The sequence below is a fragment of the Seriola dumerili genome, unplaced genomic scaffold (assembly GCF_002260705.1).
Source record: "Seriola dumerili isolate Sdu_G_001 unplaced genomic scaffold, Sdu_1.0 BDQW01000068.1, whole genome shotgun sequence".
Lineage (NCBI taxonomy): Eukaryota > Metazoa > Chordata > Actinopteri > Carangiformes > Carangidae > Seriola > Seriola dumerili.
The window spans coordinates 13,138,696-13,209,275 of NW_019174323.1; the positions used below are offsets into that span (position 1 = coordinate 13,138,696).

General features: G+C 40.5%; 5 protein-coding genes and 1 long non-coding RNA gene across 12 annotated transcripts in view; 3 read left to right on the forward strand and 3 right to left on the reverse strand.

Moving 5' to 3' along the window:
* Positions 1–9,422: 9,422 nt before the first annotated feature.
* Positions 9,423–27,129, reverse strand: LOC111219876. 2 transcript variants are annotated; one of them, XR_002665032.1, is made up of 3 exons: positions 27,045–27,129; positions 26,190–26,379; positions 9,423–9,506 (listed from the first exon to the last, which is right to left on the reverse strand). It is a non-coding gene; the product is annotated as an uncharacterized LOC111219876 (long non-coding RNA). The 2 variants fall into 2 exon arrangements; XR_002665031.1 differs by lacking the exon at positions 9,423–9,506 and adding an exon at positions 25,592–25,687.
* Positions 15,690–17,028, forward strand: LOC111219875 (ATP-sensitive inward rectifier potassium channel 12). The gene has a single exon (XM_022742717.1). The coding sequence runs from the start codon at positions 15,727–15,729 to the stop codon at positions 17,026–17,028; it is 1,302 nt and encodes a 433-aa protein (XP_022598438.1). The 5' UTR covers positions 15,690–15,726.
* A 107-nt stretch (positions 27,130–27,236) lies between the features above and the next one.
* Positions 27,237–39,737, forward strand: med24 (mediator complex subunit 24). 2 transcript variants are annotated; one of them, XM_022743032.1, is made up of 26 exons: positions 27,237–27,314; positions 27,628–27,761; positions 27,864–27,946; positions 28,043–28,081; positions 28,170–28,243; positions 29,160–29,383; positions 29,559–29,670; positions 29,778–29,928; positions 30,410–30,523; positions 30,877–30,930; positions 31,666–31,748; positions 31,858–31,944; positions 32,321–32,420; positions 32,798–32,940; positions 33,084–33,121; positions 33,237–33,319; positions 33,593–33,771; positions 34,256–34,355; positions 34,913–35,088; positions 35,231–35,495; positions 36,327–36,508; positions 36,602–36,695; positions 36,795–36,894; positions 37,927–38,007; positions 38,849–38,997; positions 39,345–39,737. In XM_022743032.1, the coding sequence occupies exons 2-26, from the start codon at positions 27,632–27,634 to the stop codon at positions 39,459–39,461; spliced, it is 2,958 nt and encodes a 985-aa protein (XP_022598753.1). In that variant the 5' UTR covers positions 27,237–27,314; positions 27,628–27,631; the 3' UTR covers positions 39,462–39,737. The 2 variants fall into 2 exon arrangements, with proteins under 2 accessions (XP_022598753.1, XP_022598755.1); XM_022743034.1 differs by having other exon boundaries at positions 27,631–27,761.
* A 101-nt stretch (positions 39,738–39,838) lies between these two features.
* LOC111220080 lies at positions 39,839–42,981 on the reverse strand. Of its 4 annotated transcripts, none has more exons than XM_022743035.1 (5): positions 42,924–42,981; positions 42,277–42,449; positions 41,310–41,417; positions 41,080–41,220; positions 39,839–40,991 (listed from the first exon to the last, which is right to left on the reverse strand). In XM_022743035.1, the coding sequence occupies exons 1-5, from the start codon at positions 42,937–42,939 to the stop codon at positions 40,800–40,802; spliced, it is 630 nt and encodes a 209-aa protein (XP_022598756.1). In that variant the 5' UTR covers positions 42,940–42,981; the 3' UTR covers positions 39,839–40,799. The 4 variants fall into 4 exon arrangements, with proteins under 4 accessions (XP_022598756.1, XP_022598758.1, XP_022598757.1 ...); XM_022743037.1 differs by lacking the exon at positions 42,924–42,981 and adding an exon at positions 42,808–42,896; XM_022743036.1 differs by lacking the exon at positions 42,924–42,981 and adding an exon at positions 42,796–42,886.
* Positions 42,982–49,278: 6,297 nt separating this feature from the next.
* LOC111220189 (leucine-rich repeat-containing protein 3B-like) lies at positions 49,279–53,881 on the reverse strand. Its single transcript, XM_022743190.1, has 2 exons — positions 53,548–53,881; positions 49,279–50,622 (listed from the first exon to the last, which is right to left on the reverse strand). The coding sequence occupies exon 2, from the start codon at positions 50,537–50,539 to the stop codon at positions 49,745–49,747; it is 795 nt and encodes a 264-aa protein (XP_022598911.1). The 5' UTR covers positions 50,540–50,622; positions 53,548–53,881; the 3' UTR covers positions 49,279–49,744.
* An 8,177-nt stretch (positions 53,882–62,058) lies between these two features.
* Positions 62,059–70,580, forward strand: part of top2a (DNA topoisomerase II alpha) — a 12,265-nt gene continuing 3,743 nt past the window's right edge. For both annotated transcript variants that reach the window (XM_022742630.1, XM_022742631.1), the window contains exons 1-25: positions 62,059–62,167; positions 63,008–63,157; positions 63,414–63,504; positions 63,620–63,683; positions 63,841–63,986; positions 64,531–64,628; positions 64,723–64,935; positions 65,142–65,315; positions 65,723–65,824; positions 65,999–66,136; positions 66,233–66,371; positions 66,469–66,626; positions 66,881–67,006; positions 67,135–67,245; positions 67,509–67,614; positions 67,748–67,857; positions 68,006–68,098; positions 68,184–68,298; positions 68,386–68,507; positions 68,756–68,904; positions 69,055–69,286; positions 69,399–69,533; positions 69,671–69,871; positions 69,960–70,155; positions 70,424–70,515. In XM_022742630.1, the coding sequence (XP_022598351.1) occupies positions 62,150–62,167; positions 63,008–63,157; positions 63,414–63,504; positions 63,620–63,683; positions 63,841–63,986; positions 64,531–64,628; positions 64,723–64,935; positions 65,142–65,315; positions 65,723–65,824; positions 65,999–66,136; positions 66,233–66,371; positions 66,469–66,626; positions 66,881–67,006; positions 67,135–67,245; positions 67,509–67,614; positions 67,748–67,857; positions 68,006–68,098; positions 68,184–68,298; positions 68,386–68,507; positions 68,756–68,904; positions 69,055–69,286; positions 69,399–69,533; positions 69,671–69,871; positions 69,960–70,155; positions 70,424–70,515 (3,279 nt within the window). In that variant the 5' untranslated portion in view covers positions 62,059–62,149. The remainder of the gene's footprint in view (positions 62,168–63,007; positions 63,158–63,413; positions 63,505–63,619; positions 63,684–63,840; positions 63,987–64,530; positions 64,629–64,722; positions 64,936–65,141; positions 65,316–65,722; positions 65,825–65,998; positions 66,137–66,232; positions 66,372–66,468; positions 66,627–66,880; positions 67,007–67,134; positions 67,246–67,508; positions 67,615–67,747; positions 67,858–68,005; positions 68,099–68,183; positions 68,299–68,385; positions 68,508–68,755; positions 68,905–69,054; positions 69,287–69,398; positions 69,534–69,670; positions 69,872–69,959; positions 70,156–70,423; positions 70,516–70,580) is intronic.

Here is a 70,580-nt window from a genome sequence, read left to right on the forward strand (position 1 = left end):
CCCCACAATGAGAGGTGTTAAAGAGGGACGGCAACTCAAAAACTTAATCTTGAACAGAGCCAAAAGCGAATCCCACTGGGTTACCTTGGGTCAGTGACACCAAAAACCCACACACACACACACACACACGTGCACACACAGGTACATGCACTTTACTATCTGAATTTCACTAACAATTGACAAAACGTTCTGGTGAAGTTCATCCATGTAAAGCAGTCCAAAAAAAAAAAAAAAAAGTTGCTGAACATCCTCCTGTTCCCCTGCCGTCCCTTTAAATCCGGCCTCTCTCAAGGGAACAATGGGAGAAATGTTTGGCCTTTGGAGCCGGTGAGCGGGGCCATTGAGCGCCTTGCTGCGGGATCGGATGCAGTGAATTAGTGTAAAGCCTCAGCGGAGAATAAAGCTGACGCAACGGCACTGCTATGGCCACGCTATCAGCTCCTGCCACGCAACGCTGGGTCCAACCTGGAAAACTCCAGTGTTGGGAACAACTAATACTATCACTCCCGCGGTGAGGGGTATGTTTTTATATAAACTTGCAGATGTGGATGTGCGTGCAGAGGTTGAATTGCCTCACAAGTATAAGGGATGTTAAAGTCAATCTTAAGCTAGACATTGTGCAAAGAATTGAGTTTTCCAAAAGTTTTATTGACAATCATGCACTAAATGCATTTCATATCAAATGATAAAAAAACATTTTTTGAAGCCATATGACATGTTTTTAGGCTGATTTGTGCTTCCACACAGCCATTGGTTTCTAAATGATACAGTCAACTTGTAGAGACTTGTAGAGAAAATTCAGCAGGCACCAATCTGAAAATGATTGCGGTTAGTGCATTTAAAGACAGACACTTTGACATCCAAGACTCGTGAGATGATTAACAGAAAGAAATGCATTTACAAGCCATAATGTCAGAAAATCCAAGGGTTGCTGATTGCCACCTAAATCTGTAACTCTTGGTGTCTGAATGTCCTTGAGCACACCAACAGGTGCGACTTTCAACATGTCCTTTGCTCGCAGCTACACAATGACACAACAAAAAAGTCAATTTAACATTAAAGTAGTTTGATGAGACCGTTCACTGACTATCGATCTCAAGCAAGCTACATATCCTTCCAAGGCTGGTTTTTTATATCATTCTAATTTGAAAGGAAACCGGAGGCTGTGATTTTTCCATTTAATGGTTTGAAACATGTAAAGCCACCTTTAAATAAACGCAGTACATGGTCCTGGCATGTCCTCTTTACTCCAGCTCCCATGTGTAAAGCAGAGCTTCTTAGACCAGTCTTATGAATGGTATCTTGCAGCTCTCTCCAAAAAGACCTCAAGCTAAAGGGGCAAGTGGCAGCCCACCATATGCCTGCACAAAACCACCATATGCCCCACTGGTTAATTCATTTTTCCAAGGCCACGGGGCTATGTTTCAGCACCTCAACATACTAGTCATAACACAACACACTGGCGAACCTTTGTTCAACCTCCAGTACTGTATGGCATTTAAATCGGGCAATGACATCTTTGACTTCCAAACGCTCTTAGCCATCTTGTACAAATCTGCTGTTGTGTTATGTCTTGTGTCTATTCTAACAACGTTACAGATGAGTGTGTGTAGGTGTGACAGTGACTGTGCCTGAGTGTATGAAGGAGCATACGGAGGGTAAAGATAGGTCCTAATGAGTGTGTTTGTTGGAAAGAAAGAGACAGAGAAAGAGGGAGAGGGAGAGGGAGAGGGAGAGGGTAAGAAAGTATTAGAGTGATGCTTGGAAATAATGGGGTCTATGATGCCACTTAGAAAAAGGGTCAGCTGCTGGTAAATTTAGGGTAAAATTAGGGCTTCGCTGGGCTCGGCTGTGAGGAATCGACAGATGGAAGATGGGTTCCCAGGGAGCCAGACCTGCTACAAATAGCTCTGTGCGCACACACTCTCCTGTGCACAAATACATACCAACATGAAGAAAGCTCAGAATAAGAAGACAAGTTCTAACACAGATGTACACACACCCACACAGACAAATCCGAAGACAAGCACATGGAGCTTTAAGACAAGACGTGTAGGCTTTAATAAACCTTTGCCTTATGTCATGGACAATTAGACACACATGCTTTAACAGAGTAGGATAAAGTTGTCGTGTATGTTCTCACCTCTCTGCGCTACATGTGATCTGGCTCTTGGCCTGGTTTCACTTGGTTTTTTTCTAACTTCTCTACAGCACAACATTGTGACCAGTCCCCTTCTTGGGACTAACTTTGAGGGATCCACAGAAACTGTCCAATCACATTGCAGCTGAACAATCAAGGTTAGGGGAACAGAGAAATGAGGGAACACATACAGTAGCTCTAATAAAGACACGTTGTGCCGGCTGACCCGCTGACTGTCCTCGTTCTGCCATTTAAAGTGAGCTAATTTGCAATAAATGTAAGGGATGTTTTAACTTTGAAGAATATAAAACAGTTTAATGAGGACTGCATGTCCTGTTTGTAATGTCCATTCACCGATTTTCTTTGTTGGACAAGGCTTTACCCGTAATGAAAACACCCTTTATTAGTACTTAACTGGATGAGTGACAAGCAGTCCTCCATACAGGTGGTCCTAACCATAGAAAATAAATTAGATGGGTGTTGTTTTGTTTTTTTCCTGTGTGAAACCAGCCCTAAAAATATCTGCTATGGAGACAGAGGGGGAGTCTGAGAGCGCCTGGAGACATAATCAGTTCAGCAGAGAGGTTTAATATGTGTCATCGTGACAATATCTGTTACAATGAACTTGCCAAGACACGGTGTCACATGAGAGAGAGGAGGCACAACCGGAACATCAGGTGAGTGGCCGTGTCTCTGTCCAAACATTACCTCATTAAGTCGTAACATTTTGTTGGAGCTCATTGCGACTTAAATAAAAACCATGAACCTAATTTTCCCCTTAGACATAAACAGTTTTATGTGGCTAAATTAAGAGCACCTGAGTGCTTCAAATCCATCCAAAAATGATGACGAAACAATGCCGCTTTGCACTTAATTGGTTTAAATACCAACAAGAGATGATTACAGTGCTAAGAATCATGTGTCACATTTGTTTACAATACAGCAAATAGACTCTAAAAATCACTGCACAATAGATAATTCCATAAGAATAATTTTCTTTCACAAATGAAATTCCCATCAGTGACTGAACTTTATGAAAAAAGGCTCTGTTGTTTTCTGATGGTGTTGCAGTATATACAACTATAATATAAATATAGGAGTAAAAAGTACAATATTCTGAACTGAACTGTAGTGGCAGAAAACCAGAACGTCTCCTAAAAAGGAAAGCCTCGGTGGTGCCTCAAAACTGCACTGAAATACAAGGTGTAAATGCGACTGTGCTTCCACCAGTGTGGACGGGGGGCGTTTGATCACTACAGGGATGGCAGAGGCAGAGGTCAGGGTCAGCAGAAGAAGGGGTGGCTGCGAGGACACTGGATCCTGAGCCGATTAATTTTCTCACCCCCAGGGTATCGATGGAAAGGCAGACAGGAGCTTTTCTCAGCGTGCTGTCAAGGTGAGGACATGGTGAACCCAGCTGCCACCCCCAGCATCGCACCACACAGCACATTAGGTAATGAAACTCTTGTGAAAAGCTAGGATACAAGTTTCAGGCATGGTAAACAGAGTATGAAGGGTTTCAGTCTGTATGGAAACATTTTTCCTACACTGAGTCTCAAATTCAACACTACCCCGTAACCATGATATGGAAGAGGTCTCACTGAACTTTTCAATCTGTATCTCTCATTAACAACATAAGAAGACAATATTCTTAAAGCACTAGTGTTCATATGTACTTACAGTTAAAGCTGCTGAGTTGTACTGAGTGGCAGCTTAAGTGTAAAATTGCATTTCTTATGTCACTCACCACACACCGCCATCATTGGTACATGAAAGCTTACGGGAGATTCATCCTGTTTAATAAAGTGCAGCCAATCTGACAGTAAAAAGGTCATCGACCTAAACAACAATGTATTGAATAATGAGTTTTAAAAAGCTCATATAAGCGTAGCTAACTACAGATTGCATGCCTACATTAATAACATCCACACGCCAACACTCGTCTGAAAGTCACCACAAGAAATATAGAGACGGTGCTCAAAACTTTGTCACATGAAAATTGTCTATAAATGATCAACATTTACTTTGAATTGATAGTTCAAAACGGACACCTGGGTGACGTGAGAGCTACGCAGGCTGTTCTTATGCTAAGGAAGTGAGTTTGTGGAAATCAATATTTGTGATAATCATGCTTTTGATATGACTAAATCCATCCTGACTGGTCTTAGGGTTGATTCTGCCGACATTATTACAATCAAGATTTCACCCAAAGTCTATATAATCTAGAATATTACAGATAGCACTGAAATTCCTTTTAGGGTGACAACCTGACATTTTAAAAATAAAAGAAAGTATTAAGTATTAAGAAAATCTACGAAGAAAACTACAATGACTGTGATTTGAGTCGATAATCACGTGTAAACATGCAAACCTAATATCAGTAGTTGTCATGATAAACACCCACATAGACTAGTAGCGTAGAACAGTGGTTAAACTATCGACTCTTGTATGTTTAAGGTGTCCTGACATACAACTTTAATGAATACCTGCCAGCCAATGAGAAATGTTTAATCTTGAAACTGTTATTACTTGGGTACTTAACTACATAAGTCATAGCAGATTGGCAGAAACATTGCTTAAGTGTAGTGGATAGTTAATGCAAGTGTAATATAACAATAATGTTAGATTCAAGATTTAATTGAATTATCATTATGCGACACAAGCTTATATATGAAATTACAGAGGCAGTTCTTATATGCTACTCACAAAAAAAAAAAAAAAAAAAAAAAACGTTATCTAAATGAATGAATAAATAATCAAATCATTAAAAAAAAACAAATTTCTTGATGGAGTGTGGAGGACGAATCCAGTCGTCTCACAGCCTGAATTCAGAGTTATTAAGTTAAAATGTCCATCGGATCGAACCTCCATCACTGTCCATCTCCTGAACTCAAAGTAGCACCAGCCACCCAGTGTGAGGCTGAGAGGAAGAGGGATGTTAAGTGCAGCTGTAGGAGTCATTATGTAAATGCATTAACAGTCTCTGTCCTGCAGTCACGGCTCCTGTGACTGTAATAGAGTAATAGATGTTGTGGAATGTCTACTATGGTGTTGTTTACTTTGACATATCCTTCATACGTTTTCAGTAAAAGTTTGACAAGCCTGAGCTAAAATGAACTCTGGCTAACACACACGCCAAGGGTTTATTTTTCTATTTCACATTGTTTCTTGTAAAAAAAAAGAAAACTAGGTCTGGATATCGGCACTGATCTCCTGATTCAATTAGATTTCGATTAAGTCCAGAATCGATCCTTGATGATTCAGTTGCATGAGATAAATACCAATGTTGTGTAAAGCACTTCTCAGAATTTATCCTGGGAACTTAAATTTCTTCTACATTCAACATGTGACCAACACCGTTGTGTCCTTGAATGTAAATTCAAGCACATAATTGTCTTAATTGTAAACACATTTCCCGGTTATGAAACGAAACAAAACCGAAGATTAATTTTCCTCGACAAATGCAATATTTTTCTGGGTCTATGTTTAGTACAGTACAGTACAGTTAAGCAAGAATAATAAAACAGTTACGCAGATGTTTCCTTTAAGTACAGATGATTACTTTAATTATAACTATGAGCAGAGACAGGGAAGAAACTGAGAGTCTGCTCAGGAACAAGGACAGACTGAATCCACACACTGGAGAGTCTCACATCTCGTAGCCAGGGATAATATACCTTCAACAAACACAAATTGAGTCACAGATGAAATCTTTAGATTCACTACGAGAGAGGCAGCGTCAGCTAACCATCCTGAGTTACGACGGGTCCTGTGCTAAAGCAGCCAGCAATCATCTATCTTACTACTATGTTACCAACAACCAGCTGGGTCCGAGAACAAGAAGGCCTTTTCACGACTATTTCAGCCAGTGTGAGTACGATAATATCACATTCCTAATCCCTGCTGACAAGAAATGAAGTTGCATAAATGAAATGAACAGGAATGGCTCCAAAGCCTGAAATAGCTGCATCAGACAGGAGTCTCAGAGAATAATGTAATTGGGGTTCTTAGTGACAAGCTGAGCAGGGAGGGAGGGAGGGAGGGAGGAGGGAGGGAGGGGGAAAGTTCAGAGCTCTTCCGGGCTTCCACACAATATAAAGACGCATTAGTGTGAGGCAAAATGATTTGTTAAGATGAAAGGTAAAGAGGCAGAGGAAGGTTCAGAGACGGTGTGTAGCTGTGTTTTTTCAAGTATCAAAATAACAGAGAGTAGTTTTCATTCATTAAACACTTCAATATGAATTCATTTAACCATTTAATAAGGTGTCATGAATGAGTGTGACATAAAGTGGGAGTTTTGCACATTTTGTAAAGTCACACCCAGACTATTAGGCTCATCAATCACTCTGTCCAAAGCTCCCTGAATTAACCTTCACCTAAATGAAGAACATACACAAGCTTATTTCATTAACATCAAGTATGACACATTACTAAGGCAGCATGTGTTTCATATGTATTTCACTTTGTGCGTCAGGACCCTGTAGAAGACATTTCTTAATTATGATGGAGAGAGATTGAGCTGTCAGCAGCAATAAGTCAACAGAGCTCCTGTGCAGTGTCTGCCTTCGGCGAGCGTCACAGTAAAAGATGAAATGCCACAATAGCTATCACCAGAAAGATTGTGAAAAGTTTATTCTTAGGGTCCTTCTGATTAATGCAAATTACACCTTGTTGAATACAACTGGCAAGAACTCTCCCTTCGTCTTCATTTTCTCTGCTCAGCTGCTGTTTTAATACCTGAGCGTGTCATTTCTCACTTCTATTTTCACTTTCAGGTTTTACTTTAAAGGTTAATCTGTTTTTTTTCTGTTTATTTTTTTTTTTTTATAGCAATTTCTTTTTGACTTATTTGGTTAATGAATTTGAACTTTTTTTCCATCGCAGACAAAACATTCACAATACTGCATTGTATGGAGGCCTCTCAGTTCAAGTGCTGCAAAATGGCCGGATTAGAGATGTTTGCGAATGTTTAGTGACTGGAGCCAATGAAACACAGCTCCAGATATGGCATTTTGACTGGGGTTACTTTATAAACTTGTAGTAATTTAAAATCTAGCCATTTAAGCAAGACAAAATTTCAATTTCACTGTTTTAAATTCTATTCCTATATTACGTCTTTAACTGCTTATAACCGTTTTTCATTTTTCCAAAACACTTTCTTTGGTGAGTCATGTTTACAGTGGCTTCAGTAAAGCCACAGCCTCGAGTTGACCATCAGCAGCCCCCCTCCCTCCCTTCTTTCTTTGCCTGTCTCTCTCTTAGGTTCATTCCTACCAGTTCTTATTGGTCTGAAAATAGTGAAAATGTGTTATACCTGTAGCCATGGAAGCGGCAGTGAATCCCACTTAACCATCTCCCTGGGAGGCAAAACCTTTTCATTTAGACACAGACATGCAAAGGATATGTGAGCTGCCACCTGTGATTATGGTGCAGTTACATAACGAAGTTTACAGTCTGGATGTGTGAACCTTGTGATCTACTGTTCTCCAGGCTTGCAGCACCATGGCGGCGAAGCCTTACATTATGCAGGAACCGGTACAGTGCCTGTTGCCGACACAGACCGAGAGGCGCTTTAAAAGGACGCTTTGAGCTCCATTAGTTGACGTCCTCAGCCAAACACAATAGCCTGGTGATGATCACACACAGGCTACTGCAAATCACCCTTAGAAGTCTGAAATCAGAGGCTGCGAGGGAAAAAGAATAGGAGCACAGAGAGAGAGAAAGAGAAAAAGAGAGAGTTCCTGCACTGATGAATCATTAGTGATAAAGCTGGGGCTGAGCCAGTACGGCTGTATTTAGAAACTTCTCACTCTTTCAGCCCCCCTCCCTTACTAATTGTCATCTCTTTTAGCGTTTGACTGATGACCGGCTCTCTGAAAAGACGTGAGAAAAGGGGAGTAGGCACTCAGCTCTGAGGATAATGTCACACTTTGAAGCTGTCAAGGGTAACGGTAATGTACTCAACAGTGTTGGCGACGGGGGAAAAAGCTACAGCTTTGCTCTCAAAAAACAACTGATGGCAAAAACCAGGGACACTGAAGAATTTTTCATCCAGCCATAGTGAAACATGTAGTCCTGTATGGTCAGTTTTCCTGGGAGACTTTATGTGTTGAACAATGTTACAGAATACGATGAAACAAGAGAGCTGACTAATAGAGTGATTGGCATACTTCAATTTCAATTAGTCTGACACGGGAGCCCTGGTGCGGCCCAGACTGTCATATTGTCAAACACACATGCACATGGGCACACATACGCACATCCTCAGGTCAGTCGTTGCTGATTAGTTGTTGGTGACAAGTGTGAAAGGCATCACTCTGCACTGAGACACAGCACCCAGCAGCATGATACACTGATACACACTTTGAACTGCACGGCACACATATAGAGTCTTTCATTACAGCAACTGCAGGTCAAAAAGATCCGGGAAGATTCGCCCTGGTCATGTTGCAGCTGTGCAACAGTTAATATTCTCACCTGATGCTGCAAAGGGCAGGTGAATTTGGACTACTATAATAGAGGAACTTAATTAAATCAGCTCTTTTCTATGAGGGTAAATGGTGGGATAAGCAGAGCAGATGGGCTCAAAAAGGCAGCAAACTCTGGGTTGTTAATTTTATGTGGGAAGTCATTGTGAAAGCCTTTCATCCTCATAATGTCGCTTCCATTTACTTTTGATTAACATGTGATCAAATACAATAGGGGATTGTCTGCTCGTGTTTTCTCAATGATACGTCTGTGCATCAAGTTGCTGTCAACTGGTAGTGCCATGATGTGGGAGGGAGGGAGGGAGGGAGGGAGAGAGACAACAAGAGAGAGAAAGAGAGGAGGGGAGGAGAAAAGGGAGAGGGAGGGGGAGGGAAGGAGGGAGGCTGCAAATGGCAGCTTCTGTGACACCACGGGAGAGAGGAAGGGAGGGAGGGAGGGAAAGAGCGATCAAGAAATAGTCAGAGGGAGAGAGAGTGTGAGAGTGAGAAACACAGAGAGAGAGAGAGAGTGAGAGAGAGAGAGAGAGAGAGAGAGAGAGAACAGCAGTCCAAGTAGATCAGATTGCAAAAGATTGATAAAGAGAGCTATTCAGTTAATAAGCTGTGAGGTAGTATTGTACAGTTTTATGGGAAATGTGAAGGATAGACTTAATGTTAGTAAAGATGAGGGATGAGCAGAAGACCGGCTGAAGAAATTTCCTCAGAAGATGGAGATACAAAAACCTGAATTTTCACTGGGATAGTCCTCATTAAACGCGTCACACCTGTTTCGAACATCCAGCGCTGACTGAGCGGCGGCGGCGGCGGCAGCTTGGCCCAAGGTTCTGCTGTGATTCAGCCTGGTCACCGCTGCATTTCATCTGCGCTCGCAACAGCTCCTGAAAAAGAGAGAGACAAGAGATCAAGCAAGGATGAAGAAATTCAAAGGGGGTCTGTGCCTTGTGCTGAAGATGATGGAGTGGTTTTCTCCAGTATTAGAGTAACACACAAAGAAGGAGCAGCTGCGGCGGCAGATGCAGAGAATGCCTCAGTTTGGTTAACAGGGACACTTGGAGAGAAGATAAAAACCTTTTATGTCTGCAGGCTGGTGGAGGTCAGGTGGAAATAAAGGTAAGAGAAGGACAGAAAACTTCACCTCAAACTTGCAGCCTGATTGTCACATCAATATTTGTCACATGTCATTGGTCTGTAGTGTTATAAAAGTGGCAGTGGAAGACAATGTGCACTCTCAGGCATTCCCTGTGGAGCACATTCACAGTCATTGTACTGCAATTCAATCAGGCATCTAATTTTATATATATATATATATATATATATATATATATATGTGTGTGTGTGTGTGTGTGTGTGTGTGCTTGTGTGTACACATATATATTTAAAAAGTGTTGTTCAGAAAGAGCACATGAAATCATTTCAAATTATACTACAATAGTGAGTGATTGCAAAGGATTTATACCCAAAATTAATTATGAAGACTTTATTTATGCTCATCTTTTTGTCCAAGCTCATGTTGTCCCTATAAAAATGCTATAAGTATTTGCTGGCTCGTCGGATGTAAATGTCAACTCCATGAATGAAAGTCCTCAATTTAACCAATATTTATTTTTAAATCAAATGTGTTGAAGTTCAGAGCTAAACGAAGGAAACAGCACTGTCACAGATGATAAAAAATACAAGTTCACTGTAAATATCTTTTCTAGAGAAGGAAAGCGTTTCTGTAGAAAAAGTTTGACTATGATTTTTCCCAAACTAAGGCTCTAATGCAGGTTGATTACCTTTAGTCTTAGATTTTGGACTGGGCAAGAAGGCCTTTGCTGTCGAAATCACAGAGTGATATTGACAGACTCCCAGTTCCTAAAAGGATAAAACGCTCAAATGTAGCTAGAAGGTAGACAAAGTTAACAACAAGTAATTAGTTAAAACTAAAATTATAGCCGAAAATCGATGAAATTTGAGCCTACAAAAATATGGCATTAGTGTCTATGTCATCTCGATCCATATCACAGCTTGTTCACTAAGACAGTAAACCAGAGTGAGAGGATTTCAAAGCATTAAACTGCGTGACAACTGCACTGCTGAAAAGATCAAATAATCAATTATTCAGATGGCAGCAACTGAATTGTTGACAATCAATTGACAATCAATAACAGAATCATAATTGGAGTCATTTAAAAAAAAAAAATTTGAATACCAAAACATTTTCTGGTGACAGCAGAATCACAAATCCAGTCGATGTAAAGAAATACTCATATTTCTGCATTACAACCTCCCAATTCAACTTAAACAAACAACCTTGGTAATAAATCCGCTGGTTAACACTTGAGCACTTTCCAGGCACATCATTTTGTGCCAGTTTTATATCAGATAACTAACAGTAGAATCTAATTTAGCATATTAATACTGGAGGACAGATATGGGCAGGTGTTAATGGATAAAATATTGCTTCAGGTACTCCACATTTCTCTCATTGTATAAAGAAATCACTGATGTGAGGGGACAAAAGAGGACGAAGAGGACGAAGAGAACAAATATTATGCAACATTGCCTGACAGTTCAATGACCTCATCCTGCTTTTCATCTCAGCTTAGCTCAGTTTGAATCACTTTGATTATCCAAAAGGGATATTTAGCCTGTAGTGGGACTGAGTGAAAACACAAAATACAACATATTCACAGAAATGAGACAATATCATATCAAACACATGGAATACACCTTATATATCTACTTGTGACTTAATGTATAACACTGAGGGAGACTGTATCAAAAAAATAATATATCTAAGCTTGTGTGCTTTGACCAACAGGTGTCACTTAAAATTGGAAATTACAGAGTTCAGGTTTAATATGGGTGATTCAGCCTTTGTGAATGGGTACAAGTAATTAAAAAACTGCACAAATAAAGATCAAAAAAGCCCAGAGAGAAGCTCACATGTGGGAATGATCAATCAATGAGAACCAGGTGTTTGAAGGGTGGAAAAGCTACAGGTGCAGCTAGCAAAAAACTACAGATTTTGTTCTGCTTGCATAGATTATACCAGCTGTTCTAACAATGTGAGAAGGTGACTCAGTTTTTTATGAACACTTCTCTCTACCACGTCTCTCAACAACCACCTGAGAAGGCATCCTGGGATGGCCTACATACCAAGTCTAACAGCCTCCAGGGTTGCTGTCTGGTTCTTATATTTGTACTGTCTTTGTCTCTTTGTCCAACAGTATTTGAAATAACAAAATGTCTGCAAATATTGCATTACATTTGTAAACAACAACAACAACAACAACAAAAAAAGCTGCGAACTAGTTTGTATAAAATACTGCCAATCAGACAGCATCTCTGCATGGTGAAGTGGTGTTACTTTCTATAGGAAAATACCTGTAGGTCACCTGAGACGAGATGAGTTACGCGCGGTGAGCTATAGGAAAATACAATGACACCTGAGCCTCCACTCTTCCTTCACAATGGCCTTGGGAGGTGGGCCGGGATCGTAGTGGCTGAGCTCAGTTTCCTGCATGCTTGTCTTGAGATGAAGTACCCTCTCCCGCTCCACCTCATTGTTCCTCCCAATCCCCTCCATTATTTTTGCACATCCAATTATTCATTCTATTCATCCTAATCAGCTGCAAGCTTATCATCTCCCCTAGTAGCTCCTCTCAACTCCCCAAGAGGACACACAGCAGACTAGGTCACAAAAGGTTATTCGAGAAATTATTGGCAGTCGTGCAAATCACTTTCTGTGTCCCGCCTTATGAATCAAAGATGCATATTCTTTAGTTGGGGATATATTCTAAACTCCAAGTGTTTTCATAACAATACACTACTAAAGACCTCCCTTTGAGCTGTCATTTCATGCTGCTTGTAGTAAAAGATTTGCATGGTAGTGCCGCAGTGCTCTAGGAATTAACAACCAGTATTAAAAGGCACAATCTGTGATCCCAATATAAACAAAAAGGTCAAACAAAATTCGAAAACACAGGATTAGAACGTGCTATCACTTCTGACTGGTTGACACGTCTCTCAGTACAAGGACAAATACACACTACACACTAAATACACACTACTACACACCTTCATAGCTGCAGTAAACTCAAATTTAGTTGTTGTACCTGGTTCCAATCCTGTGCCTTGAATTGGGGGCGTGTGACTACCCTTTTGTTTAAATTGCTAAAACACCACTCAAGCAAAAGCTCATGCGTTTGTCCATATGACCAGCTTTTCAATTACATGTGATTATATTCCACCTGTAAACACATATCCTGTTTAATTTATAATATATTTGAATTAAGGCAATTAAGATTTATAGCTATTAAGCTGTCACATGCAGTTGCTAATCCAAGTCAAAGAGCTGGTGACAGAGATTAATCTTTATCACTATGTAGACTTAAACCTTACATGTAAAACCTGTCAGAGAGACAACCAGATTTAAAGAAATGTCCATGTAGCTACAGCCAAACGCTTTCTATTTCAACTCTATGGCGCCTACTGTATCTAATGACTCCAAGGACACAAGAGTGTTTTTACTTTCATTTGACCAATTCACTCGACACCTGACACTCCACGACTACAGTATGATATGGAGACTGCGCACCGTGTAGGGCTGCTCAGGTCATGCATGTAGTGCGGAGACAAAGATGTATAATGTGAAATGCTGAGAGGGCGTTCAGGCTCAAGATTAATCTCAATTATATAACATACTCAGTGTGGTAACCACGTCAAACAACCAAGCCCACCTGCCACTACATGGATGAACCGAGGTGGATGGATGAACCAACACAAACCTGGTTAATTGAACTGTCTGCGTAAAAATCAAGCGCTAGACACAATTAGAAAGGATCAGACAATGCAGTTTGGTTTACATAATAACAGATTTACATATCTGAAAGGAGTGGTAGGAACACTATTTTTAGCATTTTCAGCTGTACTCTTTTGGGAATGCAGTGTGATACTGTGTAAAGGCAAAAAGAGCCTTTGGAAGTATAAAAATAGAACATAACATTTAGATACAGTATGTTTTCCTGATACAGATATGCGTTTGACCCCTAAAGGACAAATTTAGGATTGTGCATGAGGTAACCTGAATGCAGATCAGGAGAACTTCCACCTGAAAGAGTGTGAGTGAAGAGGGAATTAGTGTGAGTGTGCAGCAGACGGCAGGGCACCTGGGATTTGGGAGCGCACATGAGTGAACTATCAAGTCTTTAGGGCCCAAATCAGGCAGGCGGACACAGAACGGATGTGGCCAGGCGATAAAAGCTGTCTGCACCCAGAGGGGCCTCAGTCCACTTCCCATGGGTAAAACTCCTTGACCCTGAGGCTCAACATCCAGCACAGTGGCCATGTTATCTGCTGCCTGACCGAGACAATCATTTGTCAGCCGTACTGACATATAACATTTTGACACATACACTATGAGTATGTGCTTTATGTTGTCAAGTGTGTTGTATGTCTAATCTTGTAATATTGTTGTAGGCTTGAGTTTCAGTATGTAATTACAATGAATATGTCATACATAGACAAATCAGCTACCTACTTGTATGGAGTACCATGGGAAGGTGCTATAAATTCACCGCATCCTCATAACATGATTAATAATACGACAAATTGTACAGAATGGGGTCAAATAAATCGTCCCCCTTTCTCCATCCCTATACGCAGCATCTGGAATTTCATGTCCATGCAATCAATGGTACACAGTTCCCTTAGGAGTTTGAATACACACACAAATAAACCCCCTCTACTCCCCTAACAAAAGTATTGTACTGAAAGGACTATGGCAAATTTAGGCCACAAAGGAACAGATAGAGGCGTGCAGCTTGTCTGTTGGATGTGTGATGACTGCATGGCACGCTGCTGATAAACTATAAATACGACCAAGACGTGCTGAAAACTAATGTGATCGCTTTCCCTATCACTGGTAGGCCTAAAATATGTCAAGCATCCTCATTTTATAAAACACCCAACAAGATACAAGCAGTTACTCTCACATCGGTCATTTTTTTTTTTTTCATTACATAATAATAAACATCTGGTAGGTGATGACTTAGTTTATCTCCACTGCCATCCTTCTTTATAATTTGAAAGAGAAAAGCAGAGGAAATGCCATGTGACAGAAGTGGATCTGCTGTGAGGCCAGCTCTTCACTTACCCAGCCGACATCAAAAGACATGAGGACCCTTCAGTGAGGGCCAATTGGATTTTGAGTCTTGATGTTTAAAGAGAGCAAGATGGCGGGGAGAGGGTGTGTGAAGTAACTAAAGAAACTGTTATTATGGATACTAACACTATAAACCTTGTACTGGGAAAGAAGTATAAACCATAACAATGTAAACATACTGTTAAACCTTATTGTTAAGACAATTATGATCAATTATTTCCCATTACATTTACTATCAGTTAGATTTGTGTTAGGATAAACTCAACAGAAGCTGCACTCTAGTTCATGTGGACGTTAGTTAATGGGAGAACTTATTATAAACAATGGTCACACTAATAAAGTAATACATGAGAAACATGGTAAAATAGTAATTCATTAATTTGAAACGTATTGAGAGAAACTGCTGAAAAATAGATGTCAGTACATATCAAAAATCAAAACCAGGTTAATCTGGTGCAGGTAAATCTCGTGTATCAGCCCAGTATAAATACATTTAATCCACATAAGAAGAGGATAAAAAACTGTTAGTGATAATGTTGAATTGGTCATTTCGGCTCTAACACACAGACGGTTCATTCAGTGTAATAACCTATTAATATCAGGAGCCTTCTTTTTGGGCCAGTTATAAAAATCTGTGTTGAGTGTTACTTATGTAACAATGTTTTGCCATTCAGTCTCTAAAAGCTTTCATGGTTGGCTCTTTGGTGATGTTTCATACACAGGTATGGTGGTTTGACCATTATGTCAAAGAAAGATGCTCATATTCTTCTCTCCTGACACACTCTACAGGGATTGGATTAAAGCACAAGGCTCCCAACCCAGCTCCCTGTCTATGACTCACTAAAATGCAGCTTAGCCAGTGATCAAGCTGTGAGGGGCCACGATCACACACTGGGACTGCAGGCCTGCCCTTCTGCTCTGACCCTGCAGCTGGAGGTGCCGCCGGGAGCATGAGTGTGGGAAGGATCAATCGCTACAGCATTGTGTCATCAGAGGAAGAGGGCCTCCGCCTCACTACCATGCATGGCATGAACGGCTTTGGCAATGGCAAGATCCACACACGCCGCAAGTGCCGCAACCGCTTCGTCAAAAAGAATGGCCAGTGCAATGTGCAGTTTGCCAATATGGACGACAAGTCACAACGCTACATGGCTGATATCTTCACCACATGTGTTGATATTCGCTGGCGATGGATGCTGGTAGTCTTCACTCTTGTGTTTGTTCTCTCCTGGCTGGCCTTCGGCTTAGCCTTTTGGGTCATCGCTTTGCTGCATGGCGATCTGGATAACCCAGCCGGAGATGACAACTTCACTCCATGTGTCCTACAAGTCAATGGATTCGTGGCTGCCTTTCTATTCTCCATTGAAACACAGTCTACCATAGGTTATGGCTACCGCTGTGTGACTGAGGAGTGCCCAGTGGCTGTCTTTATGGTGGTCTTCCAGTCCATAGTGGGCTGCATCATTGACTGTTTCATGATTGGCGCCATCATGGCCAAGATGGCGAGGCCTAAGAAGCGAGCGCAAACACTGTTGTTTAGCCACAATGCGGTAATTGCCATGCGGGATGGAAAGCTGTGCCTCATGTGGAGGGTAGGGAATCTTCGCAAGAGCCACATTGTTGAGGCGCATGTCAGGGCACAGCTCATCAAACCTCGGATCACAGATGAGGGGGAATATATTCCTCTAGACCAGATAGACATTAATGTGGGCTTTGATAAAGGCTTGGACAGGATTTTCTTGGTTTCACCCATCACTATTCTTCATGAGATAGATGAGGAGAGCCCCCTTTTTGGGATCGGCAAACAGGACTTGGAGACAGCAGACTTTGAGATTGTCGTCATCTTGGAGGGGATGGTTGAAGCAACCGCCATGACCACGCAAGCTCGCAGCTCCTACTTGGCCTCTGAGATCCTTTGGGGTCACCGGTTCGAGCCAGTCTTGTTTGAGGAGAAGAACCTGTACAAGGTGGATTACTCTCACTTTCACAAAACCTACGAGGTGCCGTCCACCCCCCGCTGCAGTGCCAAGGACATGGTGGAGAACAAGTTCCTAGTCCCCAGCTCTAACTCCTTCTGTTACGAAAATGAGCTGGCCTTCCTAAACCGCGATGATGAGGAGGAGGATGTAGGTGGTGGGAGCAGGGCACTGGCGAACCTCAGTCCAGACCGGAACAGCCGACATGAGTTTGAACGCTTACAAGCCACCAGGGCACTGGATCAAAGGTCATATCGTAGAGAGTCGGAAATATGACCTCTACCCATGACCCTGGGTTAACTTTCAATAATCTTATCCAAGGGTAATAATGCAGAACAATGCAAAGTGCCATAGGAAAAGCTGACTACTGTGAAAGATTGGAAAAGAAATAGGACGACAATAAAAGGGACATCTGGAAGGAAAGGGGGAAAGCAAGAGTACACAGCTTAGAAATTGTGGTGAGGAATGTCTACAATCAAGGAAAAGGCTAGAGAAAGACCTTCTTCCTTCATGGAAACTTGAATCTTTTTTCACATGGTCATTTTGAGTTAAGAGTGTTCAATGATAGAGCATCAAAAACTATTATGACAGAACCTTGTAATCAAATTTTAGGTGTAAATACATTACTTAGGTAAGTTATGTTTTGTGTGCAGTATCAGTTTCCAAAAGCACCTCTAAAAAATTAGAAGTTGCTATTTCAACTTGTTCTTGGGCACAAATAACAGTGTTACAAGGCTTCTCTTAAGCTCTCCTTGCATTGCTGTAATTTGCTGGACCTGCGTTCAGTGACACGTTGAAAATTCATGCACTGTAGAATTCAGATGCAATGAGCCATGATAAAACATCTGACCATGAGCCACTTAGAACAACATAATTCAACACCTTCATTTTGGTATTGATGTGATCCCAAAATCTACCAATATAGGGAGAATAGGCTAAATTAATTGCACTATAAAGAACATGAAGGAATATGTTGAACAGATATATAACTGTATAGAGAAACACTATTTATATAATCTCTTAATGCCTCATATTTTAATCTTCTCTTTAAAACAAACATCTTACAAGCCACTAACATCATACTTTGGCTGTACTAGCCTATAAATATTGCTAAGTAGTCAGGTAAAGTAAAACTAAAGCACAAATAGTGGACAACCAACTTAAATAAACATTTTGTAGTTTCACAAAATTTCATTTTTGCAAGATACATAATGCAATATTCAGGTCTGAATTGATCAAATTGATAAATAAATAACAGCAATTTGTACTTTGTAACCCCACTAAGAAATGCACCTTAAAGTCTACCTTTACTTTCACAACTTGAAAAATAAACTAAGGTAAACTAAAACCTGTATGTTAGCAGTATTTAGAAAGTTTTCTTCCATTTCATTTGGAAATTAAGACTGTAACATCTGGCATAAATTGATCACAATTTGTTTCTGTTCTCTTTAAAAATGAATCTATGCATATTGTTAAATGTATCAGGGGATAAGAATTGAGTTCTGGGTGAGATGAAATTATGTATTGACATTGCTTTAGTAAATGCCTAATGCCCAATTTCCCAATAGTAGCTGTTTACATTTATCTAATCTATTTGACAAGAGTTAAACTTAAATATATTTAAAAATTTAAATTTTCATCTTCCTGATGCATTTCTTTCTGATGCCAGAGAGTTGCCCTATCATCAAGCTGGATTCGAAATGTAAGGCCTGGGTGTTTCTAACCACCGAACAAACATCCACTTCAAATGCTAAACAAACAAGTGCCATAAGGGCAAAAGTGTCCACAGCACTATGCACGATATGGTAATAAGGTTTTCCAAACATATAAGCCAACTTACAGTAACTGGGCCTACATTTCTATTCATTTAACATCAACAGTCAGTAAATCTAGCTACTCTCTATAATGTTGATGACAGAGTTAGTCTGTTTCTAATTTTACCTGGGTTATAGACAAGACAAGATATCATTCAATTATTATATGACAAATGTATCCTTTAACGAGTAAAATGAATGGGCCCAACACTATGTTATGGCTAAAAACCTGTTATTACTGTCATTCCTGTCCAAACATATACATGAGCAACAGCACAGCAAAGACAAAATCACTCACTCCTTTTTCCCTCCTCATATTGATCCCTCTGGCATTTACAAACATCACACACTGTAGACATCTAAATGCATTTCTAGCAATATGCTAACATGGTGAATTACGACACTGGACCAAGGTCTGAATGGAAGCAATAAACACTGAAGCACATCTTTCGGAATAATTTTAGTAAGCATATTCTTAATGTTTCTCTTGTAATACAGTGAACAAGCATATTTATAACTCTTGATTCACAGATAACAAGTGAAGGGAATGGTGTGAGGAGAATGACCCTACGTTTTTTTGTTTTTATTGTACTTGTATGCATATGATTTCTTTGTGCAGATGTTTAACTCAGATTTGATACCAAAGTAATGGAGTGTAGCTGAGACCCAAGTTTTAAAGTGATTGTTCTTAAGGTAATCTAAAAACAGTTTAGACTGATCTTGAAAAATGGGTAGTCATATGCCAAAAAGGTGTCTGAATCCCCAGTTTGTAAATGGTCTCTTTACAGATTTCGTTCCTCATTAATTAAAGCAAATTCCTGTTCAATCAAAACTCAAAACAAAATCGACTAAAACTTTAAGTTGTATTTATAGGTTCAATCATTTGCTATCACTATATACAGTAGTTTAAGAGACAAAATTATAATGCATGACAACTTTTTTTCTTTGGCATGGACAATAGAATTTTAAAATGATCCCTTATTCCCTCCTGAAACAATTTCAGTTAACTTTCGCACATAAAACTTTATATATGTGTAAAGATGGCAACCTACTGGATGTGGTGAAAATCTACGACATGAAAACAAAGAGGAGAACCATAAAATGGTTGTTATGTTGGTCATAATGACTAATATTTTCCTAATAGTCATTTAACTCTAGCAGTATGTTTGACTCTATGATATCCCTCGGTTATATGTTGCTTTTTTAGAGTATTGTAGGATGTAATAAAATTTGTCTAATAAGTGAAGCGTTCTTTACCCAACCCTAAACATTTATTATGCTCATTGCCTTCTGAGAAGGTTCTATACACTGATGTGTGAAGCCTCTGCACCTACTCACAAAATTTCAGTGGTAAAAAAAAAAAGGTGAAGCGTCAACAGCTTCTATGCTGCATCACTGAAATGCATAGTTTAATCATTTCTTTCGTTTTTATTTCAGAGATTGTTTTAACTTTGATGTTGCCCACCTGAGCCCTTAAAAAAGAAACACATAAAAGTTTTAGACAAATAGGTTTATAGTGTAAAAAAAAACATAGTAACATTATAAAAATTATAATAGGGAGCAGTCAGGCTGAACAAACCTGCTTATTTTTATACAAAGTTCTTTTTGATAGAATATAGCAATCAATATTTATCTGTTTTTATCAGAGTAATACAATGGAATCACTATTGAGAGGCAACAATTTGATTCTTGTCTCAGTTTTCAATGATTTAATTTCTGTTGTTTCATTTCAGCACAGATGCTCATGATTAAACAGGTATTTCTCTTAAAGGGATGATTGGAAAAACCTTTGACCTCTGTAGAAGTCTTCCTATGTCCAGCGAAATGTCTACTGGGCTTTTGAGTTTAATTTAAAGTCATTTAAATTATTCAATTAAAAACTAATTGTGAAAAAAAGATGGGTTTTATCTCTTTTGTTGAAAGTGGTCCACGAGTCTGAGCTGTATTGAAATGTAAAATCCAATACAAACTGCGGACTAATCAATGGATGAAGTGGTAGCTGAGGTAATACATCACCATGAAGGGTGGTTTGAGATGAGAGATCAAGATTCATGTCACCACAGTCAGATGATTCCCCAGTCTTGGGCCAATTATTCAAGAAGGCTCATCAATTAATCACTGTGACACACAAACAACCAGCAGGGCCAGGGGCCTTTTGGCCCTGCTGAACTGGGCGAGAGGCCTGCAGCTGACTTTGTCAGATCAATGGGGAAACAACACATTATTACCCTACTACCTCAGACCTGAGGAAACCTTAATAGTTTTTAGTTTTAGATTTCACAGTTTTTTCATTGAAGACATTTTGACAAGTCACAGTAATAACAGCACCGGTGTAAATAATAAAATGAATAATGCCTGAATTCCATGTAGCTGCTTCAGTTTCAGGGTCCTGGTGATGTGCATGCTGGCTCACTATCACACTGTCATGGCTTACTGAGACAGAATGGAGCCATCACTGATGTCACTACTAACATCTGTGTATTTCCCACTATGACAAGTCAAATATCTGCTGTGAAAAAGGCCTATTGTATTATAACTGCACATTAGGTTCTCTTGTAAGTTAAAGGTCCTGCACACTTTTGCAGACCTTAACCAACACTGGATATTTTAGGCCTGTACAAACTATGGTATTTGAAAGATAAAAAATATGATATATAATATGTACTTTTTAAAACAAACACATTATTGAAAAGACTGTCTTTGTTATGGGTCGCTTAAATTTGGTTAAAGTCACCAAGAACTGTGGCACGTGGGAAATTAACTTGTCAGTTTTCTCTGGCTGGCAACCTACATAATGATGATATTGTTTCTAAATCACAGCAAGAAAATAAGCTTTGAATTTCTGTACTGCAGTGTCTTGTAACCTATAGGCCAACATACACTGATACCTCTCTATGATAAACTGATAAACTGATGATCGGTCGATATTATTGGCTGAGCTGATTCATCAGTTCATCTCCACAGTTAAGTAATTTGGTTTTCAAGTACAATATAATTTAGGATTGGAATAATCTCATCATGCAGTTTATGATTAAAAGGGTATTTGTTACGTAAACTTGGATGACCTAAAAGGCATAACAGTCACACTGCTGCTGCCTGCTTGTTTAACTGCATTCTCATTCAAATGAAAAATAATGGAAGGATTTCATCTATATTTTTGTGAAGAACAACACATTGCACGCAGCATGGAACGAAATGACGACAAACAATCAATCAAAGCAAAAATGTTGATATGAAAGATAAAGAGGACATAAACATGTACATGAAATATCTATGGTAACTCAGGGCCTCCTTAGAGTAAATAGTTGAAAGAGTTATGCAAGTACTCATGCTTGCTAGTGCAAAGCCGTCATCAACACCAATGAACAAATTTTTAACTGGTGATGAATAATCCTGGATTCTTTGCACGAGATCTGAGGCCATCAGTTCTTTCTAAATAATTCAGGTTGGGGTGATTAAGTCACCCACAGTGAGTGACAGATGTAGGATTAACATGCTGGCCACTGGTTGTGCTGAGCTCAGGCGTTGGGTCTCAGCACTAACTGACACTGGGATCACAGAGGCTATGCTGGAAGCTTTTGCCAAGTTTGATTATGTAACATGGCCTGGGCAGGGTATGTCAGGCTTTGTGTGGCGTGGTAACATAGACATAGTGTAAGTGAGGCTTTCAGGATTACTGGTAGACAGTGTTAATGAATGCCTAATGCATGGAAGCATTATAGATTTTTTTTTTTCCATCAGTGTAACATGGATATCAGGACTCAGAATTTGACTTGACTCTGAAAGTGAGCCATCTTTTGATAGCTGTGATGTCAAACTGGTAATGTCATAGTAGGATTAGATGCCAAGAGGTTCTGGATAATTAAGGGCATGTCGGGATAAACTGCCCTGCAAGTGAGATGGTTGCTATATAATCCCAAACACATGGCATACAGATGGGATGAGTATATAGCCTATTGGGATGGGTAGACTATGACTTCAGTTACTATAATAGTCCTCAACAGGTAGAATCCCATGGTAGTCTTTTTGGGCATCCATGTGTTCGTGTCCACTCTACGTCAAAATTTATCTTTAGATAAGATATAGAGAGTTAAATGCAAAAATGCATGAAAAGGAAATTTTTCACATACAGTACTTATACTGGCTATTTCTACCAACCCCTCGGGCTGAAAATGGTACAATTCAATAATGGTTTGTAAACAGTTGTTTGCTTCTATAGAGCTATGAATGCCACTGGTGCACCAGCCTCTCCCTTCACACTCACAGCTCCTGCAAATAAAACCTATTAATTACCATATGGAGGCTGTTGCCACGTAACCCGCTGGCCAAAAAAAAAAAAACGTGCAGCTGGGGAACAAACCAGACACAACCTCAACAGAGACCAACACTTCCAATTATGGATACTGTAATTTGGTTTTAGACAGACAGACAGGCAGACAGACAGACAGACACATAGACAGATAGACAGATAGACAGATAGACAGATAGATAGATAGATAGATAGATAGATAGATAGATAGATTTTGATGATTTTTTCCTATGTCTTCATGAAATTCTGTCTAAATTACGAAACAGTAGACACCCAGGATCCCTTGGGAATGTCCCTTCTGTGATTCCCAGGGAACAGTTGATTAAGCCAGCTGGGGCCTGGACTCACACATTTGTTCACATGATATAAAACAAAAACTTTTACACCTACTGAAGACTTCTGGAGAAAGTTAAAGGATGTGAAAAGATGCAAGAAAGTGGCCTTGCCAGGCTCTCTGCCAGGCAGCCCATATAGACTAGTTATAATTAATGCTGGAACAAACTCCCTGTAGCCTGGACTCTTGATGACAGTAAAATGAGGGGAAATCGTGTTGAAGGGGCTATATAAAGCTCTACAGTGTCAAGCCGTATGTGGCTCTGTGGCCAATACTTTCACTGGTAAAAGTACTCCCTGTTCGTTCCTGTGATAGTATCACTCAATCAAGGCTACTAACTGGATGTCTGGGGTTTATGTTAACATAACTACGCCGTTCCTGCCTTGAGAATATTATCCACTACAGAAGAATTTATATACATGAATACATAAGCCAGTGAGTTACAAATGGACAATATAGTATATTTTTAGGTCACCAGATGTAGATAAAAGTAATCACATCAAGAACTCTATAATTATAAAATATAAATAACAAATTATGCCAGAAAGAAAAGACTGAGACAAAAATTTCCACTGGCATGGTATTAATAGAAACTAGAATTAACAACAAGTGAGTGATACATAGTGCTGTATTAGGAGATTAGTGATTGGTACACACTGAAGCATAAATCAAGTTATTCTATAAAGAGATACTGACTATGTGTTTTTAAAGAGAGACTTCACAACAGAATGCTTGCCAACTCACAGGCTTGAGTCAGAAAACTGAAAACGAAAGTGTTGCTGAGTTGATAAAAAGTACAAATGGATCCTTCTGAGGTCCTCAAGTGTGATGTGAATTTATCCAATGACTAAGACATGTTTTGTAGTCTGTTGGCCAAATGGAACAGACACGACAGCCCTGTCCTACTACCCACGCTTCTCATCTTGTGTAATAAGCCAAGAGCCCAGTGGGGTGGCCCATTAGCTGTCAACGATGCCCAAGTACACATCAAAAAACTGCAAATGTAAACAGGATTTTTAAAAACACAGAGGGTGACCCTCAGTTGATGACATCATCCTATCACTCACTTTAGTAAATATATGGGTATTTTTACAGAAGAAGACACTTGAACAGAACAAAGCCTTCATTAATGTTATTTGTAACACCTGTGCTTTTCCTCCTGTGACAAGTCTAAATGTCTGCCATGAAAACAGCCTTCTGTTCTTGGTCATCTAAAACTGTTCCACACTGTCATTATCTCATCCTGCTGATGAGAATCGGTAAACTTGCTGAAGGCCTGGCACACCCACACAGTCTCTTTTATTTAGACCTCTGCACCATATGTCACCAAACTCTAAGGAAACAAACAGAAAGGTATGAGACACGTCAATAGACTCTTTAGATGGCAGACATTTTGACTTATCGAAGCAGGGAAAGCACAGGTGTAATTAATAACATTAATTATGGCTGTAGGTGAGCTAGTTCCACGGTTTGGTATTGTATATGTCAGCTTACTGGATAGGCTTTGTGGGACACTTAATTAAACAATGCAGTTGTTAATGTGTGTGGCTCTTGTTATGATAAGTCAAAATTTCTATTGTGAAAAAGCTCTATCAAGTGCAGACTGTGCAGGACCACCAAGTCCTGAAAATGGGTCTAATCAAGCACAATAACTGAAAACACCTGTGTGAGTGACTTAACGTTGTATAGTTTCTTAAGAACTGCAAAAACAACTGATAAACATTATACCAGATATCAGATATACCAGAGAAATCAGAAATTTTGATAGATACAGTTGATTTGTTGCAACCAAAATTGCCCTCTCTAGCTTTGACATGAGATGTTTGAAACCAAATGTTTATGTCTTCTCTATTATTTTAATAGTCGGTGGCTCCCATGTTGACTGCGTCCTCCCCTGACAGCACTGTAATTCCGAGGTCTAACCTGAGAAAGGGACAGTGTGTAGCATTAAACATTGCGACACATGTGCCTTATCTTCTCCCAGTCACAGTAGGTGCCTCTAGTCTATCCTGATTCATGATGCAACATGAATGGAGAACCCGAGGGGACATGAAGGGGCCACTCTCATTTCCTGGCTCTCAACCCTTGGTAATTACCTCTGTGTGCCCAAAGGCCTTCAGTGTGTTTTAGATAAAGAGAGAAAGAAAGAGGAATACAGGAAAGTTGTGTAGAAAAAACAAAATACCCTTACTGTAACAGATACACAGTTCAGTTTGATAACAACCAAGAGGCACAAGCCATGATATATTAGTTCTATTTACTTGGATATTCTCTTATGCATCTCTGTGCAAACCATACTGTATGTTTTATGCATCAGTTGCCAATTTCCCCAAATGAATTTGATACATAGTTTACACAAAAATACAATAAATACAATCCACATATAGTTTCAGGGTTATTTGCTGAGGTTTGAAGATAGCAGCTGTTCTTCAGCCCAACACAATGGAGCTCAGAGGTATTTTGTGGGGCTCAAAGTGCCTGTAAAATTACATATGAAAAACTGATCTCCATCCAAATAATAATCCTGAAAATCAACAGAACATGTGGTGAACAATGTCTTCCTTCTGGATTAAGTTAGACAACTGGTGAATATACACTTCTGCAAAAAGTAAGCTTTAATTAAAAAGTATTCACACTGAGGTAATTTTGGGCGACTTTGAGTACCACAAACCAAATGCCAGTGAGCATGGTTTTACTGGGACAAGTCAATAGCTTCAAACTTAAGCAATTCACACAGTCACACAGAAGAAAACTGGGAGTCAGCAAAACTGGGTCTGTCCCAGCAGTGAAGTCATGAGAACAGACACAGAGCTGCGACTACAGTCTCTCTGGTGTTCCCAGGGGTAGACTCAAATCTGTCAGCGCCCTTCTCTAATGCATCTCTCAGTAGAAAGCAACGTGGATAGGATCCTTCTCCCCAAATACCCCTCCACACACACATACACCCCACACCCTCGTCACAACTCCAACCCCAGCCTACCTAGACTATGCCAACATGCATGGATCATCTCTTGCTGGCTGGCACTGCTCTGTCCCAGGACACAGACCTCACTCTAGCCAGGACAACATCTCCAGTGTCAAGCAGAATGAGGGTCTTTGTTGCTGTAGATTCAATACAGGACCTCACTTGCAGGGGTAGTTGGGTAGTTTTGATATGGAGAACAGTATCCCTTTTAACAGAAGTGGAAATGTGACAGTTAGAAAAACCCTGCAGACCATGTTTGAATTGTTGTTTTTATATTAAAAACACTTTCAGTATTGCATTAAACTAACTGTGGCATGTGGAGGCTTCTGTTGTGAATAACTAGGTTCGTCTTTTCACTAATAGGCTGTTTTTTTATCCTCTCAATAAAGAAACCATTCCCAAACTCTTGTGCATTACGTTCTGTTTCTAATTGATTGTTATGAATGTTTTCAAGAAAAATATTATTTTTTGCTTTTCTCTCCACCTCAAATGAATGACATAATAAAAATAAAAAAACTTGTTGAAAAAGATTGAACTGACACACAAAAAAGAAAGGGCAGTGAATCATCACACAATTGAATGGGGTGGTTACATAAGACAACAAAGCATTTCACTGTTGCCACTGAAACAAAAAATCGAAATAATTCACCTTATCAACTTTACCACACAACAGAACTCCACACTGTAATATTTACATTGCATGTATGAGCCAGCTAGGTAGCTGCTACGATGCGTTTTCCAAGTCCCTAACGTTGATTAATGCTAAGTGTCAGTTGGCTCAAAAAGGTTCCAGGTTCAAAGGTAATGTATTTGTATTTCTCCAGTTACTTTGGTGTTGTTTTAAACCACTGTGTTCGGCGTTAAGCTTACCTTTCTCTCTGGCCTTTCATGAACTGTTGAGCTCGGATTGTTTACTGTGTAAACTGCGACATCTTGTGATGCGGTTCAGTCATCACGCTGCCGTTCAGCGTTGAACGATTGGTCCCCTCTCTAACCAATCAGCGAAAGGAATACTGACAAGTCACGAGATTAACCAATGAACGCTTACGTCTTTCAAAAGAGAAATGACGTACGTTGCATTGTGAAGCAGAGGAGCTACAAACAAATATCTTTCATGGTTTAAAAAACTGGAAAAGTTAGGTAAGCAACAAACTTTGTATGAACATGGTGTGACCAGGCTTGTCCTATTTGCTGTTGCATTTGTGATATTTTGCCGCCAGCAAGACACCTTTCTTTGAATCCATTGGTGAATGACTTCGGCAGCTAACGGCTAACGTCAGTCGGCCAAAGAGCTAATGAATAACGTAAAGGATGCTAGACTGAGCAGTGTATAAAAGCGTGTAAGAGTTACCACAAGATAGCGTTAATGACACAATCTTGGAAATGCTATATTATCACCATTTTATTATTATTGTTATTATTATTATTACTACAAATGCGTGGTCGTTCCTAGCAGGATGAAGGTGGTCAACCTGAAGCAAGCCATTCTGCAGGCATGGAAGGAGCGTTGGAGTGACTACCAATGGGCTATTAACATCAAGAAAAACTTTCCAAAGGGAGCAACATGGGACTATCTTAACCTTGCAGGTTAACAGAAATAAAACGCATACTATACTAATTATTTGACATTATGCGAAGTATCTTACTGTCGTTCCTCTTATGGCTCTAAATGCTGTTTGTGTATTCCAGAGGCCCTGATGGAGCAGGCAATGATTGGTCCCTCTCCTAACCCCCTTATTTTGTCATACCTCAAATATGCAATAAGTTCCCAGGTAAGTAAAAAAAAAAAAAATGGTGTAACTGAGCAATGTGTCAAACAGTAGTGACATTATTTTGTAAGTTGTGAATGTAACCCCCTCTCTTCCTAGATGGTGTCTTATTCCAGTGTACTAACAGCCATCAGCAAGGTAATGTATACTTGATGAAAATTATGGCAACATGCAATGTACCGTAAGATACAGGAGATTTTAATATCGCATGCCTTTTTTCTCTTAGTTTGAAGATTTTTCTCGAGAGCTGTGTGTCCAGTCACTATTGGAGATAATGGACATGTTCTGTCATCGTCTCAGGTATGTGAAATTATCCATGCCAGTTGTGTATCAACCTCTTAGTTTCATACACTTGCCACACTTAATAACACCCACATCCCAAATTTAACACTGCAGCCAATTGTGATATCCATGTTTTGCATCTTAGATGATATGCACGACACACACTAGAATTATTAGTACATTAGAGAAACAGTTCAAACAAAATCATTCCAAACTACAGAACTAAGCCTGTGTTAGTTGCACAAATGTTAATGGTATAGTTTTATGACATTTTCAGATTAAATCATGTATTACCAAAACACAACAGATGCGTGAAACCTATTTTGACTTCTTTCTTTTTTTTAATAATAATAATAATAATTAATAAGACTAATGTATAATATGCAGTTTGGAATACACTCCAAATATTATCTGCCGTGAGTTGCAGGACTTGGCTTCTAACAGAAAACCTCTAGCCAAGAATCTGTTTTCATTGGTTGCATAATAAACATGTTGAATTGGTTACACAGTTGGAATTCCAATTTCCCTTGTTTTGCCTAGATGTCTAATTAAAACCTGCTGCTCATCCAGAGTACTGCTGTGTTCAGTGGTAGAATAAGAGATTATATAATACCAAGATCAGCCTTCTTCCACCAGTCACTTTTTTACTTAAAACACTAGATGAGCAGTTCAGGTTCTATGGGCACATTTTATGCCTGTTCCATCTCAGGACTCATTAGGACCAAGAGTCCAAACACTTTAGCCTATTCTGTATTTATTTAGTAGAGTTATTAACCTTAAACTAGACTAACTGGTCTTTTAATTTTACTCTGGAAGTTCCCAGGCACTTTGTTGTTTTTTTATAGATTGTTATTACTATTTCTAAAAAGCTATACATTTCTTCTCATTCTTGTTTAATGTTTTAATCAACTGACTCTCATTTCTGACTCTTAAGCTGTCACGGGAAAGCAGAGGAATGCATCGGGCTGTGTCGTGCTCTGCTGGGAGTGGTGGTGTGGCTGATGCAGGGCTGTGCCTGGTACTGTGAGAGGCTGAGAGAACTGGGCCCATCGGCTAGCACAGAGGCCAGTTTGAGAGCCTGCCAGGAGAGGCTTCACAATCTGATGACCAGCACCAAGAACAGAGCCCTGGTCCACATTGCTCGGCTAGAGGAACAAGGTGTTAAGATTGTGTATGTGTGTGTGTTTGTGTGCATGCATGTATGTGCGCTTGTGGGGTTGTGCATCATGCATAAGGGTACAAATGTCAATTTTTGCCACAAATATGATGATGATTCTTTCCCTGCCAAAGCTTTAGAAAAGCAGTCTGTAATCCCAATGTTATTCCTCCACAGGATCATGGAGCAGTGTAGAGCAAGCAATGTTGAAAGTGACAGATGGCCTCAGCAGTGTACCTAACCAGACATTAAGGACTAACCTAGAGGAGAGCTTGTCACTAGTAAAAGGGTAAAGATTCCCATCTCATTCCTAAATAATTAATACACAGAGCTATTTAACTTTGGCATGTCGTTCCTGTAAAGACCATCAAAGTCAACTCTTCACTCTCTCCTCAGTATTCCTGTGATGCTGTCAGTACAATGTGACCCCCCACTCCATGCCTCCTTCCCATCAATCCATGCCTTCATCATGCTGGAAGGGACCATGAATTTGACAGGGGAGACACAGCCGCTTGTGGAGCAGCTGATGATGATCAAGAGAATGCAGGTGAACACAGAAATGAAACGTAAAATAAATTTTCAAGTTAGCAGGTCAAACTGGCAATGAAAGGAAAATGCTTGAAAAGTCTTTTAATGCCTAGAAATTAATTCAGTATGAGGGGTACACAGTGAGGTAGGTTTAATCAAAGTGCTCAGTGTTCTGTGTCCTGATAAAAATGAAAAAGGCACAAGAGTAGTAAAAGTTCTATTTTGTGAGAGAGTCCAGCTTTCTACAGACAGCCATGTGATTTGTCTGTTAACACTGCTCTATTTTTAGGTAAAGTCTGTCTGTAAATTTTCACCTGCCCTTTGTTATGGTAAAAAAATTCACATCATGTTACTAAAACCACTTCCAATAAAACTTTAATGTTCAGTATATACTTGCAGAGTATCAGTGTTACACTTGCCAAATGAAAGGCTGGGCTCCGTTGTTCCATATATTTTACTTTTATTAGCAGCAGTCTTCTCAAATTCTTTGTCGTCCTCAGCAAATTCCTGCTCCTCTTTTTGTCCTGGAGATCTGGAAGGCTTGCTTCACCGGCCTCATTGAGTCACCAGAGGGCACAGAGGAGCTCAAATGGACTGCCTTCACATTCCTCAAGGTAAGATCTATTTCAAAGACGAGGACTGGACTCATCTACAGTTCTCTGCCTTCTCTGACCCTGAGTGTTGATTGTATTTGACTTTAGATTATTGGCAAAAGTCCATATTAAATTGTTGAGAGGAGATTATTTTCTCCACTTTCTCAGTCATGTTTGTTTTGTCAGTATATTGTTTCCACTTAATAATAAAAAGACTTGATTCTATTTTTAGACTGTTGAACTTTAGGTCATCGCTGAAATTTAGTGTGCAAGGTAAAGTAAGGTCAACTGATGCCACTGTCAGAATGACATGTGACCACCAAAGAAAACTCAACCACTCTTAAAGAAATCCATTTCTTGTTTCTTTATCGTAGATCCCACAAGTCTTACTCCGACTAAAGAAGTATCCACAAAGTGACAAAGGACAGGTATGTCTTTTTAATAAATGAACACATCTGACATTAGTTCCAACATAGCAATAAGTGTTGTTTATGTGTTGAAAGCTGGGTTAGGCAGAAATCTAGAAATACATTTTTAAAAAATGCCGGAATTGAAGAAAGCCATCCTTCTGCAGCTCTCCCCTCACAGGCATATGCACACGCTTCATACACACACACAACATGAGCAACACAGCCACAGCAGTGAGCTTTTGGCTCATGGTTAGCAGAAGGCTAAACTATTAGCAACATTCAACATAGCCACTCATCGCCTGCTTTCATGGTAAATCTACTTACACAACCAGCCACTCCAACACACACAGATATTCCAGGAAAATGAAGTTAGCAGTCTGTAACCTGCCCGTGAAAAGTTCGCCCCATCTCTGAAACGCTTCACCAATATTGACACATATCCATCTGAAGCGATATGCACACACATCTGCATTTTTAGCAGAGCCAAAAGGAACACACACACACTCTCTCTGAAAAGACCTGTGATTGGCCAAAGTCTCCTGTCACAGGCTACATTTTCCAAAGCCTGAAAACAGAGCAAAAATGGGGTGCAGACGTCTAGTTTGCTCTCAGGCCACTTGAATTACAGTATGCTGAAAGGTGATTATGGAAGTTTTTCTCTGTTGATGCCAAAAAATGACTGCCTACCTCAGCTTTAAACTGTAATGTTGATCATTCACTGCCACTTTTAAACTTGGCAAACATATTTTCCAGGACTTCATGGAGGACGTAAACATTGCATTTCAGTACTTACTCAAGCTCACTCCACTGCTGGACAAAGCTGATCAGAGATGCAAGTAAGTGCACCAGAATCTTGCTGTCTGTAATCTACAGTAAAACACTTAGAAAGCCATGATGCTTATAATTATTTTTTTTTAATCATTTCGCATGTGCTTCTTTACATAGTTGTGACTGCCTCGGCATGCTCCTACAGGAGTGTAACAAGCTTGGTCTGCTGTCAGATTCAAATACAACCTGCCTCACTTCAAAACGGTACGAGTTCCCATCTCAGAAGGAATACGTATGATACAGAACATTTCAGGAAAATGACTTTATCGAGAATTAAGTGCATCAGAAACCCCTGTTTTCTGTCTTCTTCTTTTTTTTTCTTCTTTTTCTGAACTCTTTCAGTTAATATGATCATGGATGAAATTTTGTTCACCATATTCACACAATATCCCTCATACCACACCCCCTCCCCAACCCCTGCACTCGGCCCCTCTCTCTCTCTCTCTCTCTCTCTCTCTCTCTCTCTCTCTCTCTCTCTCTTTCTCTCTCTCTCTCTCTCTTTCTTCCTCTCTCTCTCTTTCTCTCCTCTACCCCTTCCTGTCCCTCTCCCCTTGCACATTTGATTCAGGACCGAGGACAGGGAGTTCGCCCCAAGGTTAAAGACAGCAGAAAATGCTAACATCCAGCCTAACCCAGGTCTTATCCTGAGAGCTGAGCCCACTGTCACCAATATCCTCAAGGTAGAGCACCACAACCTGATCTCGACTGTGCAGGGGATTCTTAGTGTATTACAGTGTTGATGTGGAGCTGTTAATTGATAGTCATGTTCAGAATGGGTACACAAATGCCTGAAAAGGTTCAGAGAATAGGAACAGAAATTGTATTACATATGTGTGACAGTAAAAGTGAGTGAACCACAACAACTTAGTAATAAAACAAAAAAATGAACAATAAGAATGAAGTGTGTCTTATCTCAGGGTACACGGTGAGAAGAGAATAAAAGTTACATGCTAAGAAAGCTCAAGCAAATCGGGTTCTCAAAGATGAGAGAACTATAGTGAATACACCTTTTGTAAGAAGAACAAGTGAACATATGTCTTTCCTTCTTGTTAAATAGACAGTAGATGCGGACCACTCCAAGTCCCCTGAGGGCCTTCTAGGGGTCCTGGGACACATGTTGTCTGGGAAGAGCCTGGATCTCCTCCTGGCAGCAGCAGCAGCCACTGGAAAACTAAAATCCTTTGCCCGAAAGTTCATTAAGTGAGTGATAACCCATTTACAACCATATTTGTAAGGTTGGCAGGTTATTAATGCCGCTGTGTTTGCCCAGTTGGAAACTCCAGAGAAAATGACTATCAGGGGTATGTTTTATATCTTATGATTTTTTTTATCTTTTGTCCTAGGCTTAATGAGTTTCCCAAGCACATCAGCGGTGAAGGATGTGAGTTCAAAAACAAGAGTGACGTGTTCCAATGTGGGAATTTCTTTGTTCACTGATGTACTGCTTCTTGAATAAGATACCAACACTTAGGATTTTTCCCTCCTCTCTCACTCAGCCAAGTCTGCGTCAGTACGGGCCCTGCTCTTCGACATCTCCTTCCTCATGCTCTGCCATGTGGTGCAGACATACGGTTCAGAGGTTAGTTCATGGCAATTCAAGCTTATCAAAAAAAGAGTATGATGATGATCGAGGGTACAGAATTCTGTGTGGAGCGAAATCAGCCTGCTCTTTGAGTGTAAGGCCACAAGATGTCCAGAGAGGGTTGTGCATTACTGACCTAACATTGTCTGCAGCACCTGCTTGCTGAACAAAATATTGTAGATTGGTTAACTCTGTCATCTGTCTGTTTTGGTTGATTAAGCCTTCAGTGATTCACACGGTGCATGGCTGCCCTGTGTTTCCCATCTCCAGGTGATCCTGTCAGACCCCAGTCCTTCAGGGGAGACGCCCTTCTTTGAAACATGGCTACAGACGTGTATGCCTGAGGAGGGCAAGACTCTGAATCCAGACCACCCTTGCTTCAGACCTGAGCCTGGCAAAGTGGAGAGCCTGGTGACCCTGCTGAACAACTCCTCAGAGATGAAACTAGTGTGAGTTGCGCAATAATCTTGAGTTAAAGAATTTCTTTGTGATAATCACTTAACATACTTTACTTCACTGCTGATCATTTTCCTTTAGAAAAACTGTTTAATAGATTTTTCCAATCAACTGGTTTCTATTAATTTCTAATGACAAATACACACTTAAAATAAAATATTCCCTTAGAACTGCTTACACACCCCTTAAAACTTTTTTGAGCCAGGACATAGTTCATATTAAACATAAACATAAATAATTTGTAATTGCAGCTCTCTCTGGCTTTTGGCAATACAGTATGCCTCAGTCATCCGATAGGTTCCAACCAGTGCATGATAGAACCAGACAGGTGCACTATTCAAATGACTCAACACTTTAAACCTCAGTACCACTATTTGCGTTTTCATTTCAGTTGTTTATGTAGTGGAAATTTCTTACACATGGCAAGTCATGCTCTAAATATGGAAGTTCCTCTGACGTTCTGTTTTGTTGTGACAGTCAGGTGAAATGGCATGAAATTTGCCTCAGCACACCCGCGGCTATCTTGGAAGTTCTGAATGCGTGGGAGAATGGTGTGCTTTCTGTGGAGGCAGTGCAGGTCTGTCCAACTTTTTTTGATTTGTCTTCTTGTCATTGGAACATATTCTTGTAAGACTTCCTGAATGTCAATTGCTTATGTAGAACTAGAAACTACCCTACCCACTACTACCCACTAGGCGTTGCATATCTAAGGATTTTCTTGGCCCTACTTTTGTAGTTTGACTCATTATTCTAGCGAGTGTGACATGCTCTGTGGAAACAGAGTTGCAACAGGAATGACGTCCCAAAGTCCTATAGATGCAGCTGACTTCTCATTTCTTCCCACTTACATTCGAGTTTTTCTATAACGCAATGTGGAAGGATGAAGTTTTAGTCAGCATCCTCCGTCCTTCCTTCCTCTTTTCTTTTTGCATTTTTTTTTGTGCATTTTTTTGCATTTTTTGCCTTTAAATCTGATTAACACTGAGAGAGGGAGAGAGAGAGAGGAGACATGCAGCAAAGGGCCAAGGGTCAGACTCAAACCCATGACTGCTGCAGTTAGGACTAAGCCTTTGTGGTACACGCTCTAACAGTCCTCCCTCTTTTCCCACTGCTGTCAACTCTCTCTGAGTATAGAAGATCACGGACAACATCAAGGGGAAGGTGTGCAGTATGGCCATCTGTGCGGTGGCCTGGCTGGTGGCCCATGTCAGGATGCTGGGGAGGGACGAGCGGGAGAAACCCCAGACTATGATAAGACAACTTGTGACTCCTCTGTATGGGGAGAACACTCTGCAGTTTTACAATGAACGGTATAAACAACTAAAACACACATTTATACTTCACAAGCTAAGCCCGTGATCAGATGCAGATGACAGTATGTTCAACCAGTCTTCTTCACTGTCCATTATTACACAGATTAACAATTACATCCTCTCCCCACACTCTCACCAGTGTGATCATCATGAGCTCCATCATGGAGCACATGTGCGCTGACGTCTTCCAACAAACGGCCGCAACTCTGCGCCCCCCGGTGGAGGGCCAGGAGCCGATTCCCTACCGCAACCTGCTGCCCGCCAAAGAACCCATTCACAAGGCCCTCAGCAAGCAGTTCCAGGCGGTGCTGCGCAAAGGCTGGGTGGACAGCCGGGCCCTTCATCTGTTTGAGAGTCTTCTCAACATGGGAGGAGTTTTCTGGTTCACTAACAATTTGGTCAAGGTAGGAGGACGAAGTACAGTTGCTGATAGCTTGAGGCCCGATAGAGATTTTAAGAATCAACATTCCAAAACATTCAGATTACTGCAATGTAATACAAGATATTATTTGATTGAAAAAATGCTTAAACTTTTAGTTGATTAGTTGCTGTTTAATTTTCTGTCAATCTGCTAATAATTTAATCCACTAATTTGTTCAGCTCTGCTACGTTTTCAACTAGCATTTACTTTATTTTTTGGGTTTTACCATTTGTGCAAATTTTCAAGGGTTTTGCCACATTTTGATATCTGGGATGATTTGGCATAATTTTTTTGTATTATTATTATTATTATTATTATTATTATTATCATAGACAAATTCTTGACTTGTTTGTTTTTAGATACCCTGTAGAGTTCTGCTGTAAGCAAATGTGGTTATGGTTATATGTGTGTGTTTTCTACCAAAAAGCTTTGTATGTTGAACACATTTCTTTCCTGATAAAATATTTAAGTCGATTTGGTTCTTGAATATTTTGAAACCTGCATTGTTTATATCTTCATTAGTTACCCAACAAGCACTTATCTTCTTTCATGTCTTTTGCTCACACATTGGTTGATTTCTTCATCACATCATAACCACCAACTGTCGATCAGTGGAATAGCATTAAACCATTCACGTGAGATGCACAAAGATAGGTGCTCATCAAAAACTCTGTCACACCACTAGTGGTCTCAAACTCCATTTGGTGCCTTTTTTAAGATGATGAAAACTCACTCTTATGAGATGAAAGGCGCAAAGGGACCTTAAATTGAGTATTATTGAGGTGTGTAATTGGAGCACTGCATGTTATTTCAGGAGCTGCTGAAGGAGACTCGACAGGAATGGGCCAATCGGGTGGTGGAGTTACTCTACAGCATCTTCTGTCTGGACACCCAGCAGATCACCCTCACCCTGCTGGGTACCATCCTGCCCAACCTGCTCACAGACTCCGCCCACTGGCACAGCCTGGCAGACCCACCTGGAAAAGCACTGGCCAAGTAAGAGAAGCTCAATACTTTGATGTTGGCAGTGGTTTTGTTGTGTTTATTTTGGGATCTGGTGTTAACTTTCCTGTTCGGATGACTCCTCAGGCTGTCCGTGTGGTGTGCACTCAGCTCTTACTCCTCTCACCACAAAGGCTCGTTCTCAGCTCGTCAACGCAAAAGGCAGCGAGAAGATATTGAGGTAAAACTGTGAGAAAGGCAACTTATTGTTTTAGAAGCAAGTATTATTTTAATGATCTCTAATACACTGTTGTCTAAAATAATACATTATTATCTACAGGACTACAACAGCCTCTTTCCCTTGGATGACACTCAACCTTCTAAACTCATGCGCCTGCTGAGCTCCAATGAGGATGAACCTGTAGCCCTTTCCAGTCCAGGTCAGTCTAGTAATGTCTGCTTTTTAATACACAGTTGTATTGTAAAAACCTGCAGATGTTCAGTTGTAAGTGTTTCGGTATGAGCTGGGGATTATGAAAATGCCAGATGGTTTTCAAAAGGAAATGGACCAGCAAGTTGCTTCTTGTAAGCATTTTCAGCTAAATCAGAAAAGAATAAACCCTAATTATCTGTTGAGCATCTTGCCCCGTCAGCACGTTTCAACTTGAGTACTGCAGTCTATTGGTTTCCATTTACTCTTTCGTCATCACCATTGAGCTATTGAAATTTCCACTTCAGTTTTAGCTACAGCTACATAGAGAAATCCCCCACAGAGGGCGTCAAAATGTGTGTTGTATGACCTGGGGAAAAAATGTATTAGCTACTTTGCTTTGCGTCATTAAAATTGAAACTACCATGGGGGCGTCGTGTGGCGTAGTGGTCTAAGCCGTCGCCCCATGTATAGAGGCTACAGTCCTCGCTGCAGTTGGCCCCGGCTCGAGTCCCGCATCGGACGGCCTTTGCTACATGTCATTCCCCCTCTCTGCCTCCCAATCTTCTGTCTCTCTCTACTACACTATCAAATAAAGGCATAAAAAGCCCCCAAAAAAATATGCTAAAAAAGTTTTTTTTCCACGCAAAGTCAATCAGCCTGACTTTTTCGATTTAAAAGACCAGTGATTTAGAAACTGTCTTGTCATGATTTCAATTTATAGTTGTTAAAATAATAATAAAACGAAGAAAATTACTCTGAAAATGTGGCTTTTGTTTTGAGTATCTACCCTACATCTTGCTGAAATGTGTTTAACGAGGTTATTTTAGGAACAGTGGAAGATTATGTAAAAGTGGAAGGAAGCCTTCTAGACTTTCACATGATTACATTTGTCAACCACCAGCACAATATGGATAACTTCAACTTCCCTGTTGAATTTTTGTTTGTTTTGTGTATGTTTTTTTTTCATCAAATGATCACATACAATGAAAACAAAACTTGTGAAGTCTTCAGCTGTTTTTCATGTCACGTTCTATCATAGGCGACAGATCTATGAGCAGTTCCCTCTCGGCCTCCCAGCTCCACACCGTCAACATGAGGGACCCTCTGAACCGAGTCCTGGGTGAGAACTTTGTCCATGTTATATGTCCACACGCATGCACAGAGAAAGGAACCCTCACGTGTCTACTCTGTATGTCTCTGCTACCACCATCTTGAGAATAAAGAAGGCATGGATTGTTGTGGTGGCCGAATGATTTCAGCGCATGCCACATAACTGTAACATCCATGGTTCGATTCCGGCAGTGGTCCTTTGTTGTATGTCATAGCCTCCCATGCTTTCCTATCTTCCCATCCTCCATGAAGACTATCAAATAAAGGCAGAAATGCCAAAAAAATAATCTTTAAAACAACAACAAAAAAAAGGATAAATAAGTTACAAGTGGGAAATTAAAAGAAAAGCTTGACTAAATGTGTGAGTGAACATAATGAATGCAGATGCCTCCCTTTGTGACACAAGGGGTCAATGAATTAATTAATTTAATTCTGCAAAATTCTGCATGGCCATCAAACATGAAAATAATGTTTTATTTTATTTGAATGGAATTGATCAAAGAGGTCATTAATCAGAAAGTTCACAAATTTCTGACCCACATTTTTACTGTGCTGTTTCACTCTGACAATTCTGCAGAAACTACAGTTGTGAAACTATGATTGCTTGATATTATGCGTCAGGCTTTCCATGAGTTAGCATTTTTCTTTGCCAAATGAAACTTAGATAAAATTAGTTTTGGGTAATATTTAATTAAATAGAGAAAAAAATACAGAAAGATGGTTCTTCTAGATTCTAGCTACAAATCTTGGCGGTAACTGCCCATCACCTCAGGAAAATGACATGAACCAAATAAAACGTGTGTAATTCCTTCAACCATGACAATGCATAAAACCTGTTCTCTTCTCCCCAGCCAACCTCTTCCTCCTCATTTCCTCCATCGTGGGCTCCAAGATGGCTGGACCTCATACCCAGTTTGTACAGAGTTTTATGGAGGAGTGCGTTGAGTGCCTGGAGCAGGGGAGTCGTGGGAGCATCCTGCAGTTCATGCCCTTTACAATGGTGAGTTATGAGCTGGGGGAAGAAGAAACTGGGAGGGGAGGCCAGAGGAGTGATAAGGAGAGAGAGGAGTGGCTGTTTCATCAGACATTACTGGAAAGGGTTGGGATGTCCTCCTCCTTAAGTTCAAGTGTTTGTTCTGCAGGTTGAAAGGATTTGTGGGAGCCTTTGATCATAGTTAAATAGTGTCTCTGCAAACAACTAAGATACCCCAAAAACTAGATCAAGGGTGAAAACTTGACCTCTAATGAAGCCAGACTAGATTTCGTCATGTCTTGAGCAACAGTCAGTGTTTCCTCAGCCACTCTAAAGCTGGAAACTAATGGTTACTGCTCTTTTTGTGCATCCAGGTTTCTGAGCTGGTGAAGCTGCCTGCTCTGGCCAAACCTAAAGTTGTCCTGGCCATCACTGACCTGACTCTGCCGCTGGGGAGGAGAGTAGCTGCCAAAGCCATATCTGCCTTGTAAACTGTAGGTTTAAATTTATACCAGTACCAAATTAAAATCAAGTTGGCCCAGTACTGTCTCAGTGGGTAAAGTACAGCAGAAAGGTAAATATACAACTTAATATTTAGTTGTTCTATACCTGCCAGGATCATCCTTATGAAGGGACTCTCTTTGTTGGAAAATAACATGTCTTTAGCCATGTATCTGTAAACACTGTTTTTCTACAGTTTTTTTATGTTCCTTTTCACACTTGAAGAAATGTGTAAATAAGATTTAGACTAAAAACACAGAATCGAGTTTGTTGTGTCTGTTTCTACTTGCCAGTATTTACTCACTCAAAGTGAGTTTCATTTGTTGTGTGATTATTTATCAGATCATATTAAGATTACATCACCTTTAGAGATTACAGTAACATGAGACCTGACCACTGTGATCACAAACCAGTCAGTTGATTGGTCACATGCTAGGGAGGTTATCACATGACACGACGTAAAAGGGAGTGACTGACAAAAGCTCATGGTCTTCAGACACTCACTGAGCACTTGCAACACTTCCTCAAGGAAATCAGTCTGGCTGGCAGTGTGGCAAAATTAATGACACAGAAGTATCTATTTCACTTTTAGTTGCACTTCCCTATTACAATATTGTCTTAACTGGAATTTTAAGTCTAATTTCATTCATGAGACGGTATGCATCAGCATGACCCAGTGCCTCGTGTCAGTAAGGATAGTCATTGACAATAAGGAACAATCCCTCTTCACAATGTTTGTTTTTTTTATTGAAAGATCAGAAAATAAAACAATTTTTAAAATAAGTTTCATCCAAAAAATAATTAGTTACATGTAAAAATGTTTACAGAAAATATGATCACTTCATAAAATCCCCTAAATTAAGTTTTGATAGTTGATAAAGTTCATAAATGTCTCTAAACTTGCTGATTTCTTATACATTACTGTTATTAAACTCTGCTGTGTAGAGCAATTGTAAATATCGTTTTTAGACTATTGAATAACTTCTGATTTTGTATGAGAGTTGAGAATTTCATTTTCAGTTATTGTAATGTGTATGTAATGTAAACAGGTAAAGTACTTTCAGTAGAAGCCAGCAGGCCTGAGTTAAAACAGAAGTTGCCTCAGCTGTCAACAAAAAGACTGATGAATACAAAGCTTTGTTATCAAAAATAAATTTCCTAAATAAATATTAAATATTCAAATTTAATAGATAAATAAATAAATAAATGAAAATATAATAAATAATGTCTTAACTGATAAATATTAAATGCCATGATAAAAAATGGCAGGATATGGTAAGTTTTGGACATAAGCCAAAATTAGTTAATTAGAGTATGGCATCTATTAGTCAGCTTTCTGTCTCCTCTTCATTGCTCTGGTCCAGACTCCTGAGGCAGCGGACTGTGTCCTGCCCAAAGGCCTGGAGCTGGACCAGAGTCAGGTGTGCTGCCACCTGCACGTCATATTCCCCTAGTAGACGTAAAGCCATAGGGGTTGGGGTGGGCTGCACCACAGCCTCTTTCTGGACCATTTTCAGCATCTGCAACAAATGGGAAAAGGCATCACAAAGGTGCTAAAAGTGCAAAATGTTTGTCAGGACAATCAGTGATTGGGAGACATTCTCCTACCTTATTGATCTGAATGGTGAGGTCTCTGATGTCAGCCATTAGATCAGTCACTTTGTTTCTGTTTTCCAGCCGTTCAGATACAGAGCTCAGTAAGGCACGGTGCAGCTGAAGACCCTCAGACATCTGTGTCAAACTGGTTTGCTAATAGATAAAAAAATAAATAAATGAGACATGTCCCTTTTTTTTTTATTTTAACCGACATTACATTCAAATACGCTGAAGATGCTTACCAGAGAGACGTTTTCTGACACAACTCTGAGTACAGGAGCAGAGGGGATGCCGATCCTGAATGCCATTAACTCAAACATTGCATTTTCTGAGGAATTCAGTTTTAGAGTCTGCAGCAGAGAGATAACACAAAGATGTTACGGATAGATTACAGCTTGAAGTGCATTTGAAAAGTTCTAAATCCATCATGAAAAACCTGGTGGCAGAAGTCCTCAGATTCTTTACTTAAGTGTAAGTACTAATACCACCATGTAAAGAAACTCCATCACAAGTAAAGGTTAAAGTCTTCACTATGGAGAATGTTCCTTGTCAGTGATATATTATTATGTTCTATAATCGTCTATGATGATGCAGCATATTTCATCATTAAAGGTTTTGTATGTCTCATTTGTAACTTAATGTTAAATGAATGCAATGTAGTACACAGGTATAATGAGGCATTAAATGGACACACTCCAGTGATGAACGAGTATCCAAAATTGTACTGAAGCACATGACGTAGGGTATATGGGTAATAAGTACATAAAGGCAATTTTCGACCACAGTGGAAAAAAAGCATACAGGCATGCAAAGATTGATTGAAAATCCACAGACGTAAGAGATTAATGCTGGACCCTTTAAGCAGTCCACTGGTCCCGCACAGCAGCTCCAAGAAGCACTGCGACTACTGCGGCTGCCGAACGATAATAATCACGTTTGTGTCTAACTTTTCGAATATGCAAAGTGACTGACTGCTGCACAGCTAATAAACGGACGCATTTCAGACCGCACTCATAAAACAGCCTTTCGGAAAACCTGTTAACGGAGGCATAACAGGCGCAGTAATGCAGAAGCCGTTTTATGGGCTCATTCACAGCAGTCGCAGACCTGCAGTTTAACCGCGCAGCAGCCTTGAAGCTCTGCCTGAAGCACGTTTCATCAACAACAAACAATTAACATCAACACCAGCACACATCTGCTGTATCTCACCTCTGTGTGAATGCACGATTTGTGCGTGTCCGGAATGGAGAGCAGGATCTTCTCTACTAAGCCGCGGCTCCTCTGTACCATCTCCTGGAATTGCGGATCCTCAACAAGTGCGCTCCCCTCCGGCAGAGGTGCGCTGCGAGCAACGGTGGCCATGTAGGAGGAAATGGCGATAACTGCAAGGGGAGAAAAATCAAAACGTTAGCGCCGTGGCATCTAAACAGTCCCCCGGTACAATGCGTGTGTGTGCGTTTGAGAGAGAGAGAGAGAGAGGCAGAGGACAGGCAGAACAAAGCCTAGCTCTCTCCTCAGCTGATCCCCTGTGCTGCAGCATTGGACATGCCCCCCTTCAGGCTAGATAACTGCATGAGTTGAGAATAGTCACTGTAATGTGAAACCTAAAAGTAACTGCTGTAGTTAAACATAGCATGTATGACACTTTGAGCTGATGTAAAAAAATGAAAAAAAAGATTTAAACTTGTAATCTATTCTTTAAAATAGCTTCCTGATGATTTAAAATACCATCAACACCACCTCCGTATTTTCTTGAAGCTTCTTCCTCTTAGTCTGTGCTGTCTCTGAGGAGTCTCTGGAGTTCAACAGCCAAAGGGAAGAAAGCAGCATTTTACAAGCATTACCTCACTACTCACCAATCATGAGGTTCATGGCTCAGTTGGTGAATGTCTTAAAGTCTTGACCTCAAGTGAGCACCATTCATGATTTATAGTTCACTTAAAGTCATATATATACATAGCACCAAGTTGTAGAGGGATTTCCCATCATTTGTTCATGTGAATTAGTCTCATTATGAGTGACAGGATATTTCCATGAAAAATCACACATTTAAATTGAAAGGCCTTTTTTTTTTTTTTTTTTTTTTTTTTTTTTTTTTTTTTTTTTTTTTTAAGACATCCAATTTATTTGGATCTAAATTGTTAAACCAATAAAGAGGACATATTGAGTTTGATCCAGGCATGATATTGGATTTGGATTTGTTCATTAATTTAACAGTTTGGGTCAATGTAGTAATAAATAACAAATCAAAGACTCCTTATTAAAAATTTATTTAAAAAAAATTCAAATAAAAAAAAATTAAATGAGTGAAAAGAAAAATATATCAGCAGAATAAAATTACAAAAAAATGAATAAAAATGGTAAAAGTAGATTAGAGAGGACGTAACTGTCTAGTTTTACTTTGCAATACAATCTTCAGCGTAAGCCTCCAGAATAACACAATTCAAGAATTCATTTTGGGAACTGAAATTGTTTAATTACTGATATTTATGTTGATGTAATTCAGCTAGAAGTTCAAGAATGAGTCGCTCCAAATCATATACAAAGAGAGCAAGAGGAACAGGCGTTTCCTTTGCCTGCAGTTACACGAAATTGAAAGTATTTAAGTGTTTAATGGAAATCCTTTCTTTTTTTGTGGCAATCCAGGTTTTTTTAGGGAGGAAACTTTTCTCATCTTATGATCTCTGTGGTCATCCTGAGTGATTTGGGGCCATCATGAGTTGCTTCTGTGCTGAATGTCTTGTGGTTTTTAAATTTTTTTGTCAATAGATAAGAAAATTTGACACATATAGAACAGAAATATTTGTGATAAATAATGAAATGGGAGAGCAGACGATTCCCTGGGATGCAGTCAGTTACACACAGCTGTGTTGCCCTGGACTATTATGACATTTAGATTGATTTTCCAATTGGTGCTGCTGTTGCAGCAATTAGAAAGATCCAAAGTGTGTCTTATCTGGAGTGTCCTGGTCTACACAGGTTGATTCAGGGTTGGTGTGTTCATCAGACTTTACAGGTACATTGCCTCAATGCTTTGCAGATACAAGAGTGCCACCTGGTGGAATTCCTGTATGTATGACTTACAGAATAAACCACAGCTGTGTGGTTTCACTCTGAAGGGAGCTGCTTTCATTTCATTCACAAAATCTCAAAGTTGAAAGTTTTCAGTTGGGTTTTTCGGTAAATTTTTTAATGCCATAAAGGAATAGTTTGACATCATGGGAAATAAATTCACTTTCTTACCTAGACTCCAGCAAGTAGATTGATACCACTGATGCCAGTCCGTTAGATCCTCATTTCAAAAGTGAAGCTCCAAACATATACCATTATGTAATCACCTCATAGGTCAATCATGTGCCTCCATTGTAGCAGATCGGTTTGCTTCATGCTCTGACGCGAGGCCCCTTGATCAGTCAGTGTAGCTATGTTACATCTGGCCATGCTTGATAGGCTGTGAAGTGAAGCTGTCAAATCTGATCCCTGAAATCCACACTGGTCTGATCTCCAATCAGTCCTGCACATGAAAGGAGGGCATTATTCAATGCTGAGGCCTCGCTCTACGGCCCCGTCAATGACCCAGTTGGACACCAACCACATGGTTTATTTGATGTAGCCTACTGTATAACACAGTGTCACCTTTGTATCTGCTTGCTACAATGCTGTCATTGCAGCAAGTGAAAAGGTCCATGGTGCATGAATAGATTTAATTCGATGTAGGCTATCTGTAGCTGGGGAAAGCCTTTCGGTATTAACAGGAATTTAAAGTAGGGTATTTAGGTTTAAGATGGAAGGAAAGGAGAGAACCTACAATGAAAACAGAAAGAGGTTTTCCCATCCAGCACTCACCTCTTAATTCTCTCATTTACTGAGGAAGCCATTAAAGGACCTGGAGTTAGAGAGTCCAAAGATGGAGATAAAATATTTAACATGTTAAACAAAGGAAATAGGTTCTAGGGTTAATCCTGGATTTTGGGAAAACTTAAAAATGGTACATTTGCCTTGTAAAATACTACATGTGTTCTCACTTGACAAATGCTGGATTCTCCCGACAGATTTCCACCAGATCGTATATCACAAACTGCGAGTTTTCCCCAATTTTGCAAAATCTGGGAAGTTTGACATAACACAGATTTTTGTTCTTGGGTTTCAGATCCAAGAACATAATGTCGTGTTTACGTGGTGAGACTGATACCGGTAATCCACCAGTTTAAACCTCTTTTGAAACCAGGTTTTAACGGCAGATTGTGTCATGAGATTTCACATGGAGTTAGAGTGCGATGCTCGGCTGTTCTGTCTCACAGGAAATTATGGAACTAAGGAATTAGGAAATGTGTTTTAGCTGGAATGCACTGGGCCTAGTCAGAAGCATCTGTGTTGAAACCGGGTGAAATGAAATGAGGACTATGTTCTTCCTCAGAGGAAGGAGGTTTGGACAGGAATGGGCATTTCTCAGGAAATTATTTCACAACAAAATGATGATGACATGACCTTTCGTTCCCAAAAATCTGACTCAGATATACAAAACACTTTTATCAGCTTAATTTAACTTATCCGTACAAATTCTGTATTTCCTTCTTTTGAGGGTGATTTACACCAGAGCAGAAATTTAACAGGAAACCAACCACGCATTCTTTGTGTTTCCAGTTGGCCTTTATAGATATCACAAAAAATAATACATCTGAGAAGATATCCAGAAAGAATATTGAGCTACCCTGAATTTATCTGAATTTATATCAGACTAATTAGAAGGTTACATCTCTGAATGTAGAGTGAAAAAATGTAGAATAAAATAACAAAAAAAAAACCTGCATCCATATGGCAGTTTTGAACATAAATATCCAAGTACTAGACACATATACAATTTATACAGACATACTGTATATAATATATAACACTAAATCACATTAATAGACTATTCACCTCCTGTACAATTGCACTATTATAATACCCATTTACAGTGTAATAGCTAGTAATAGTACAAGTGTTTGACATCTTGACCTGATATCATAGGATGCCACATATTGTATTATGATACCAATATAAGGGCAGATGTAATCTCATCCTTCTCCTCTGCTCCTTCTTCACATTCACTAAATGTACTGTTGTGTGGATCAGCATGCTCACCCAGGGTTGGATCACCAACGCGGCAAAGTGGGCAACTTCCCGGGGGCCCCACATTGTCAGAGGCCCGAAAGGCCTCAGATTGTTGGTGTGGCAATTACTTACTGGTAATTTGCCTATTTGCAATTTTGTTATATCAGCAAAACTGAAATGGTAAGCGCACTTGGCAATGGTAAGGGGTTTCTGCATTGTCACCTAATTTTATCTAATAATATCTAATAATGTTTAATACCTCTGATACTTTACCACCACTGTGTTTTTGTGTTTTGTATCAAATGTACATTTCTTACATGTACAAAAGCTAATGTTAATGTGAAAACGTGAAAGGTAAAGACATTTATTTTACTCACACTTACACACTTACCACAACAGAGGGAGCTGTGTAACACAAATTGAGTGTGGGATCTTGACACAGTCTCTTCTCCTCAGACAGCAGTGACTCTCTGTCTTTCGTCTCTGGATCAGCCCCTGGGGGACACCAACAAAAAAAAAAATAGACCATCTCAGAATATTGATACTCACCCAGAGGAAGTCCTCGTCACTTTCCGCAGATGCAGCATCTCTGGTGTTTTTAGGCTAAAGGAGGAAATTGACAGGCGCCCACACGGGCCCTTGCTGGGAGACCCCATGTGATCTCAGAGCTTGGAAACATTTTCACCTGCAACCCAATCCCAAACAGGGCTGCGCTCTGTGGGATTGGATGCGTCACCTTATCCCCCACTTTGTGTCCCATTACCCAGCAGTTGTAATGCTCACACCAGTGTAACGTGTCTAAGGTAGCAGGCGGGGCAAGCTGATCTGGCCTGAAATTTAAATTAACCTCAGCGACATCTATGTGTGCCGGGGAACAGAGGTGTTACATTACCAGTACCCTCACTCCCGGCATGCACACACACCTGTCGTACATACAGGTGAACAAAAGAATGTGCGCACTCACATACATTAGCTGAGAGACACACACACACACACACACACACACGAACGTCTGTTACTGGCTTTATGTTTATCGCCTCAAGTGGTGAGGCTTCCTTAACAGTGACTGATTTCAAAGCCACCGTGAGACTCTGTTATCAGGGAGCTGTGTATGTGTATATGTGTGTGTGTATTTGTATGTGTGTGTGTGTGTGTGTGTGGTAGGAAATGTCAGAGAGAGAGGCTTACCATCTATTTTTCAGTACTGTTGAACCTCCTGCTCGTCACAGGAGGCTGTACCAGGGCTTCCTTAAGATTAACTCTGTCAAGATCAATATCATTGTTTTCTGTAAAACAAACTCACTCCGTTAATAGAAACTATGGAGCAGGAAAACTTAAGCTAACTGCTCCAGCTACCTATTTACCGTATAGACCTGAGAGTAGTGTTCATTTTCTCATTTAACCCTCAGCACGAATGTGAATAAGCGTATATATATATATATCCCAAAATGCCGAATCTATTCCTTCAAAGACTAAGTGCTGCCTTTGGGAAAGAGGCAGTTTGAGGATGAGGTGGAACTGACTTTGGCTGACACTGTGAGTCCTCTGGACCCTCACTGAGCAGCCAAAGGGCATCTGGAGAGTGCTTTACCCGGGCGAGGGTAAGTCAGGCAGCAGAGAGGAGGGCAGCTGATCCCCTGTGGCATTCTCCCTTAATTTCTCCTCAAGAAGTGGGTCATACAAGATGATGGGTCTTTCTGCTCAAGTGTTTTTCATGGCCATCATTAATCATTTATTGGTCTTGCTCTGCTCTAGAGGCATTTGTGTGTCTGACAGAGGGAAATCCTTGTTGACAAACCATTTGCCACATCTTAAACATCAAAATTTCATTATTGAAGGCTGCACTGGGTTATTCTTACCTTGGAGCACAGCTTAGACTGTAGTCTGGTGTGGATTGAATTACGTCTCCACTCAAATACATTTCCCTTTTTCTTTGTATCGATGATTTCCTCAGAAAAGACATAAATTCATCTTGATCTTTGCCATTGTCTGGTGAAATAGGAGATTCACATCTATGGCAGCTCTTTTAAATGGACCAACAGGTCATGGCCCCATAAATGTCATTTGGAAAACTCATGGGAGTGACTGCATCAGACAATATGTCTCCAAAAAGCGCCTCAGGCGCTTATTAAAGACATGAGAGGGAATGAAAAGCGCAGAGACAGAGGTTCTCTCTAGATAACCGAGTATGATCATGAAGGTTCCCTTAATTACTCTGCGTGAAGAGGTGACAGTAATGAATGTTTGCTGAAGGGCTTTTCCTACCAGAATATGAACAAATTGTCCCTGTTTTGATTAGAAGTCTCTCTCCCTCTCTCTTTTTATGTCGTGTCAATTGAACTGCAGTAAGCTCTAATTACCTGCTACTCAAATCAAATTTTTCGGACAATTAGATGATATTGCGTACTGGGTTACTGGCTTGTGACTAAAGATTAGCATATCAATATTAGCATTATGCTAAGGAGTAATTCCAGAGCTGCAGTGTGTTGCCGGTATCAGGAATTGAATGCAATACCAATATTGAATACAATACCTTTGCAACGTTTACCTCCATCAGGTAGATAACAGGACTCTTCAAATCCTCTATCACCCTTGGGTGACAATGAGTTTTGGACTGTTTCCTCTTCACAAAGCTACAGGTTTCTATGGCGCTGCATTTGACACTTTAACTTTTAATGGGATGACATGGACACATCAAACTGGCAAATTAAAAGTAAAGGGTAGTCTCTTTACGTGCAGTGTAGAGTACTGATGAGTTACATAAATCATTCAGGGCTGCGACTGGTTATGAAGGTGAGCTATAGCCACAGGTTTCCTGTCAAATAGTCTTAACATACAGAGGCAGTTTGGAGGTCTGTTGTTCTCATCAGTATGGAGCTCTGGTACAGTAGCTACTATCAAACACCTCACAGAATAACTAATAAGTCCTTTGATGCATCAGCACAATGAGCTGAATATGCATTTGCCAAAAAGTGGAGTGATCCAAATTCTAAATACTGTAGATATGTTATTTTTTTTTCTTTTCTGTGATACAGTTGAGTGAGTTCAGTGAGAAAAAAAACTCAAAACAACAATTTAAATGGAAAACGTAATTTTACTTGTTATATACTGGTGGATATTGTAAGGATTTGAATGGAAAACAATACACAAAGTTCCACGTTCTAGTGTTGCCTTTACCCACTATTCATGTTGCTGTTTGACGTTGCCTCCTGGATTATCTGTAGGCTACGTTAAAGAGGTGCATCAAGGTGCATGCACCACTGGATAAATCCCATTTGTATCCCATATTTGGAGTTCACCAAAAACACACCGCTGCTTTTATTCCCTTACCGCGCAGACTAGACCATCAACTCAGCCGACAAAAACTCCTAATGGACCGCCGAAAGATGAATTATTCATCCGCGCTAGGTTGCATCGGCCTGGTTTTCTAATGCCAGCATATGTCTGGTTGACCACCTTGACTCTGTGACAACATCAGGGCAAAACTGTCTGAGACTGATGATGATTGTGTAGTGGCAGGTTGTAGCTGCATCCTGCTTGGTGTAGGTTACAACTTCAGGTCCCGTGTGTAGCTCCATCAGCCCTATACCACAGTACTAATGGTGGAAGACTCCTCCGACTTGCCCTGTCTGCTGGGCAACGACTTGAGATACTCCAGATGTCTGCGGGCGTCCTCTTGGTTAGCCCTGACATAGTAGACCAGGTAGGAGATGACCATGGTGAACCAGCCGAACATGACGACCAGCATGGCCACATCTGTAGTCCTCTTCATCACCACACAAAGGTCTATGTCTGGTTCCAAAAGGAAGGCAAGTCCTTGAACTCCTATTTCCTCGGGATCTGAAGTCTGGCACACAATGCCCGTCAGTGACGCAGGCTCCAGGTCCACACGAGGCAAAGCCATCTGTAAGTTGCAGTCACAGTGCCATGGATTGTTTGTTAGATTGGCGCGAGCCCGCAGGCCCTCGAAGGCCTCAGGGTTAAAATTTACTAACTTATTAGAAGAAAGGTCCAGGAACTGTAGTGAGGGGCCCAGGCCTCGGAACGCCCCTGCTTCTAGCTGGCTTAATTCATTGTGTGATAGATCCAGTTCAACCAAGTGGGGCAAACCTGCAAAAGCATTCGTGGGGACTGTAGTGAAGAGGTTGAAGTCCAGGTAGATGCGTTGTGTGTCATTGGGGATATCCTGGGGGATCTCTGTGAGCTGCAGATTGCTGCAGCGCACTGTCTTGCCGCCGCTCTCACTCTCAGAGCAGTAGCAGCTCTTGGAGCAACTGGTGGCAGCATGGTGGAAGCAGAAGGTCATTAGCACCAGGCTGTGCAGCAGCAAACACATGACCACTGAGTGGCGCAGTAGCCAGTCTGCAAGTAGGGACATTGTGGGACACGAGCATGCTCCAGGAAGGACCACCTGGGTGCATGGGGTGAAGTCCACGTCAACCTCCCCAGTAGCTGTTGAGCCTATGACATTAAAAAAGCAGAAAGTCACATTAGCAATGCTGGGAAGACAACCCTTTGAAAAAAGAGAATCACAGATTGTACTGTGAAACACTTTTGCCATAGAGACCATGGGTAATTAACAATCTTCTTCAGAGGCCACACTGTTATTCAACATAGAAGGGGGGGGGGGGTGCAGTAGCTTGTCTAATTGCAGCGAGGAGGCAGCGGGAATGCTGCATGCTCATTTTAGTATGTCGTGGCCAGAAACAACTGCACTACTGTTCTATTTCCAAGAAAGTCTGGGGATCAAACATTTCCTTCATACCAGCACAATAAACAAGCTAAGAAAATCCTTTGGTGTCACTGTGCCTCTTTTATAATTGACATCCCTGCAGTGCAGGGCTATTTCTGTGCACAGAGACTGGCATTAACATAGTGATGTGACACCGTAAGGAACAAACTGTTCCGAACAAATAATAAAACCAGCAATATATTTAATGGAGTTGTATATATCATGTTTCCATTGCTTCCTAAAACGGTAGCAGACATTCTGATGTGACCATTATTACTGAGTATCTGTCAAGCTCTGCAGTTGCTAGTCCATAAGGTCATTTACTCAAAAGTTTGAGTAACACAGAGGGAAAAGCTTGTCTGTGTGTCCTGTAAATTACACTTTATATTTTGTGTGTAAGCCTTTGAAAATGGCAGGTCTACCCACCCTAACACACTTCATTAATAGCTGATCAGTGCTACCTCCTATCCTGTTACTAATCCTCTTAAGGAAAAACTCCTTAAGTCAGTGTAGCATCAGTGTTGGCCACCCAATCCTTTTGTTTGGGGTAAATGCTAATGCTATAAACAGCGCCAAGGCCAACAAAACAGACAATGTGATGGCCTGTATTCTTTGAGACAAGAAGGAACCACATAGTTCAACCAGACTTCTTATTTTTTTTCAAAATGGCTGGAGACTGGCCAAGATCCGCTTACCAAGATTAAAAAATGAAATCGATCTCTAAGTACCTCTAAGTATCACATGACGTTGGGGGGTAGAGGACAGAGTGTAGTGGCAATAGTGGTGTGTATGTGTGTGTGAGGGGGACAGATGATTTGTCTACGAGACACAGCTAATAACACTCATTGTGTTACGCCAGTTTAAGAGATGCCTGCCAGACAATCCCAATAATGAGCCATTGGGGGGGCTTGGAGTCTGATGCACAAGCGCAAAGCACAGATGAAGCTTGTGCTATTAAGCTGTGACTGCTGTAGTTTGCCTCCCTCAGACATGAGATGTTTATACATTCATCTTCAAGGCCAGACTTCCAAAGGATTTCCCTCTGAGCGCAGTGTCAACAGGGTGTATGAGAAAGTGAAATAGCATGACAGATGCAGTTTAACACCCAAGGAAATAAAAGGTCTTGCTTCAAGTAAATTGGTGACATTCTGCTCCTGCAAAGGCTGTACTTTTCCTGTCACATGGCGTGCCAGCCTAGTATTTTAGCGAGAGATAATGGTGGGGGAAGAAGTAGAAGGTTGGTGACAGAGGAGGAGAAAGCATGTGGGCAAGAAGGGAAATTGGACACACAAGCACAGGGTTGTGAGCGAAAGAATGATATCAAGAGGATTTACGGAGACGAGGGGTAACATTACAATTACAACACAGAGAACAGTGTGTGACACTAATGAGATATCGAGGAAAGGGGCAAATGTTAGTAAGGCACAGGGATGGCTCATGGAGACAGCTGGCCGTGAAGGAATAAAAGGGAGAGGAAGGAAACAAGTGTTGCCTGCAGATGAGTTACACACATAGAGAGGGGAGGTGTGAACCTAATGAGAAGCAGGGTGGGGCACCAGAGTAATTCAGATTCAGATTTCAAAACATAAAAAATATTCATATTTTAAACACTCCATACCCTTTAAAACAAGCATAACTCCTCTCAGAGCCATATAGTGTGAACGCAATAAATCCACGGCCTCTAAATCAGGTGAGGTCTTCCTTAGTGTTCCTAAAGTCACTCCTGTGATAAATAACTCCTCTGCTTTTAATATACACAATAAATACAGTGCTCGTGAGGCCAAACATCAGTCTCACTTCATAAATTCGCCGCTGTCACTGCTATGCTGACAGGTCTCTGGCACCAGTTGTATGAGGAGCGGTAATTTGGACTCGAACCCAAACACCAGCGGCATTAAAATGCAGCACAAATTTATTATGTTAATATGTTTTTGTGCTATAATGTTTTTCATGTGGGAATCTGACCTTTGCATGGCATCACATCACAGCTCAAAGCAATGCATGAATGGTAAATAAGCTGCTGGTTTCTAATTATCACTGGCAGGTATGGATGACATGGGAGGGAAAATAAAACATCCTTGTCATCTTGAACTTGAAACTCAGACTTTTAATGCTACTATAATCATGTTTCAGTGCTTTTAGCTCCATCCTCCTCTCCCCGATCCCTTACTCAGTGTCAGTCTCAATTCCTAGAGATGCTCTTTTTGTTCCTTAGAGCAAAACACTGCCATTACACTTGCACTAAATTGGTTCAGATCCAATTAGTTTCAAACTTCAAATTAAATTAATCACAACACAAGCTCAGCACATTTAAGAGGCAAAACTGAAGCTCAACAGTGGGTTAAGTATCAGGTTCTGCTGCAATTTAAATTCTACTCATAAGCAACAAGCATCTGATATGAAATGAACTCAAAAGAGAGGAGATAAGGACGACTCCTGTGGGAGCTGACACCCTTGTTAAGTTTGTCTCTCATCCTGTTTTAGTCAGCGCCATGCTGTACTTGTTTTCATCACCAATCACGTTTAGAAAACCCTCATTAATACTGGAAAAACAGCAAACAGTCGCTCTATTTATGGATTAAAAAAATTAGCAGATGCGTTCAATATCACAAGGAAAACATACGCGTTTTGGTCAGTAGCACACACACACTCACGTCTTTGCCGCTTTTCCTCTCCTTTTCATGGTGTGTTTCTCAGCAACTGCTCACATTAAACGCTCCAGCAGATCAGAGCGCTCCACGCACACCGATTCGGTCAATATTTTGGTTCGCTTCCATCTGGTCTTCTTGCAGCTCGTTCAACTTGCGCCGAGAGACGCTCCGGCAACCGCGACGCGCCACTGGAAAATGCTCCTACACTTCAGGGCTCGCTCAGTGCTGCCTTTTTTTAGTTTCCACGCAACCAGAAAACCAGGCAACACTGGTGGAGCCAGTGCGAACTGGCAAGGACGCTGCGCGAGAGCATGACTGTCACTGATGGCGGCATCTCACTTACTCTGATCCTGGATCTGACAAAAAAAAAGCCTAATGTTAATGTAAAGTTTAAAATGGCAGACATATGGCGCGCAATGCATTTACGCACAGAGGGAAAGCGTTAATATATTCGGTCGCTGCTGGAAGGATCTGAGTGTTGGAAAATTCATTCATGCACATACGTAATAGTATAGCTGATAACATTCATTCATATGCATCTGTTGATTGCTGGGAGTGAAGTGGATTGATGTGCATGCAGCAGGTGCCAGGAAAGTCAGGAGTACCCCTCCCTCACATAGCTACACACACACACACACACACACACACACACTCTCTCAGACACACACACACACACACACACACAAAGACACACAGAAGTGATCTCATACACAGTGCAATGCTCATACACAGAACAGTTGCGTTGGAGCTGCCTCCATTAATCATACTTGATCTGGAGCTTGTTGTTTCAGAGATGCAGCCTGGCTGCCAGGGCGGTGGATCGTTGGCCGTCTCCAGGTTCTTTTCCTGCCTGCTGCCAGCCGATAAGGGAGCCCAGTCAAATCCACTATGAAAACAGACGTGCATGGGCTCTGGCCTGGGAGAGTCTGCCAAGCAGCAAGTCATAAGGTATTAATGGAATTAAAATCAATAAAGTGGGGTACTCCACCCAAACTCCTTCCCTAGAGCGGCAGAATGGCAACTTGTTTATGATTAACTAGAGCTATGGGTTTCTTTCTTTCTTTCTTTCTTTCTTTCTTTCTTTCTTTCTTTCTTTCTTTCTTTCTTTCTTTCTTTCATGACTGTCTCTGTGACAAGTAAGAGTGAAAAATTACCTCTAACATAATTTTTTATGTCCCAAGATCCTCCGAAGCCAAAAGATTCTAGTTGCTGCCAAATACTTTGTTGTAATTTGATTAATAAAAACTGAGGTTGAGGTTTCTCTTGCAGTTTTAACTAATCTTAAGGCCCTTTCTTATAGACAGGCCGGTATATTTCAGTTGATATTATGCTCACATATTCTTTAACAAATCGACTGTGTGTATGCTCAGTGCAGGTAGAGTTTAACATATCATCTTCACATCCTTTATTTTTGGACAGTTTATCCATTGCTCAGCCAAAGTTTCTACTTGCCACCATTATTTTAGGGACTTCATAGAAACACAGTTGGACATTTTTGTTGGACCTTTCAGTTGAGCTATCCATGTCCTGTCTCTTGTCCACCTGTAAACTAACACTGATGAGCAGGAGTAGTAACAGTGAAAAAGGCAGTCATATCTCGGTTATTGGGCTACAAGGTTTTATGTTCATCCTCCAAACAATTGCATTCCTAATTAAGTTTAGGTTTCACTATTTACAGGTCTGCAGAGGCTCGTATTTCTTCGCTTCATTGGACTCTGTTGTAAAGCTGTTTTCTGCAGAGAACCGATGGCTGCTACAGTGAAGAGGTCGAAACACAGCGTCACCTGTATATTTGCTGACACAAGCACAGTAAGATGCAGCTCATGACAACAGAATCTTTCAGTGTTTTCATGCTGGTTTTCGTCTTGGTATCACTTGCTGGCGTTGATGAATTGATAGATGAAACCAACACAAAACAATGGTGTTTATCTGTCCCAGTGAGAAACACACACAGCATGGTGTTCGCTGCTGCCGCTCTATATTCACTGCTTTTATGGCCCTGAGGTTGTGAGGCTGCTCTTGTCAGCTAGAAGAAGATCAGATAGGTGGAAGAGCATATGACAGTGAAACAGCAGAAAATGGGATTACTTTCCTCATCGACAGAGCAGAGTGCACTGGCAGTCAGTCCTCTTAGGCTTTATCAGATTACTTCAAATGCTCCACTGTGGTTGGCAGCTGTACGGGGGCGCTGTATGCATTATCAACCGAGCATTAGTCCTGATAGACTACACTTTCAAGTGGATCAAAGTTTTCATTTTTTCCCTCCTTACTTGATTTCGCTCCAGTCTGTCAAGTATCACAAAGCAGACTCAGGCATCCGCTATGTTATACACATGCAGGTGGTGTACAGTACCTGCAAGCTAACATTAATTCATGAGGCCAAAAGTGCTGAGTAGGAATTTTTCTGAGGAAATACTCATAGCAAAGTTTTCCACAATGTCGCCTCAACAGGGTGGGAATGTTTTGCTGTTAGCTTTTTCTGTGTGCTCCAAGTTGCAGTGGAACAAAAGGACTCATATTAATGAGATCTCTCCCTTTCATTCGCATTTTCTACCCTACCTCGCCTTTGCCGTGAGACACACACATACACACACACACACACACACACACCCACACACACACATGCATACGTATATACTTAAGTGCACACAAACACACACTCTCTGTCTCTGGCTCCAAGCTTACTCCTCGTCCCTGAGCAAGATCAAAGTCCTGCCTTGTCTTTGTGAATACAACATTACCCTGCTTTATTTATTTATTTCCCTGCCTGTCTTGAACCTTTTAATCAAAAGCTGTGAGAAAGGTGTATTAAAAGGATTTTCCTGCTACCGCTAGTAACAGGGGGGTTCACCTACTTCATCTTCCTTGTGAAGAGCCTTGTCTTTGAAGTCTGATATCACTGACATTAAGGAAACAATGGACTAGCAATATGAAAGTGTTGTAGATATTCATTGATCTTAGTTGAATTCCCCACTGGCAGAGCTATGGCTGACTGAGTGTTGTCAAAGCTTCCAACCACCAGCCTTGGAGTCTTGTGGAAGCAGATTATGAATGGCTTTATGCCCCACTGGCTTGTTCCAAATGGCTGATGTTGTTTGTAAGTCATAATTCTCAGAAGGTGTTTCCAAAAAAAATAAAAGTGGGACCAGATGAACCTAAAGGGTCGCAGGATTATTAATAAGGTTCGAAAAACAAAAATCTGCTACAAAAATTCTGTTTTTTAATATATTTCTTTTTCTAATCGTTGCTTTTTTTTTATTTCATAATACTGAATATTTCTTATGCTGCATTCACATGCTCCTCACATTTATTGCTGTTTCCAGTGACGTTACTTATTAGCAGGGTTACTGCTTTTTTTTACTAACTTTTCTAACTAATCTTGGTCCCTCTACACAGGCAACAAGGACAACATGGTTACAACCTAATTCCATGTTACAAATTAAATCTTAGCAAAAATTGATATGCAATACATGATTTGCACCATTTTTCACCATTTTTTGTCAGGGCTGCCCACACTAACGAGGAACCTAGATTTCTGAACCCGAGTGAAACATACACAGGGACAATTTCTGCATAGCCTACACTGACTTCTATCTCAGTCAGTACCATCGAGGTCATGGTATATTTCACTCTATCAGCTAATGAAGCTGGTGAATCAAGTCTGTTTGGTTTTTTTTTGTTTGGGTGTTTGTTTGTTTTTTGTAGAATCCATATTATGTGCAATCTTGCTTAAAAAAGTGAATATACAGTGTTCCATATGCTGCACATTTATAGCAATTATTTCTATGAAACACCTCATGGTAACATTTCTAGAGTGTGAACAATCAACAAAGTGGCGTCACTGATTGTGAAGTACAGCATCCTAAATGTTAAGTTGTTGAAGTCGCCTGCAGTTCCTGCCAACACAGGATAGAGGTGGTTGAAACTCTTTTCCAGTGCCCTTTTAAAGTAATTAATAATTCTTTGTCCTTCATTGTGTCTCTCAGACATATTCACAATGACAGCCAGGGAGGGGTGTTTACCTTAAAGGTCATGTTATGGGTGTATGTGGAAATGTGATGGTGAAAATATGACCCGAAAATAAAAATGAGTAGATTCAAACTGCGTTTCAATGCTGCAAATCTTAGAGGTTTGCTGTAGATGTTTACTTCCCTAAACACTGTTGGGATGTCTGCAAAGGTTACCGTATGAAAGGTATAAATATTTATGAGTCACGTCTTGAAGAATACTGCCATGCTTTTTATTTGTCAACTAGGTTATTCTTATTCTCTTTTATGTTTTTCTCTGAGAGCATCCACACACAGTCAGCATAGCTTGAGCTGTTGAGATTTGTTTTTCTACCTTTAAAATTTTGCTAGCCGTCATTTCTTCTGTCACACACCTGGTGCCTGAGCTAAATGCTGGCAGAGAACATGGAGCTGTAATTTCATTTTCAGAAGTTTCTCTTTTTCATTTCATTATTTCATTCTAGATGAGTGTTCATATCAGTGTGCACATTATGCTCTACATGCTCTACTTCCTGTCAGGACTAGTCATTGCCAGGAAATAATTACTAAGAAACATTGAAGTGAACTCAAGCGAATTCAATTAAGCAAACTCATTTTAAGAGCAAACTCCAGGGGGGAACTCACATCTCCAAGTCTAACGCTGACTTTTCTCAAAGGACAATTTTTAACATGTTGGTGCTGAAGGCTAAAGTTGAAATATTTCACCACTGAAATGGGGGCAGAGGTGGTAAAGGTACCAGTTTCATGTCTGTATGGTGTATATGAAGCTACAGCCAGTTAGCGTAGCTTAGCATAAAGACTGTATACTGGTGGAAACGGGCAGCCTGGCTTTGTCAAAAGGTGAAGCAATCTGCCTGCCAGCATCTGTAAAACTTTATATTGAATCTGCTTTGTTTGAAGTGCATGTATGTCAAAAGCAGCGATGAAATTTCAAATAGCTGTTTTTGCGTTTCCACTTTACAAGAGTTTTTTTTTCTTCACATAGCTCTAATGGTGAGCTGAGATCTACATCTTTGGTGTTCTTTAGTGGGTGGAAAGCCAAAATGAAGAAAAAAGATGCATGTTGACAATCATCCTCATCACTGTAGACTGTCAACTGATATATCTTTTACACACAACCTGAGCTCTCTCCGAGAACAAGCTCTGACATACCTGTCGGGTGCTCAGTTGGAAGCAGCAGCTGTTAACCTGTCACCTTAATTTCTGTAAAGTGGCTCTATCCTTGTATGACACAGGGCATCACGCTGCACCAAACAGCCCCTTCAGACAGCTATCAACAGATCTATGGCACATCAAGTTTCTTTCTCCCCCACTTCCCCAACAGTCAAGCTGCATCAGGCCTCAGCAAACACCGTGTCATCAATAAATAAACAGGAAAGCCGGTGGCACTGAGAGCGCTGGTGTCCATCTACTTTGCTAACGTTTCTCAACAACTTCAGATGGGTGACTATTTTTGGATACTAAGTACTTAGTATTCCATTTCAAACTGCCCATTAGTACGAGATAAGAGGAAGTCACTGCGTGAGCCTGTGTTTGAGTGTGCTACATGGTTGGAATAGTAATGGTACAGTTTCAAACAAAGCAGTATTGTGTTAAATTACCTGAAAATCATACATTCCTGAGCTATGTTACTTCAGGAAAAAGTTATCACAAGTCAGAGGAAGGTACAGCAAAAGTATAGCATTTTGTATCTAAATTGTCTCATTGTCAGGTGCAGATAATGAAAACCTTGTATTTTGAAGATAGCATTTCCAGTCCCTTGTGTGATTCTTTTGTATTTTTTATAATGGACATAAATCTTTCTTTCCAGCTTCAAAATCAAACTGCAGGTGTGTTTTTTTTTGTTTTTTTTTTCATTCACCTTCATTGTGCAATTGTGGGGGTATTTGTGTACATACACTTCACTACATCCAGGATTACAGCTCAAGCTCTTCAGCCCTATTATTATCATGCCAAGGTCAGATGAGTGGGCAACACAGCAGAGGAAGACAGATAAGAATGATAGAATGGTTAGATAAATCAGGTTACTGCATTTCCACTGACTGATAGCCACCGGAGCAGAAATGTAAAGGCCCATGTTTGCTCAGTATTGAATGAAAATCCTCTGTCGTTTGAGTGTAGTGTTTTATTAAATCCTGCGCTTCTGAATTACAGCTGTAAGATACAAAGCTCTGCACGATGATACATGGCTGCAAAAACACATCAGCCAAGGGCTATCATAAGCTACAACGACACACTTCTGGGGAGATAAACCTATTAACCACTAAATAGCTTTTAGGCTATCATGTAAAGTGTGTATGCATGTGTGACAGAGAGATTGGAGGAAATGAGGAAGGGGGTGGGGTGGGGGTTGGGGGGTGGGGGTATTGATAAATGAAGCAAAATTGACATGGAGCACTTTGGGGGAAAAGGGAACACTGCACTCCAAGAAAACGTTACCTAACTCCTTCTTGCAAGGCAATTTTTGTACATTTGTTAAACATCATATAGTGATGGTTTGTACACCAAATGACCAACAGGTACCTATAGACAATGGTATAATCATAAGGAAATACTGACAACATCTCTGTGCTTCTTTCTCCTCGTCTGCACCGATTGGAGGAAAAGGTCTGTTCTCCCTTTTCCTCTCTACAGCTGATGAATGTGAAGAGGAAAAGAGACAACGTTGACACAACAGCCAGGACTTAATCTCCTGCCAGCTTCATTAGGACTGAACCAACTGAGCCCTGGATCCCAGCAGTGGAGAGCTTGTTGTGGTCCCTCCGGGCAACTCAGTCCTTAAGTCAGTTTGCTTATCAGATCTTAAAATGTACCTTTACTTCTGACTTGAATGAGATAAATATGTATCTTTGACTGTATCAGTGAGTTCTTGTAAGTTTCTTTTGAATCAAAAAAGACGTATATTTTGAGCCTATTTTGTCCTTATTATTGCACATCTCTGAAAAAAATCTCTAGTGTATTTTCCTCTTTGTGTGACAAAGCAGTTGCCACTTTGTGCTGTATTTGGGCTGATACAAATACCCTGTGTGTTCTCTTGATGAACACTTGATTTGTCGGATTTGTCTTACATTATTTGCTGACAGGTGTGGCTTCAAAAAAACATGCACAGATATTGAATATTGCAGCTTCTCTTAGTGCTTTGAATCCTGAATGGATTATGCAGCCAAGAATATCACAGTTTCTCTGATCACTGTAAATCCTGCAGGATTATGCGGCTAGCATATTAGGCTTCAAAGAATATGGGAAAACTTTAAAAAGTGCTATACAGTAAGCTTGTATGATATGGCATCAAGAAAGACAGGTCCATGAGTTGGTAACCAACTGCATTCGACATCTACAATTTCATATGGAGCAGAATGAAATCATCGTCATGCACCAAACTCATATTGTGTCAGACATCAGTACTCTCCTCAAGCCATGCTGTATGTTATAAAAAAAAGTGAAGATCACTTTGTGAACTATTGAGATCTCTCTCTCTTTACAGTAAATGTCATGACACCAAAAAAAGACTGTATTTATGCTAGAATTGAAAAAATATTTTTAAATGGTCCATTTAGCTTAATGTCTTTTTGATTATTATATGAGGCACAATCTAGTCAATGATTTGATGAGGCCTAACCTGAATTAGTTTCACCCAGAAAAGTGTGAGAAGCTTTTTAATGAAAAAATATGTTTAATAACACCCAGCCAGTTAAAAACTGGTTAAAACTTGAAAGAAAGAAAAGTCTGTTTTGTGACTGATTTTACTTTGCTATGTGGCTTCAAATGTAGGCGACATACACTGCAGCAAGTTGAACAGTCCCAATGAGGTTATAGTGCAGACTTACAGGTTTAATGGTGTTCAAATCAATATCCACTGGTTGGAAATTGTGGCCTTTTTTATACATGAATACAAATACTAATACAAATATGCATGTAAATATAATAGGTGCTGTTTCAGAAAAAGTTCTTTCTATCTTGATTATTTTTAAGATATTTCTTATTGTTAGACCAATATGATTTCAGCTCACTTTTGTGAATGTTGTTATATTTATTGTATTTTTATCATGAGAATGTATGAAACGTGACAAGCTCATCATGAGCTGGACCTCTGTGAACCTGCAAATAATAATCAGTCACTCAATTAAAGCATGACAAAATGTAATGTGTATTTCCGTTTCGGCCAATCATTGCCAAATAAGAACTGAATAGAGGTTTTGATATAAAATAACAACAAAATACAAATACTTCGTCCCACCTTTCATATTTTTTCACTTTAAATAAGCTCATTCTGTACATATATTTATTGGGAATCTGATTGGCCGCGGGAACAACAAGGGCGGGCTTATGCTCCTTCTGCCGCCGCGGATTGGTTGATCCTTAAAAGAAAGACTTTTTTTACGTTCCTCATTGGAGAGAAACATCAAGAGGCCGTTCGTTTGATTGGTCAATGTGGCTGGCGGGAGAGGTTTCTTTTAAGTTTTGAATTTTCAAAGCGGGGTCTTGATTCACTACGTTTCAGCGCAGCCAGGCAGTGGTTGTTGTTACGAGTTAGCTAGTTATAAACGTAGTGTTTAAATTAGGGCAAGCGCTAGTGTTTGACGGTAAAAATAAGAAGAATGGCTGACCCACTGAAGGTAACTTTACGGTTATTTCGATATTTATATTTGCTGAAAACTTACTGTCAGACTAGCTAACAGTCATTTCTGGTGTTAGCTACAGAGGAACTTCTTAGCAACGGCCAGAGTTAGCTAGCTAACATCATGTAGCACAACATTAACTAATCATCGTTACCGATATTTAAAACAAAGCAATGCAAAATGCACTTGTCGAGAAAACAGCAATTCTTGATGTGTCCCTCTCAGTTAGGTAGTAATTCTCAGACACATGGGAAAACATCAAATGCGATGTAGGCCAAAATGTTATGATCCATGACATTAACCGTCCAGCAAGCTAACAACAAAATGCTATTTATTCATTGAGTGTTTTTTTTAACTGCATTTAAAAATCTATGGTATGCATGTAACGTTAAGGCAGCACCTCTTTTGTCAGCAGTGTTTAAATTTCCAAACTGTTGGAAATGTGACCTCACAGTGACGAGGTAATGGTAGATAGTATGACTTACATTTGTCTTATTTCAAATAAAAATGGAAACTAGTAAGTGTCTGCCCTTCTGAGGTGTCCTTGAGCTACACAATGATTCCGGTCCCAGCAACATGAAGGGGGTGTTTAGTAGTCTGTGCACTGAGTATTTAATTTTTGCAGTGGACAGACGTTATTGTGTTCACTAAATACCCCGAGGTTTTTCAAATAAGACTGAAGATTGAAGTAATTACAACAATGTCAGACTGAGAAATGCCATTGAAGATGTTGTCCCTCATTGTATGAAGGTTACCTGTAACACAAATGGATGCCCTGCTGCGGACTTGCTTGCAATGCAAGAAAATTAACAAAAGATAATCCTGTGTCATTCGCAGCAAACCTTCTTTGAAAACAAGCCGGTGGAAAAGACAAAGAAAGATCCAAAGCGGCTGTCAGTGGAGAGGATATATCAGAAGAAGACACAGTTGGAGCACATTTTGCTTCGACCAGACTCCTACATTGGCTCTGTAGAGCCTGTCACCCAAGTAAGAAGTCACACAGCTATGCCAATGTTTTTTTCAATTGATGGCTTCTCTAAGTAACCTGTATTGATTTCAAGTCCTCCAGTAAATCTCACAGGGGCTGATGTGAGGGTGGACTGTTTTAGATATAATCTGTAGAATTTTGCTCTCCCTGCAAAGTTACAGGATGTCAGGTTTCAGGAGAATAAAGCATTAATGGTTCATGTTATATAAATTTATGCGTCATCCTTGTAGTCACCCGTTGACTTTTTTTCCTTAGCAAATGTGGGTGTATGATGAGGATGTTGGACTGAACTGCCGTGATGTGATGTTTGTGCCTGGGCTTTACAAGATTTTTGATGAGATCCTTGGTGAGTAAATGACTATCATAATTTTAGATGGTGTATAATCAAAATGGACAAAATGTTTTTCCATCCCATGCCAGGCCTATTATAATGAAACTATTTGTTTTTTATCTTCCTATAGTAAATGCAGCTGACAATAAGCAGAGGGATAAGAGCATGTCCTGCATCAAAGTCAACATTGATGTGTGAGTAATAAATAATAATGTACAACTAGTTAATCTCAGAATATCCTATAATCCTTCCACAGTGTACCCTAGCTTGTAAGTTGTTAAAAAATCAAGAGCTTTCCTTGGTATCACAGAAGAGCATAATGAAATGTGTGTGAACGTTTTTTCCTTTTAGTGAAAACAACCTTATCAGTGTATGGAACAATGGGAAGGGTATCCCTGTGGTGCAGCACAAGGTGGAGAAGGTCTATGTGCCTGCTCTCATCTTCGGGCAGCTCCTCACCTCCAGTAACTATGATGACGAAGAGAAGAAAGTCACTGGTGAGAGCAATTTTGGAATTATGAAAACACATTTGATTTGATTGATTGATGTATTTAAATGAAAATGCTGCTTGAACAACCTGGATTTTATTTGTCTAGTTTTGGTCATCTTGTCTATTGGCTGTAACATTTTTGTCGCCAGTGAAATTGCTGTGATCTGGGCTTGATGACGAGCGTAGACACCTCTTTACAATACAGTCTGTTAGTGTGAGCAACATGTGCAGTTAAATGATCGGACACTTTATTATCTGAATTTTTTTTTTTTTTTTTTTTTTAATGAAAATGACAGAAAATCCCCCCAAAATGTCTGTAATGATTAATAGTTAAATAATTGAGTTAATCATTATATAGACTCTTTAATAAGACCACTGATCCAGATAAAAGAAAATATTTCATGATAATGGAGGGCTGGAAAAACGATGAACAAATGTAATTAAAAGCCACTTATAGGGTTGTGTATAAACCTGCCACAGCCAAGTTTAGTGTTTATTGTTAGATCCTTTTCTAGCAGCATAACCCACATCTTCACACCAATACTCTTTAGGTGGACGTAATGGATATGGTGCTAAGCTTTGCAATATCTTCAGCACAAAGTTTACTGTCGAGACAGCCTGTAAAGAGTCAAAGAAGACCTTCAAGCAGGTGAGAGGAAGACCAAACTAGATTTTCTCTTTTCTATTCATTGTAACCTGTAAGGGAAAAATTTCACTTTACAGTATGTCCATGTTTTCCACAGACTTGGTATGACAACATGGGCCGGACAGGGGATGCTGCTATCAAATCCTTTGATGGAGAGGAATTCACTTGCATCACCTTCAGGCCAGATCTGCCCAAGTTTAAGATGAGCACGTTGGACAAAGACACAGTTGCTCTGATGACCAGGAGGGCCTATGACATTGCTGGAGCCACCAAGGGTGTCCGTGTGTTCTTCAATGGCAAGAAGCTGCCAGTAAGTTACCGCACTGTTTCACTCTTCTGTCCTACTCTCTGCCTCTCTGGTATTTCTCTTTTTCTTTTTTTTAACATCTTCAACTTTTACTTTTTTAATTGCCTGCCGTATTGTTTTTAAGCTCTTGTGATTTTGCTGGTGATTGCATAAGCCTGTATGGCTTAAATCATGTGATTTAGACTGAGACAGTTGCTCTTGTACTCCAGATAACGGGTTTCCGGAGCTATGTGGACATGTTCGTGAAGGACAAGGTGGATGAGATTGGTGATACCCTCACCGTGGTCCATGAGACTGTCAACGAGCGCTGGGAGGTCTGCCTCACCATGAGCGAGAAAGGTTTCCAGCAAGTCAGCTTTGTCAACAGTATTGCCACAACCAAGGTAATGTCTCAGTGTATTAAATCTTGTGTAGTGCATTTATTGTTTAAATGTATTGTATACATACAGTATGTAGTGTGTGTGTGTTTGTACGGTTCGTGTGTGTAACAGAGCGATTGAGGAATGAGTTTGGGTTATGACCTCCATGCCAAACCCGTAATTTAATTTTTTAATTAGTCTTTTGGAAAACTCACCGTCAATTTTAATTTTATCTTATTTTGTCAGCCCTGTTTGAATTTACATCTTAGAGCAGCTATGAATCATTTTAAGGCTGACTAAACTAGTAGACCAGGTTCCTTTGGCAGCTAAGTACAAGTTTGGCTACTCTCCCAGCCACTTTGTGTCACTGTGATTAAGACTTATGACATTTATTCTGTAAATGGGATCTTATTTTTGTTCTCTGGACCCAGGGAGGGAGGCACGTTGACTATGTGGCTGACCAAGTGGTTGGTAAGCTTATTGAAGTGGTGAAGAAGAAGAACAAAGCTGGGGTGGCTGTCAAGCCTTTCCAGGTACAGTTATATTGTAAACTCTGATCTTATTTGTCTATTTATTTTCTAATGAAAGTAGCATTCAGTCATCACATTCTTGTCATAATAGCTGGAGCAATATTGAATAGGTAAATTATTATTAAATATTCTGTAAACGAAACCTAAGTCAGTATGTGTCACTCCCTCTCCATCCAGGTGAAGAACCACATGTGGCTGTTTGTCAATTGCCTGGTTGAGAACCCCACCTTCGACTCTCAGACTAAAGAGAACATGACACTGCAGCAGAAGAACTTTGGGTCCACCTGTCTTCTCAGTGACAAGTTCATTAAACAGGTGCTAATAAAACAAAAACACTGGTTTTCCATTCTTAACCGCAGAAGTGTTGTCATTCATTTTCACTACTTCCTCTTCACTTTCTGTTCTCCATAGGCCACATCCTGTGGGATTGTGGAAAGTATCATGAACTGGGTGAAGTTCAAGGCTCAAACCCAGCTCAACAAGAAATGCTCAGCTGTCAAGCACACAAAAATCAAGGGGGTGCCTAAACTGGATGATGCCAATGATGCAGGTGCTGTCTACTAAGCTCCTGTCTGTCCATATCAATCTGGCCATATCTAAACATTAGTGAGTGGCGAACGTCCTGTTATAACCATGTTCTCTGGCAGGTGGGAAGAACTCCATCGGCTGCACACTGATCCTTACTGAGGGAGACTCAGCCAAGACACTGGCTGTGTCTGGGCTGGGAGTTGTCGGCAGGGACCGCTATGGCGTCTTCCCTCTCAGAGGAAAAATGCTCAACGTCCGGGAGGCCTCACACAAGCAGGTTAGGCCCAACAGAATTGTGCTTATAGTTATTAGATGGCAACTGTCTGTTTTTGCAGATGCAGATTCATAAAAGGTGTCGTGGAAAACCAACATAATAAGTTTAATAGAATAAAGTAGTATGATAATTAGAATGAAACAGTTTGAGGTAAAGCAGACATAGATGTTTTCATTTCACATATTACTGTTTTATCATGTATTTCTGTGCACGTGGCAAACAGCTGAAAGTGCAAATTGTTTGGTCTTTCCCCTCAGATTATGGAGAACGCTGAGATAAACAACATCATTAAGATCCTCGGTCTTCAGTACAAGAAGAACTACACAGACCCAGAATCCCTCAAGAGTCTGCGTTATGGCAAGATCATGATCATGACAGATCAGGTGTGTTTTCAGAATGTAGTGATATGTGACATGTCTGTTTTACTGTGCTTATTGTTCTTTAGCCTTATTTCTTATTTCTCTCTATATTAATATGACTGGACTCTGCTGTATTCTTGTGATTGTGACAGGATCAAGATGGCTCCCACATTAAGGGCTTGCTGATCAACTTCATCCACCATAACTGGCCGTCGTTGCTGCGCCACAACTTCCTGGAGGAGTTCATCACCCCCATCATCAAGGTAGGTAATCTCACAGGATGTTTTGGTAAAATTTTGGTTCTAGTTGACAGCCACTCACAGGGATACACAGTTGAATGAATGGAAACTGATTTCTAGCCCTGATAGCAATCCAAAATGTAGTCTGCTTGAATTTACAACAAGACTGCCATCTGGTGGCGAAGTCCTGGAGTACTGTGAACTGAATTAATCTTTGATTTTGGTCTGTATTTTTATTGTGAATGTGTAAATGTTGGTATGACAAGATGTAATTTCCCTCTCTTCAGGCATCTCACAAGAAAACTCAGGTGTCTTTCTACAGTATCCCTGAATTCAGTGCATGGAAGGAGAGCCAGTCCAACCACAAATCTTGGAAAGTCAAATACTACAAAGGTTTGTTATAAACCCCTGTGTGGTAGTAAAAAGGACAAGTAAGCAACCTTTCATACCTGACAAATGTCATGGCTACAGTCTTGTACACATTGTAATGCTTTATCTAATAGGCTCTCTTCCTTTGTGGACACAGGTTTGGGAACCAGCACATCGCAGGAAGCCAAGGAGTACTTCTCTGATATGCAGAGACATCGTATCCCATTCAAGTACGCTGGACCTGAAGACGATGAAGCTATCACCCTTGTAAGATGTTATACATCTGTTTGGCTCCTCCTGAGGAGGATCACATCTAGTTTTGTACTCTGTACACCTATTACATAAAACTTCTGCTAGGATATGAGTAGTTGTTGGAGTGTAAATATTATATTCTTGCATCTCCTTTTTTTGCCAGGCCTTTAGCAAGAAGAAAGTGGAAGAGCGCAAAGAGTGGCTGACCAATTTCATGACCAACAGGCGCCAGCGCAGGGAGCACAACCTGCCTGAGGTACGTCCCAACCATTGGTGAACTATATGTGATTTATTTCTGTGTTCAGTTAAGTTTCACTGTATCTTTTGCTGTCTCTTCACAGGAGTACCTGTACGGTCAGTCCACCAAGTCCCTCTCCTACAATGACTTTGTCAACAAGGAGCTGGTACTTTTCTCCAACTCTGACAACGAGAGGTCAATTCCCTGCCTGGTGGACGGTGCGTGAAATGATTATGATCACCAAGAACAAAATTGCGACACCGAGAGAGTGGTCTAATGTGTGTCTGTATCTGTGCGTGTGCCAGGTCTAAAGCCTGGCCAGAGGAAGGTGTTGTTCTGTTGCTTCAAGAGAAATGACAAGCGGGAAGTGAAGGTGGCCCAGTTGGCTGGTTCAGTGGCTGAGATGTCGGCATACCACCATGGAGAGGTGACATGACTTTACACTTGAATGAGCTGGCTGGTTTCTTAATTAGTTTACAATGCTTATAATTTTTGTAAACTTGCCAAGAAGCATTCTTTATTATTCTTTTTCATTGCTGCATGTAGCCTGTTGTTTGCTGTGAAAGTCTTTCATAGCAAATTTATATTATACTGACTGATTGTGGTGAGAAAAGCCATACTTGGGGGTTTTGATAATACTGATGATTTAGTCTCATCAGCGCTTTTCATTTTCAGGTCTCTCTGATGATGACCATTGTCGGCTTGGCCCAGAACTTTGTGGGAAGCAACAACTTGAACCTGTTGCAGCCTCTGGGTCAGTTTGGAACCAGGTTGCATGGTGGCAAAGACTCTGCCAGCCCTCGATACATCTTCACCATGCTCAGGTCAGCAGCTGACTTGCATCCTACAAATTACACTGAAGCTACAGGCCTCTTGCACACATTTAACGGGTTTAAGAATGTGAAGGAGGTAATTTCACGGTTTGCTTAGTGAGTGATTTACTCAAAAATTCTCCCACCTTTCTCTCCCTCCAGCCCCCTGGCCCGCCTGCTTTTCCCACCTATGGACGACAACCTGCTCAAGTACAACTATGATGACAACCAGCGTGTAGAGCCGGAGTGGTACATGCCCATCATCCCCACGGTGCTGGTGAATGGTGCCGAAGGTATCGGCACAGGCTGGGCCAGCAAGATCCCAAACTATGACATAAGAGAGATCATCAGCAACATCCACCGTATGCTCAATGGCGAGGAGCCTCTGCCCATGGTGAGGACAGGAAATGACTGTTGTTGCTTTCTGACATTGTTAACTTGTGTCCTCTGGTGTACGAAACGGATGATGAGGGTGATTTTTTTTCTTATCTTTTCCTCTCCCATAGCTTCCAAACTACAAAGGCTTCAGAGGCACAATTGAGCAGGTGATGGACAACCAGTTCATGAACAGCGGAGAGATCGCCATCATTAATTCGACCACCATTGAGATCTCTGAACTGCCTGTCAAATCTTGGACACAGGTTAGTCAGCTTTATCCTTCCTCTTAGGGATGTATTCAGAATGTTCCATCATGTATCCATCACTAATTCTTATTCATTTTAAGTACTTTTGAGAACATTGTAATTCCATCTTCGTGACATTTCATGTTATTTTCTAGACGTACAAGGAGAACGTTCTGGAGCCGATGTTGAATGGCACAGAGAAGGTCCCTCCTCTGATCACAGACTACAAGGAATACCATACCGACACCACCGTGCGCTTTGTGGTCAAGATGTCAGAAGAGAAGCTGAGGGAGGCGGAAGCTGCCGGCCTCCATAAAGTCTTCAAACTGCAGAGTCCACTCACCTGCAACTCTATGGTAACGGCTGCCGCATATATGTACCCATGTAATATTCCCGAGACAGGGGATTAGTGTGCCTTAGTGTTTCTTTCTTTCTTATTTTTAGGTTCTGTTTGACCATGTGGGCAGCCTGAAGAAGTACGAGTCTGTGCAGGATATTCTCAGGGACTTCTTTGAGTTGAGGATGAGGTACTATGTGCTGAGAAAGGACTGGTTGGTTGGCATGCTGGGCGCAGAGAGCGCTAAGCTCACCAACCAGGCTCGCTTCATCCTGGAGAAAATCGAGGGCACCTTGGTCATTGGTTAGTAGCTTAATACAATTTTTGTTTAATTTGAAATACTACAAAAAAGGCGGATAAATAGTTTTTATTTTTACATTTCCGCCCACTAAAGTAAATTATAGTGTTTTTGTGTCATATTATATGTTCATTTACAACATCTTCTGAAATTGTAACAATTATAATGGCAGTCACAGTTATTGATAGATGATTGTTTTATCCATAATTTTACACATAGTGTGCTTTGATTTTTCCTTGATCAAAAATATTAATATTGCTCATCTACTTGTAGAGAACAAGCCTAAGAAGGAGCTGATCCGCATGCTGCAGAGTATGGGTTACGACTCTGACCCAGTCAAAGCTTGGAAACAGGCTCAAGAGAAGGTTAGACACTTTGATTCAAATGGCTTTCAGCTACATCAGTGAGGAATGCCAAATAATCAGCCTCC

Coding starts and splice junctions, on each gene's coding strand:
- med24 (XM_022743032.1), top strand. CDS start 27,632: ATGAAGGTGGTCAACCTGAAGCAAGCCATTCTGCAGGCATGGAAGGAG. Junction 32,421..32,797: donor CTGTCACCAATATCCTCAAG/GTAGAGCACCAC, acceptor CTTGTTAAATAG/ACAGTAGATGCGGACCACTC. Junction 36,895..37,926: donor TGTAGCCCTTTCCAGTCCAG/GTCAGTCTAGTA, acceptor GTTCTATCATAG/GCGACAGATCTATGAGCAGT.
- LOC111220080 (XM_022743035.1), bottom strand. Junction 41,418..42,276: donor AATCGTGCATTCACACAGAG/GTGAGATACAGC, acceptor TCTCTGCTGCAG/ACTCTAAAACTGAATTCCTC. Junction 41,221..41,309: donor TGTCAGAAAACGTCTCTCTG/GTAAGCATCTTC, acceptor TTTATCTATTAG/CAAACCAGTTTGACACAGAT.
- LOC111220189 (XM_022743190.1), bottom strand. CDS start 50,539: ATGTCCCTACTTGCAGACTGGCTACTGCGCCACTCAGTGGTCATGTGT.
- LOC111219875 (XM_022742717.1), top strand. CDS start 15,727: ATGAGTGTGGGAAGGATCAATCGCTACAGCATTGTGTCATCAGAGGAA.